General features: G+C 41.5%; 2 protein-coding genes across 6 annotated transcripts in view; one reads left to right on the top strand and one right to left on the bottom strand.

The window, feature by feature from the left end:
* The window catches only part of mon2 (MON2 homolog, regulator of endosome-to-Golgi trafficking), a 34,606-nt gene extending 17,254 nt beyond the window's left edge, over window positions 1-17,352 (top strand). For 3 of the 4 annotated variants that reach the window (XM_082539253.1, XM_082539256.1, XM_082539255.1), the window contains 22 exons: window positions 1,643-1,824; window positions 2,454-2,566; window positions 3,535-3,639; window positions 3,924-4,004; window positions 4,117-4,190; window positions 4,420-4,510; window positions 4,659-4,760; window positions 6,230-6,340; window positions 8,016-8,191; window positions 8,466-8,628; window positions 9,215-9,508; window positions 9,610-9,808; window positions 9,980-10,623; window positions 10,970-11,113; window positions 12,088-12,105; window positions 12,691-12,819; window positions 14,070-14,260; window positions 14,338-14,398; window positions 14,491-14,614; window positions 14,841-15,048; window positions 16,147-16,229; window positions 16,580-17,352. In XM_082539253.1, the coding sequence (XP_082395379.1) occupies window positions 1,643-1,824; window positions 2,454-2,566; window positions 3,535-3,639; window positions 3,924-4,004; window positions 4,117-4,190; window positions 4,420-4,510; window positions 4,659-4,760; window positions 6,230-6,340; window positions 8,016-8,191; window positions 8,466-8,628; window positions 9,215-9,508; window positions 9,610-9,808; window positions 9,980-10,623; window positions 10,970-11,113; window positions 12,088-12,105; window positions 12,691-12,819; window positions 14,070-14,260; window positions 14,338-14,398; window positions 14,491-14,614; window positions 14,841-15,048; window positions 16,147-16,229; window positions 16,580-16,743 (3,457 nt within the window). In that variant the 3' untranslated portion in view covers window positions 16,744-17,352. The remainder of the gene's footprint in view (window positions 1-1,642; window positions 1,825-2,453; window positions 2,567-3,534; window positions 3,640-3,923; window positions 4,005-4,116; window positions 4,191-4,419; window positions 4,511-4,658; window positions 4,761-6,229; window positions 6,341-8,015; window positions 8,192-8,465; window positions 8,629-9,214; window positions 9,509-9,609; window positions 9,809-9,979; window positions 10,624-10,969; window positions 11,114-12,087; window positions 12,106-12,690; window positions 12,820-14,069; window positions 14,261-14,337; window positions 14,399-14,490; window positions 14,615-14,840; window positions 15,049-16,146; window positions 16,230-16,579) is intronic. The other variant, XM_082539254.1, reaches the window with a different exon arrangement.
* Window positions 17,353-25,058: 7,706 nt separating this feature from the next.
* Window positions 25,059-63,706, bottom strand: ppm1h (protein phosphatase, Mg2+/Mn2+ dependent, 1H). 2 transcript variants are annotated; one of them, XM_082539251.1, is made up of 11 exons: window positions 63,544-63,706; window positions 62,989-63,396; window positions 52,934-53,099; window positions 50,792-51,148; window positions 42,310-42,422; window positions 41,222-41,306; window positions 40,879-40,997; window positions 34,988-35,051; window positions 33,063-33,170; window positions 27,473-27,624; window positions 25,059-27,132 (listed from the first exon to the last, which is right to left on the bottom strand). In XM_082539251.1, exons 1-11 carry the CDS (start codon window positions 63,654-63,656, stop codon window positions 26,985-26,987), a joined length of 1,833 nt encoding a protein of 610 aa, XP_082395377.1. In that variant the 5' UTR covers window positions 63,657-63,706; the 3' UTR covers window positions 25,059-26,984. The 2 variants fall into 2 exon arrangements, with proteins under 2 accessions (XP_082395377.1, XP_082395378.1); XM_082539252.1 differs by having other exon boundaries at window positions 63,490-63,625.
* Window positions 63,707-72,089: the final 8,383 nt, after the last annotated feature.

Below are 72,089 nucleotides of genomic sequence, written 5' to 3'. Positions count from 1 at the left end.
TTTATCTGTTTTAGATTATGGTGATCTGCTGTACATGAATGCTTCCGCCCAGTGTCTTCATAAGATTGACTCAGTTTATCATGCCTCCTTACGGTTTATTACAAACTGTAGGGCCTTGACCCATTGTTGTGATCTGTACGCTCGAGTGGGATGGCCTTCGTTGTCCTCCAGGAGGTTTGCTCACTGGTGCATCTTTATTTATAAGGCCCTGCTTGGACAAATGCCCACCTACATTTGCGATCTGCTCACACGGAGAAGTACTGTTTCTTACAGCCTGCGTTCAAGCGATCTTTTATTGCTCATTGTTCCATTTGCCAGAACTGAACTGGGAAAGAGGGCTTTTACTTATGCTGCCCCTTTCACATGGAACATGATGCAAAAAGACTGGAAGATAGCAGATCTTATTTCATTAAATGCTTTTAAGTCCAGATTGAGAGAGCCAGAGAAAAATGTTTTTAAAATGTAATTGTTATTTATAATATGTATGTAACTTTGTAATTTCAACGTGTTGTCGCCTCTTGGCCAGGACTCCCTTGCAAAAGAGGTTTTTAATCTCAATGGGACTTTTCCTGGTTAAATAAAGGTTAATAATAATAAAAAAATGTGGGTTTGCATCTTTTAACACAACAGCCCGCTACACAGCCGTGCATTAAACCATTAGTCCCCCTGATGCCAACATCATTTTTTGCTGGTCCCCACAACATAATATTCCTAGCAATGTGTTTCACTGTGGGGATGGAGTTCTTGTGGTTGTAGGTTTCTCCCTTCTTTCTCCAAACATAAGCAGCGTCTCTGTGGCCAAAGAGCTCAAGTTTTATCTCACCTGATCAAAGGACGCACTTCCAGTCCAGGTTGTCCTCAGCATACTTCAGTGTCTGTTCTTCCTGTGTTTTTCTTGGTCTGCAACCTCTCAGCCCATTCCTGTGCAGTATTCTAGTGATTCACTAAGTCCCTAGCAGTTGTGACTTTAGACACATTTGTCACTAGTTTTCTTTCCAGCCTTTGAAATATTTAGCTTCCTGCCTCTGTCAGGCTCTGTGGCTCTCTTTGAATTTCTTAATGATACTTCTCACTACAGTTCTTGACACTTGGAGATGCTGTGATAGCTTTCTATATCCACCTCCTGCTTTGTGAGCATTAGCAATTCTTTTTGTGGAGTCAAAAGAGATTTCTTGTTTTTGACATGATGCTTTCTCATGTGACAGCTCAAACAGTGAGTCAGTTGGAAGAAAACCCTCAGTTTTAACTTGCGTTTACAAGTTTTGAGCATTACAAAGTTAAAACACATCATTGCAAAGGTCAGCTTTTCAGCTGCTAATAACACAAACTCTGCTCATTTTTATTATTGTGTGCAAACAGAAATAATTGATGGTTTCTAAAGAAGACTCATTTGTTTAGATGTGCTATGTTGAAAATTCTTCACTTGGTCATAAAAGTACTTCAAAAGAAATTCAAATTTCATTGCTGGGTTTATCTATACATATCCTATCATGTTCTAATAATGAATAAAGGTCTAATATAGCCTTGGCAGCATTTCTTAGGATATAAATATTAAATTAGACAATAAGGAATACAGTCTGCAGTGTGTTATGTTTCACTTTTCTGTCCTCTTTCTTCCTTTTCTCACGTCTTGCGTGTTCAGCACTGATGAGACAGCGACTGAGAACATCTTGAAAGCAGAGCTGACCATGGCCTCGCTGTGTGGCCGTCTCGGCCTGGTGACACCTCGTGATGCCTTTATAACGGCCATCTGCAAGGCCTCTCTGCCCCCACACTACGCCCTAACTGTCCTCAGCAGCAACGCGGCCACCCTCTCCAGCAAAGGTGGGTGACTGAGAATGCATCTAAAGATAAATACAAAACACATTTTCAAGGGGACTCAAGTTTCATATAACCTCTATTTTTGTTGTACAAGTATGTCAGGCATGTAGTTATTCACTTGTACACACCAAGAATTGCAAGAGCAAATACATGTTTTATACTGCAAACCATTAAAAGTCCCCATGTAAAGCCCTGAGGGATGGCCTCTGGTCACATGTGTTTAATGAGCAGGTCTAATCTCCCACATGGGTAAGATGTGCCCAACATGTAAACTGTTGGCACTCTGCCTGTCCCTGTTCTCCTGCTCTTGTTGCATTAATCCATAAGTTTTCACTGTGGCTTCTAATTAGACACACCAAGGAGAATGTGCCTGGGGAACGTAGGCGTCCACACACAGCTGCTCTCAAGCCGGCCGCTCAGACTCTCACTATTTGCATATCAGCTTGTAGAGATAAAGCCGGCAAATTGGGTCTTGACTCACCGATGGGATGTTTGTCTTGGAGTTAATTAAGAGAGCTTTTCTTGCATGTTGTAAGCTTGCTACAAAATCCCCTCAAAAACCTTGACTCCTCTACGTGTGCGCGTGTGTAACAATATGTTTGCGTGGGTGCGTGTGTGTGTTTTCTCCACAGCTTATTCAATCCAGGGCCAGAACGTGCAGATTATCAGCCCCTCCAGTGAATCTCATCAGCAGGTGGTGGCTGTGGGGCAGCCACTAACTGCCCAGCCCCAGGGCACTGTTGTGGTAAGGACGCACACATTTGGAAGACTTGGTGGTTACATACTCGATAAGTGTAACAGATTTTCACATTTTAATTTGTGTAGCAGTTTTCCCAAAACAAAGCTCACAAGTGTTTTTTATCAAAACAAGTTAGATTAACAATAATCTTCCATAATGGAGACAATGTCAGCGGAGCTCTTGCTGTTGGGCAGGTTAAATCCAGATAAAGCAGGAAAACCACTTTTCCACAATAAATAAACAAATAGCAGCAGTTTGGTGAGTCCAAACGGCTCCAAACAATCAAGTTTAAAAAAATAAAGTTTCGTGCACTTTATGTTCAATATATGTATTTTATTGTGCCTGAAATGAATGAATAAATGAAATAAAATGAAATGAATACATCCAACACTGAACTATGAGTTAAGTAAAAGTAAATGGTTTTAATTTGTTGGTACTTGAAGGTTTCGGTAAATAAATATGTTCAGAATCTCTGTAAACAAAACAAAACAAAAAACCCCAGCTTCAAAACAGGTAATACTGCTTAACCATATTAAGCAGTATCGCCAGTATCAATGTGCATAGTAGAGTATATTCCGACAATATTGACTATGTGAAATAAGATGCTTTTCTTTGTCAGGGCCTCGTTCAGGTCGATAGTTCTTAATAGATGCTGGACATGGATGCTTGTGCGCTGAAATGTTTCTTGAGGGCAAAAAGATTTAAAAGTACCTGCACAGTGACCTCGATCCTGACCTGGAATAATCATGCAGAGTTTAAAGTTTTCCCTATAGTAATGTTAGCATATTGTTTTCATTTCCTTTGCTTTTACACTACGTTTCCACCACCTTCTTTTTGTTAACACACTTTTCATTGCCTGTGGTGAGACGGAATACTGTCATAAGTCATAATAACTTGTTCTATAGATGCAACTCACTTGGTAATATACAGTGTGCCTTAGAATTGACTGTAACGTTACTCTCTCCCTCTTTTAGCTGACTGCCAAAAACATCCAGTGTATGCGAACCCTGCTCAACCTGGCTCACTGCCACGGAGCCGTGCTGGGCACCTCCTGGCAGCTGGTACTGGCTACCCTCCAGGTACTACAACCACCTACAGCCACACGCTTACTTACTTGCAACCACGCACATATGTACACACTCTCATGTAATTAGACGTCACATACAAATCCATTCCATGTATAAATGCACAAAACTGTTCTTGCACTGTCTGCATTGTGCTTTATGCACCTCTCAGAGAGAAAGTGGAATCATTCTTAGCACATTTACATAAAAATACATGTCTTTCAGCATGTTGGTGTACTTTTTCAAGACCTGATATGAACTTTTCTTCAACTCTCCTTCACCTTCTGTTTTTCTCCCAGCACTTAGTGTGGATCCTCGGGCTTAAGCCAGGCGTGGGTGGTGCCTTGAAGCCTGGTCGAGCAGTGGAGGGCCCCAGTACGGTCAGTGTTTTTTATAACCTTTGTATTGAACTTGTATTGCACATTATGTTTCCCAGCTCATTGTTGAAGGTGATGGGCTTACATGCTAATCGTGTGTCTCCAACCTAAACAGGTGCTGACCACAGCAGTGATGACAGACCTGCCTGTTATCTCCAACATCCTGTCCAGACTGTTCGAGAGCTCTCAGTAAGGATCAGTGTGCCTGAGCATATGTAGATACTTTACTTACTTACCTGATGATCTTAAAATGGATATGTACAATAACCATTTGTTAATAAATATGACTGGGAAGGAGCACAGTATTTTCTTAGAGAGATAGGCTAGTGTTGCCTGTTGTAAAATCAGAATTTTAAGTTATTAATGCTAAGCAGAATAGGCACATGTTATCTGAAATAAGTATTTTTCTGTCATCTAGGTACCTGGATGATGTGTCCCTGCATCACCTGATCAATGCTCTCTGTTCCCTCTCCCTGGAAGCGATGGAAATGGCTTATGGAAACAACAAGGTAAACGGTTTCTCTAGTTGACTGATGTTTAGGAAGAGATTTGAGTTTGATTCAAATCTTATAAGGAACTTGTGCTTCTGTGAAACATATCCAGTGTTTTATTTTGGGTTTTCTACACCTTCTGTTTTGTGTTATGTTTTTTTTTCAGGAGCCGTCTCTGTTTGCAGTCGCCAAGCTGCTTGAAACCGGTTTGGTCAACATGGATCGCATAGAGATCCTGTGGAGACCACTGACAGGCCACTTATTGGAGGTAATGACTACTTAGAACAGAAGCCTACACGTACATTTCATGTTAAATGAGGTACAGTCTATTTTTCCTGTACCTCTTTGATCAAATATCGCATCATTTTAGCTTAATAAATAAATGTACCTGTTAAATTGGTACTCAAGGTAAAGTCTTTGTCTTTGGAAATGTAGATTAATTATGTAGACATGAGTTCATGTAGTAGCTAAGACCAAAAAATGTCTTCATTTTTTTTTTTGTTAAATAAACTATACAGAATTTAATCGCAGTGATTGGTGGTATTAGGTTTGTTTTTCCAGTACATATTTGTCTTAATACCACCAAATTTCCACTATACTGCTTACTGTTCTTTAGTGTTATATACCCAGAGTAAAACCTGTATGTTGTGGTAAATAATGCAGAACATAGGTCATATCAACCAGCAAGCTGACCTATCATTTCACAAGCAGTAATACAATATATGGACTGATATGAGCGATAAACTGGGTTTTTTTTTTTTTTTTTTTGTCATTTCTTCAGCTGTCATCAGAAAATCCCTGCTATGTATCTGTAAACATCTGTGTTTTGAGGTTTTCGTCACATTTTCTCTATCTCCTTTTTCTTTTGCACACCCGTTTGTTTTGCAGAAGGTAAGCTCAGATCCTCTCCTCAGTAAACACTGACTTTCCCATCTCTCCTTCCCTCTCTGCCTCTTGGTTCCAATCTGGTTGGTTTTTTTTTTTTGGTTTTTTTTGGTTGTTGCTTTTTTTTGCTCCCTCTCGATCAGACATAAACATGCTGGAGCTGAGAGGTCGCTATGCCACAGTGTGTCCACAATGTGTTTGTGCTGTTATCAGTGTTTGATCCTACATTATTTTGCAAAGCTTTTTCAGTGTGAATTCCTGATTTGTCTCAAAGTAGAATCCAAAGCTGCAAACTGGCAAAAACGTGCTTAGATAAAATGCTGAATATCTTTCTTTGCGACTTTGTCTACTATTCATACAGATAACGATAATAATGAAAAATGTGCGGCGTTAAGTAGATACTTAAAGCCACACAGTATACAAAAGGGTGCACATGGATCATCTGGGTTTTGAAGCAGTAAATCTCGAGAATCGAGAAGTCTGATGCCATAAAAGTAGAAGATTTGTTTGACAAAGATAAACAAGGATGACTGATTTGGAACACAGAAAACACGGAAATGTTTTCTCTCAGATTCTTCAGGTTTTGTACCACATAGTGTACTTTTCTTTGCTCAGCCTGGTCTCTCCATGTGTATCTATGCTTTCATGATTACACTGTCTAGCACAGCATAATCTGTTGCCACAGGGGGATCCCAGTCTCTATCACACAGTCTGTGGTTTATTTCACCGACTTGTTTCACACCCACCCACTGTGAAAACTGCTGGGAAACGCTGTTCTGAACCGCCTGTGCATCAGATCTGTCATTGCGCCTGTTTGTGTCTGCATTTGTCCGTAAATGCTGTGTCCTGCAGGTCTGCCAGCATCCAAACTCCAGAATGAGAGAATGGGGAGCCGAGGCACTGACAGCACTTATTAAAGCTGGACTTGCCTACAAACACGATCCTCCACTGGCCCAAAATCAGGTAGGCAACGACACGATGGGTTATTTAGAAGAAGAAAAAACAAAGACGAAAGCAAACATGCACTTATCAGACATAAGATTACAACCATTGATAGGAAGTGAATAATGCTGATTATCTTTTCAGCGTGGCACCTGTTAGTGGGTGGGATGTATCAAGGAGCAAATGAACATTTTGTCCTGAAAGTTGACGCATTAGAAGAAGGAAAAATGGGCAAGCGTGAGAATGTGAGTGAGTTTCAAAAGGGTCAACCTCTGGTGGCTAGATGACTGGGTCAGACCATCTGCAAAAATGGAGCTCCTGTGGGCTGTTCCTAGTCTGTTGTGGTCAGTATCTATCAAAAGTCCAGCACCAGGGTCTCAGGCGGCCAAGACTCACTGAGTGAAGGCTGGCCCGTTAGGTCAGAGTTAATGCTGGTTCTGGTAGAAAGGTGCCAGAATACACAGAGCATCACAGTTTGTTGTTTCTGGGGTTGCATAGCTGCAGACCAGTCTGGGTGCCCATGCTGACCCCATCCACCACTGAAAGCACCAACAATGGACACATGAGCATCGGCACTGGCCCATGGAGCAGTGGAAGAAGGTGGCCCGGTCTGATGAATCCTGTTTTCTTTTACACCACGTGGATGGCTGGGCGTGTGAGCGTCGCCTACCTGGGGAACTCCTGGCACCATGGAAGAAGGCAAGCCTGCGGAGGCAGTGCGATGCTTTGGGCAATGTTCTGTTGAGAAACCTTTGGTCCTGCCATCCATGTGGATGTTACTTTGACACCTACCAAAGAATCTTGCAGACCACACACATCCTTTCATAGGAAACAGTATTCCCTGATAGCTGTAGCCTCTTTCAGGAGGATAATGTGCCCTGCCACAAAGTAAAAAAGGTTCAGGAATGGTTTGAAAAGAACATGTTTCAGGTGTTTACTTGACCTCCAAATTCTGTCGATCTCAGTCAAATCGAGCATTTGTTGGATGTCCTAGACAAACAAGTCCAATCAGGACTTAAAGGATATGTTGCTGACATCTTGGTGCCAGATACCAAAGCACACCTTTGAGACCAACACAATATTTGGGCAGATGGTCATAATGTTATGGCTGATCGGCATACTGCACAATGTGTATGAATAACACAATACTTGCTTGTATATGATGCTGATGTTCATCCTGTAAGCCACGACAGAAAGATAGAAAAGTCACTTTATCTTGTCATTAATAAACACAAACTGTGACCTTAACCTTGGTGAGACTGATAACAAGCCTTATCTAAAACAGGGTGTGTGGAGGTTATATGAATAATAAAAATGACAGCCAATGAAACAATATTTTTAAAGCATTTCCTTGCATGTGGACAAGCTTTTACTACTTCATGTTGTCATTGCCAAACAAATTACTAAGCATAGTGACTCATCATCAAACCACTGCGTTTGAAAATTCAGTAAGCCTTAATCCTTTCATTTTCAAACATGCAGAGTTAAAAAGTTTAATGCCAATTAGGAAAAAATGTCCAAACACATTTTTCTTTAAACAGTTTGTACTTCACCTGTTTACCCTTCCAATATGAATGTTATACGTAGCTTTAATAAAGGTGCCACATTCTACTCTTTTAAAATTTAAAATACAAATTTATGAATAGAAAACTTGACAGGTAAGTTGATCACCGTCTCCCTTTTCTTGATCCCTAAGCGGCTGCAGCTTCTATTGCTGAACCCCCTGAAGGAGTTGTCCAACGTGCTGCACGCAGACATCCGGCAGAAACAGCTCGAGTGTGTCCTGCAGATCCTGCAGAGTCAGGGCGACAGCCTGGGGCCTGGTTGGCCCCTCGTTTTGGGTGTTATAGGAGCCATTCGCAATGATCAAGGGTAAGAGTGTAATAGAGGGGGCGATTTTTGTCTCCACCAAAGAGGTGGGTGGGTGTCTGTCTGTATGTATATTTAAAAAAAAATCTATGCAAAGAAATAATACTATTACTATTATGCAATGCTATTCCCGGAAAAGTAAATGATGCCCAGAGAGTGAGCTGCCTGTGTGAAAAGAAATCATTAAAAAAGAATTTTAAAGTGATTTTATGTCCACAGTTACACTGCACATAGTTAATGAAACTAATGCATGCCGCATGTCTTGTTCCTTCATCAGTGAGTCATTGATCCGAACCGCCTTCCAGTGCCTGCAGTTGGTGGTGACAGACTTCCTTCCCACCATGCCTTGCACGTGCCTCCAGATTGTAGTGGATGTAGCTGGCAGCTTTGGCCTTCAGAACCAGGAGCTCAACATCAGCCTCACGTCCATCGGCTTACTGGTACGATGACAGATGTGTACAGCTGTGGTAGTTATTATAAAGGATTATCAGTCAGACTTTTTTTTCCATGCTTTGCTGTCAGATGGTACCTGTAATTAAACAATCAAGTAAGTTTTTTGAGAGTCAACTAGCAGAGTAATGTGATGTAACTGGTGAATTAGCAAGTGCGATTGTAACTGTGAAGGAGAAGCAGGACGACTCTTGCTTGCGAAGGAGTGACAGGTGGCCCACGGCTTTACTTTTCAAACACTAGTTTTCAAATAGAAACCCGGTGTTTTTAATATATGATCAAACAATTGCAGTTCCCCACCTTTTTATTTATTTATTTTTTTGTCGTATTATTTTCTTCTAACTCAACAGTCTTCTAATAACATTAGATAGACACTTTATGCAGGATTCAGGACATACAAAACCTGTTATTGATCTGTGGTTTGCCAGATTATTTCTCTTGGAGTGTGCCAGTTCCTGTGAGGTTACTTTATGGTAATATGGATAGCAAAACTATCAGAAGCATCTTACTGCTTTCTCTCCCTAATTTATACCCCCACTTCGTTTTTGGTTTTTTTCTTCTTCTTCTTACCCACAGTGGAACATTTCAGACTACTTCTTCCAAAGGGGAGAAGCCATCACGCAGGAGCTAGAGAGGGAGGAGGAAGCGCTGCAGAAACAGGCCCAGGAGAAAGGAGAGACCCTCAACAGGCCGTTCCACCCCGCCCCTCCCTTTGACTGCCTGTGGCTGTGTCTGTATGCCAAGCTTGGGGAGCTGTGCGTGGACCCGCGGCCTGCTGTGCGTAAGAGCGCCGGCCAGACGTTGTTCTCCACTATTGCTGCCCACGGAACCCTGCTCCAGCAGCCAACGTGGCACATTGTGGTGTGGAAGGTACAATCCCTGAAACGTCTTCATATAAGATGGAAAAAGAAAAACACGAAAAAATGTAAAATTTGACAGTACGTGATTGTTTTGTCACTCGTCGCCTCCAGGTCCTGTTCCAGCTGCTCGACTGTGTAAGAACGTCCTCCACCACAGCAGACAAGGAGAAGATCGAGTCAGGCGGTGGGAACATCCTTATCCATCACTCGCGCGACACAGCCGAGAAACAGTGGGCGGAGACGTGGGTGCTGACGCTAGCGGGCGTGGCGCGCATTTTCAACACAAGGCGGTATCTCCTTCAGCAGCTAGGTGAGCCCGCACGTGATGCTCTGTGACATTCAGCAGATTGCAGTTGGTGCATTTCTGCTTCAACACCTGTCAATATGTTCTGAGCCATTAATGCAGGACATCTTTGAAAATGGTGTCAAATATCAGAGCGCTAATGTTTCCACGCCGCCATCTTCTGCTGTGTATCTGCAGGTGATTTTTTTGAGGCCTGGGAGGTGCTGTTGAACCATATTCAGTCAGCTGCCCTCAGCAAAAACAATGAGGTCTCCCTGGCTGCCCTGAAGAGCTTTCAGGAAATCCTTCAGATCGTTACACCTGTTAAAGACTCGGACAAAGCAGGCGACGCACTTGCTGCAATGGGCGTCCCTCCAGTGCTCATTGACCCGCTGTCAGCATCCGGTCCTGGAAGACCCCTGGTGCGTTCAGATTCACTACTGGAACGGTTGACACGGTACAACGGAGCTGAGCTGCAGGCGCCCCCGCCAGGGGAGGAGTCAGCCTTGGAGGACTCGGCACTGTGGTGGTCTGCATGGAACACGTGGTATCGAATGGGAACGGACAGCACGAGACCACCTACTGGCCCAACAGAGAAGCTCTCTTTTATCCCTAGTCAGCCCTTCCTCACAGCATTAATCCAGATTTTTCCAGCACTCTACCAGCACATCAAAGCCAACTTCAGTATGGAGGATCTAAAAAAGCTAGGGGTCATCCTTCATGGGGCTGTTTCCGTGCCTATCAGCAGCGATGCCTCACCCTTCATCCTCCCCTCATACACTGAGGCAGTGCTCACCAACCTGCAGGAAGCCGTGCTCACCGCTCTGGATGTTTTGCAGAAGGTGGGAGAAGGATTATTGCCACCGGTGAAGCTTTTAGCAGTTTGATGTGAGGTGGTTTGTGCTACAGTGTAGCATCAAGATAAGAGCGGGGTCATGTGTGTAATCATCATCTGTTCAAATCCAGCAGGAGGTCCCATGTTGCATCTCGTTCTTTCCTTATTAATTACTCTAGCTTTTTCAGCATGCTTACCAAACATAGGCCCTTTCAGTTTAACGTTAATTCCTCCCAGTTCGTTTCTATTCAGCCCAGGAAAGAAAAGAAAGTGTCAGTCTGCTAAATTGTGCAATATGCAGTCCTGTGGTGGAAGTCAGCAGTGTTTGTTCCTCCCTTCCCTCCCTGCTGCAGGCCATCTGTGTGGGCACGGAGAACCTGCAGGTCATGTACCCGGCCATCTTCGAGCAGCTGCTCCTTTTTGTGGAGTTCTCCTGCAAGCCGCCTCAGTACGGCAGGATGGAAACCAAACACGTGGCCAATGCCAAATACAACCAGGTAGGAAATGAAAAACGGACACCTAAATATTTGGTTTTCATTGCAGTTTATTTGCTTTTACAGTTTGTTTCATTAAGACTGTTGGATGACGCACATTGTTATTCACCCACCTCTCTTCAGCCATTCTCAATAAGATCATATCTGTTCTTTGATGCTCGTGAAGTCCCCCTTCCACTCCCTCTGCCGTCTTGTCCTTATGAAGCTTCTGTCACGGCTCTTCGTGAGATTGACAGATTGTTCTCGACCCCCATTAGAAGCCCCAAACCATTCCTTCCTCAAATTCCTTCCCTCATGATTCATCTTGCTGGGCGGTTGCCAGAGAAATGCTTCAGTCCAGCACAGTTCATAGTCATTTAAAAAAGGAAAAAACTAAGTGTTTCCAAGGCACCCGGTAATTTTGAGCAAGACTATTGAAGTCACAAAAACGGAGTATTTTTAAACGAGTCTGACGTCAGAGTCGTCTTAATCCTTGCTGTTCTGGAAACCTGGAAGTTCTGGAAACACGTAGCTCAAGCAGATGTTATTCCTGCACAGAAATCCTGAAAGGTGTCTCGATCAAATACTGAACGACTGATGGAGTGGGTCTAAATCCTGACCCTGCCTGTTTTAAATCTTGGCCGTGTGTCCGTCCTGCATTGGAGGTACAGTAAACTGGACATTTGTGTTGATCTGAGTCTGTTTAAATTGTTTAAGTTAGATGGTCAAACAAAATTCTCACCCAGCCAAACACCATTATGGGTGGTCTTTTTATTGCCTTCTTGGCTTTTATTCAGTCCTGATGTCAGATTGCGTCAAATGTCCTCAGTGCTGCTGGGAGGTTGTTTTGTTTTCCCCTCTTTTCCCTCGGCCCAGATTTTGGGATCTCGTTTAGCTGAGAGACGCACTTTAGATTTGATACAACTATAAAACATCGGTTTAATTTCAATCTTGTCTCATTCTGTTTCTTCGAACTACTCACTGGATAACCATTTTAGATCCAGCTGTTTGCGCCGGTGAGTGTCATCATCTCCCTCACCCCCACTCCCCCTCTCTGTAATTGTACTAAGCTGTGCTGAATGGTGATGATCTACCCTCTGCGGTAGATGAGATATCACTCCGCATGGTAGGCTCTCGCGTCTCATCTGCGTCTCTCACTCACTCCATGCTCCCCTCTTTCTCTGCCTGTCACTAACTGGTGGTTTTGCCTCTGTGTGCACAGCCCCACCTCCCTCTGTGGAGTTCATTTTCAGTTGATTTTGTGACTTTTGATGGTTTTATTTTGTTTTTGTTTTTTTTGTTCATATGCATACTTGTGGCTCTGTTTTCTATTTCCTAAAGACACACTTTGTAGAATAAAATCTTTAGTTTGGCTGTAACGTTTCAGTTGTGGTACTGTAAACCTAACAAAGCTTGAAGCCGACTAATAGCGACTGCAGTTTAAAAATAAAATGGCGTGTTACTTGCGTACTTATGCAAAGTGTGTCTTTTTTTTTTTTTTTTTTTTTAAACAAATGCTTTCACTGTCGCCAAAAGGTGAGCATAATGCCCATTCCTGTTTTGTTTGGTTTTCTTTTGTTAAATCTTCTTTACCCCTACAGGCAGAATGGGTTGCCTTAAACTATGTGCCCTTTGCTGAGCGCTCCTTGGAGGTGGTGGTGGACCTGTACCATAAAACAGCCTGCCACAAAGCTGTCATCAATGAAAAAGTTCTGCAGAATATCATTAAGGTATTTATCCCTGGGTGGTGTACTCGCTGTTGGTGATGGTGAGAAAGAGAAAATGTTTGATGTGTTTTATCACTGTTCCTGTTTAGTGCAGCGAAATTTACTGTTGAGCTGCTTTCTGCTGACCACCCAGTTATGTTTGAACCCTGCATATTCATCCAGTGTGGAAGATCACGAGAATGCTTCTTTCATTTTAACCTCCTAAGACCCGAACTCTTTCATGGCATGCATTTTAAATTTCTCTTTGCTATTTGGGCTGATTGGGACCCGATGAATGTAAAAACAAAGAACTACCAGATTTTTATTTTTTTAAAAAATTTTTTTTTAACCTGATTTTTGTTTCTGAGAAGAATTAGATCCACACATGAGGACATTCACTTTAAATTTCAATAGAACAGTTGCAGTATAATGATTTGTTTAGCTACGTAAAGCACTGCTGTGTGAATATTCCTTAAGGCTGCTGCAATTGTTGCTTTTAAAAGAATAATGAATAAACTGGCTGTTTGCGTCTGAAACAACTTTCTTTATTAGACCTACAGACCTGCTCAACCTTTTTAGGATTTTAAACTGGCAAACATTTAAAAAAAAGTTTGGTGTGAAAATTCAGTTTACAAAAATGGGTGGAGGAACATAACTTTAGTAGTATGCGATACGCCGCTTCAGTTTTGAAATCGTTTAATTCTGAGAGACCTCCAGCCTCTGGGCAGATTTTACTTGATTGCCCTTTGACCTCACTGTATTGATCGTAATATTGGGTTCATACTGTACATCAGCGGGCAGATGCAAAGTGTTCCCAGTATTTTCAAAACTTTTTTCCAAATTCAGTCCATCAAACACTAAAGGATACTGTCAGTGTAAGCGATCCAAAATCTGCCACTCTTCCTTTTCCCCCTACTTCTGACACCTGTGTTTAACTGCTCTTTTCTTCTCAGTGAATTTTTAGAAACCCAAAACTGAAATGAGTCAGTTTATCAGAGAGATGCTCAAGAAGCAAGGCACTGGTATTTGTGAAATGTCATTGTAGGGAGCGCCAAGCTGCTCTTGGAAATAAGATGACTTTGTTAAAATGTCGGTGGCTGACTTTCTCACGAGGTTGATGAGGCGTCTTTACATTCTCCACTTATATTAACTCTGTCTTTTGTCTAAAAGGAAGAGGGGTGAAAGTTTTTCGTGCACCGCTGTCGAGATTAATTTTAAGTGTTCCTTTGTGTTTCAATCTCATGAGCTTTTTTGTTTTGTTTTTTGCCTTCAAGACTTTAAGAATGCCCTTGAGTCTGAAGTACGCCTGTCCGTCAGAGAGCACCTGGAAGCTCGCTGTGTCGTCTCTGCTCAAGGTGCTGTCCATTGGACTACCAGTGGCACGGCAGCATGCCTCATCCGGGAAGTTTGACACTATGTGGCCAGAGTTGGCCAATGCCTTTGAAGACTTTCTTTTCACCAAAAGGTAGAGATTCCCCCCACCCCCATGCTTATTGTGCAGCTTTCAGAGGTTCTAAGCAGAAAACTGTTGTTCTGTTACAGTACTCCTCCAGATAACCTGTCTATCCAGGAATTTCAGAAGAATGAAGCCATCGATGTAGAGGTACGTGCTTGTTTCTAGACTCTGATAATATATCCCCAAATAGTTTGCAAGTTTTTCCCAAGTTTGCATCATCGTTTCCCTCTTCATTTTAGGTGGTCCAGCTGATCAGCACAGAAATCTTACCATTTGCCAATTTCATCCCCAAAGACTTTGTTGGCCAGATTATGGCCATGCTGAATAAAGGATCCATTCACTCACAGTCTCCCTCATTCACAGGTAATATGGGACTCTGGCAGCTAAGTTGCTTTGGCTTTAGCAGTTGTGTATTCCTGAAACTAGCGCAACAGCATGCTGGCCAAGTGTTGGAATCTTAATTTAGGTGCTTGGTTTGTTGCCGGAGTCTTTCTTGCGGCTTATCAGTAACAACTGTGCATGTGTTGAGCCGTACAGCCAAACCCTGTCAGTCCCTCTCACTGTCAATCGAAAATAATTCTTCCAACAGAGGCAGAGATAGATGTGCGGATGAGAGAGGAGTTTTCCAAAGTGTGTTTTGAGACACTGCTGCAGTTTTCCTTCAGCAACAAGGTTTCCACCCCGCAGGAGGGTTACATCTCTCGTATGGCGCTCTCCGTGCTCCTCAAGAGGTCCCAGGATGTTCTCCGACGATACGTAGAGGACGAGAGGTTGAGTGGACGCTGCCCATTACCAAGGTACCCAGCCACCATGGGTATCTATTTGTGTGTGCTTTTTTTTTTTAGCGCGTGTTGTTTTACACATTTTCCAAGAGGCCATTAATTCTGATGACTGTAATGCTACACTTTAACCACTGGGAGATTTAGCAAATGCAAAATCAAGACCAGCTCTGGCTTCATTTATCTCTTATTTCTCTTTTTAAACAATGTAAAACCGCCATACTTCTACCACATTTCTCCAAGACTCAGTGGAAGTTAAAGATGCCCATGGATAAACTGCACCACAAGCAGAGAAAATAAAGGGAGAGGGGGGAGAAGTAAAATATATTCTTATGTCTTCTGTATAAATACAAAGTTGGTTAAATAAAAGGGCCTGAAATAAAACAGTACATGCAGAGCTTAACAAATCTATTAGAGCATCTATCAAAACAGCAAAACAAATATCTCAGAAATCTGTCCTGAATTCATTTTTTTCAATTTTGAGCCGGCACACTGGACAACTTTGAAAAGTCAGAAATTAATCAAGCGTAACATTCAGCCACTAAGTAAATAACTGTAATATGACATCTTAATCAAAAATAATGATGTACTTTACCATTTTTTTCTGCTTTTGCTGTAAAACTGAAGTTTGAAGATTCATGGAGAACAACAATAATTATATTTTAACATTAAAAATATTTTTGTTTTAAGAGTTCCTGGTTCTTTCTTACCAGGTTTAAGCAGTGTAGCCATTCTCCTCTCACCCTTTGCATTTTCACCCAGAGAACTGTCGCTCATTGGATGTTTTCTCTTTTCAGACTGTTCTCTGTAAACTCTACAAGTGGTTTCATGAGAAAGTCCCAGCAGATCAGCACCTTCTGTAATACTCAGACCAGCCCGTTTAGCACCAACAATCACAGTTCTGCAGCTCTATATACGTGTGAACAGTATTAACAGAGAAAAAATATATAAAATGTACAAATATACAAACCAGTGTAAAAAGTAGATATGTAATAAATAGTGTTATGTATATACATGATTGTTATTGGCTCTCCCCCTCGCTGTTTGCCTCTTCCACTTTTCTCCTACTGCCGTGCCTTTGTAGCTAAGCAAGGCCTTTGTTGTTTTTCATTTTAGGCAACAAGTGACAGAGATTATCTTTGTCTTGAAAGCTATCAGCACTTTGATGGACTCCCTGAAAAAAACACAGCCAGAGAATGGTGAGTATCAAACTATAAAAATGGATAAATAAGTCTTGGAAAGATAATAAAGGAGACATTTTCTGCCCATTCTTTGTATCATTGCTTGTGTTTCTGGCAAGGTCAGTTAGAAAAAAAACTAAACAATTTCCTATAACTGCAGAAGATTGAAGGTAAGACATGGTGAAATAGTGTTTTTGAAGTGCCCTTCCGCATATTTGCATTGCATCGCCCTTTGCTCGATAAAATTCCTACAGGCACAGGGAAACAGTTTTGTTCTGAATAAATTGCTTTGATTGTTTTCTATTCACAACTCATATTCCCTTCCTTCTTCCCTCCTTTTCTGATATTCTCTCATTTACTTCCTGCAGTGGATGGCAACACGTGGGCTCAGGTGATCGCCCTGTACCCCACACTGGTCGAGTGCATTACGTGCTCATCGTCTGAGGTGAGCTCAGCCCTGAAGGAGGCCCTGGGGCCCTTTAAAGACTTTATGCAGCCACCCGTCTCCAAAGTCCAGAACGGAGAGTCCTGACCAGGCTCGCTCGCAACCCGGCATTTTTTTTAGTTTTTTTTGGTCTTCTTTCTAAATGAAGAAATCCCGAAGGTGTCTTCTCGACTTGACTCATGCACTTCACAAGTGCACGGATGTGAACTCTGCGGTGACATGAAGCAACCCACGGTGAATAGCGATATCGAGGCTGCCTCAGACTATACCATTGACCCCGACCTTCATGCACATTTTCATATGCTTTTCGTGTGAGCTGATAACGGGCCAACCCCCCCGCTTTCACACTCATATAGACTGGCTGCACTTGCCTGTTAACTACAGAGAATTAAAAAAACAACGGCAGTGTTGCCTCTGGGTTTAGTTTTTGTTCTCCTGAAGAGACTGCATCAGTGTACAGTGTGTGGTGAAAGTGTTGATGATGTTATAAAGAGAAAAATGCAAAAAAACAACAAAAAACTGGGGCTTTACTGATCTTAAAAAGAAATGAACATTTAATCTTTTGCAACATTTTCAACAGTGAGGATTTTATGCAAGAAAACAAATCTTACTGTAACATTCCATGTCATCTTTAACCAGCCATCGGAGAAGGGATGTATGTGTCTGTGTAAAATAAATGGGACAATTCTACAAACAGCTCTTGAGTGTGCTCAATTAAAGTGCATGTAATGAAAATGCAGCTTCCTAGAAGCCCAGATATACCACTTTGTACACAATTATATTTCTGAGTCATCCTGGTTTGAGACCTTTGGCCTGTAGGTGGATGGTGTTGATGTCTAAAGGCCTTCTGTGTTGTCTTGTAGCCTTCTATCAAAGACTGTATATAAAACAAGACAGCCACTGTAATTTGGAAAGTCAGATTTGGAACTTTTTTGAAATGAGACACCGCAGGTGAGACGTGGATCTGACTGAAACCAGTGATGCTGCGCGCTTATGAGGTGGTGACCTGCCAGTTACATCGACACCTCTTTGACCTGCATCGGTACTCTGTCTCACAGTGTTTTAAATTGGAACATAATTTGCATAAATTGTGTGAAGCTAGCAATGAATATCATAGAATAACAAGATAATTTTTTACTCATAACTCATAAATCAAGTTGAGAAAATATAAGAGAAGCATTTGGGTTTCTTTTAAATGTAGAGTTTCCTCCTGCTGGCTATTAGAATCCATAAGCCACAGTTTTCAGACCTGTGACTATATCGATCTTTTATATACAGTCTGTGGCGACCTTATACGTATATAGAACTCATCTGATAATAGCCAAATAACAGCCTGGCATGTAGGGAACAAGCTTGTTTAACTAAGTAAATTACTGGTTTCAGGAGAAAAGCTCACATTTGAAAATGAGACCCTGCGGTATTTTTCTCTATCGCCTGACATATTAGAGACAGAATTAGGAGAAAAATAATGAGCAGTTTGACTTTCACATTGCAGTATGGTCAAAACATTATTTGATTTTTGTATACATAGGTATACAAAATACGTAGGTGTCTAAGTATCTATTATTAACCTTTTTTTTTAACACTGATAATTCTTTACACCATCCCATTATAGCATCTTTTACAGCAGGGGTGGCCAACCCGCGGCTCGCGATCCGCATGCGGCTCTTTGCCTGGTTTCATGCGGCTCTCACGTTCATATCAAAGTTTGTGTTTTGGGGTTTTTTTGTGTTGTTTTAAAATGTGCGCGTTCGCTTCGTTTGAGTTCAATACATTATTTTCATCAAATGCGCATGTGTGTGAGATGAAAATACCGCAAAGTTTCCCAGTAGGAGCAAGTTCGCCCTTAAAATGGCAGGAAAAAATGCACAGCAAAAAGAAAATATGAAGATGAACACGGGACGTTTTTAACAGAGTGGGAGAGTTTATATTTTTTTGTTGAACGCAATGGCAAGCCATTCTGCCTTATATGTCAGACGTCATTAGCGCATTTCAATGCTTCAAATCTTCAGCACCACTTCAGCTCACTCCATGCTAACATCGACCAGGAATTTCCAAAAGGGACTGAACTTCGCAAGCACGAGCTGGCCACTTTGAAAAGTCAGGCAGAAAAGCAGACACAGTTTTTCCAAAAATTTACGAAGCGGTCAGAGACGCTCGCATCCTATCAGCTGGCTTGGAACACTGCACGGGCTAAAAAGCCACACAATGCCTCAGTGATGTTGTTGAAATCTTGTCTCCTGAAAACGACAAATGAAAACGCATGGTATCAGACGTCCAACTGTCCCGCCACACTATTGAACACAGAATATCGGACATTAACAGGGCTATTGAATCACAGTTGCACTCTGACCTTCAAGCATGTGAGTATTTTAGTGTCGCATTGGATGAGAGTTGTGATATACAAGACAAGCCTCAGTTGGCAATATTTGCACGGTCTGTGTCAAACGATTGTGTGATCAAAGAAGAACTCCTGGATATTGTACCATTAAAAGACGGAACCCGTGGCATAGATGTGAAAGAAACCATGATGGCTGCATTAGAAAAAGCAAATCTGCCCATAACGAAATTAACTGCAATAGCCACGGATGGAGCACCAGCCATGATGGGATCTGTGAACGGGCTTGTGGGGCTGTGCAAAGCTGACCAAACTATTCCTGACTTTTGGATCATCCACATGGAGCAACTGGTGTCTAAATCATTGAATTTAGATAACGTCATGAAGCCTGTGATGGAAATCGTCAACTATATCCGCACACATGCGCTTAACCACAGGCAATTCAAGAATCTCATCGCTGAGCTGGACCAAGGGCTTCCAGGTGACCTGCCGCTGCACTGCACTGTGAGGTGGCTGTCAAAAGGCCAGGTACTCTCTCGCTTCTTTGAGCTTTTGGATGCCGTGAAACTGTTTACGGAAGAGAAGGACAAGGACTATCCCGAGCTCTCGGACCTCAAGTGGATTATGGATCTGGCCTTTTTGGTCGACATGCTGTGTCACTTGGACAGACTGAACCTGACCCTGCAGGGTAAGGTAAAAATGCTGCCTGACCTGGTGCAAAGTGTGTTTGCGTTTGTCAACAAACTGAAGCTGTTCAAGACACATATTCAAAAGGGAGATATAACGCATTTTCCCACTGCTAAAAGCCAGCGGGCAAGTCTCCAGCGCTGCCCTGAGTAAGCAAAGAGCCAGATATGCAATGCTGATTGAAAACTTGCACGAAAGCTTTGTGACCCGGTTCCGTGATCTACAACTGAAAAGGCCACAGATTACGTTCCTCATCGACCCATTTAATGCAGAGACCGGCTGTTTGAAAGTCCCGCTAGTCACAGATGAAGCTGCGGCTGAGTTGGAGATGATCGATCTTTGAGAGGAGGACCAATTGAAACCTGCTTTAAGGGAAGGGACCATTGAGTTCTGGAAAAGTGCGCCAATGGAAAAATACCCCAATGTCAAACGGGCTGCGCTTAAGATACTGTCAATGTTTGGGTCAACATATGTCTGCGAGTCTGTGTTCTCATGTGAAATCAAAGCATCGATCTGTTGTGACTGACACTCGTGAAAGAATTGCTCCGAGTGGCAACAACGGAATACAAGCCAGATTTGAAGAGGATTGTTCAAGGCAAGGGATGCCAGAAGTCCCACTAAACAACATGCATTGTAAAAGTAAATGCTATTGTAGATTATTATATTTTTGTTTCTGGACTTGGTTGAACTGAGAGTTTGTGTGTGTGAGACAGTGCACACAATGTTCATTGTTGAAAATGACTGGCCTGTGGTTTTAGTACTGTAGGAGTCCATTTCTGTCATTATCATGTTGGTGTGTGACATTTACAATAAATCTGGCTGAGCAGAGATGTGTGTGTGTGTGTGTGTGTGTGTGTGTGTGTGTGTGTGTGTGTGTGTGAGTGAGTGATAGAGAGGGAGGAAAGGATGGGTGATGTTCATGTGTGCCCATGCGTATGATGTGGCTCTTTGCGGTAACACAGTAAAAACAAAAGTGGCTCTTGGTCTCTGACTGGTTGGCCACCCCTGTTTTACTTATTTAACATATCAATACAAATGCTTTAAATATATTTTTTTCTTTTCTTTTTGAGCATTGAGAGTCGTGATGTGTGTATTCTGTACAGCAGGTGGGGTTATAGTTTCTTGCAGAGGCATCTTAGACACAAAAATACTAAAACTGTTTCAGTCACCCACGAATTTACAAACCAAACCACCATTACATTAAAGGTGGACTCCACTGCTGTCTCTCAACGTGCTCCTGGGGGACCTCGAGCCCTAGCTTGGGATTATGCAGTGGGTCATATGAGGGGAAAGGACCTTTTTGTGGTTTGCACTGAACACGCGGAGGAAAAAGGAGGAGGAGAGAAAGGGGGAGTAAGTCTGCTTGGGCGGGGTTTCCCTCAAGTCTGCACAGAAGAAGAGCGAAGCGGGAGAGAGGACGGAGTGTCTTCGGCTGCGTGGGGAATGTTGCTTTCGTCGGCGAAGCGGGGCATTTCTGTCCCTTTACGGCATTTTTGTACTGTTTCTTTCTTCGTTTTCGTCTTATTACCACGTACTGGCTGAGGTAGTAGTTTGTGCTGTTGGTTGGGTTGAGACACTGCCCGCTATGGAGATGACTGCGCAAGCTACTGCCTTGCTAGTGCTGGTGCCTCCACTCCAGCCGAAGGAGAGAGGGAGAGGAAAAAAGCCCAGCTCCCAGCGCTGTTAGACGGTTTTTCCAGGTAATGCACACCTAGCTATGTAGGCTAGCCTCTCGTGGTGTATTTGAAGCTGTAATTTAAACAAGGACATCTGCTTACTGTTGATTTCTAAGCTGAAGCAGTTTAATTGCTGTATCATGTTTTTTCTTCTTCTTCTAATAAAATAGTCAATGACTGTGGGGAGGGGGGGCACTTTTGTCAATGTATTTTTAATTTTTATTGTGTGAGATTTGAATTATTTTTGGAGAATGGGTGAGAAAGCTGGCATGTGTAGTAATATAATTAGCGAGTTTAAAAAAGAAAAAAACAATTTTTTTCCTTTCTTTTTTAAAGATGCACGAGGAAGTGTGTATGCTATAGATTTGCAGTTTTCCGCCACCTCGGGCGGAGAGGGCTATGTAGGAAGCAGTGACGTGGCTGCTGCTGCCCACAGAGGTGTCCTACAGTACATCTGCTCTGATGCACACAAGCTGGCTGTATGGCTCTCCCCGGACTTCTTTGTTAATAAGAATGCATACCATCATGCTGTGTGTGCTTCTCCTGCACATGAACATCTCTCATATATAAAAGCAGGGCATAAACGTGCACTGTGTTCTCCCTGTATTCTGCCTATCATGCTAACTCTGAATGGTGAACCTCTGTGGTGTCCACATACAGTCACACCACATGATCCGGACCCCCCCCCACACACACACACACAGTCTGTTGAGCAGCGGTGTCCTCGCGGGTGTCGGTCATGCCTTGCGAGTTAACCTTTGAAATCCTCCCTCAGCTGCCCAGCAGCATCTGGCTCTGCTCTGTAACACATCACCATGAGCCGTCAGGGGTCTCGTGATTGGGGTGTGACCCAGAATGGGTAATGAGCTTTGATTGGCTTGCAGCCTGGGTCGATTAACCCCCACCCCACCCCACCACCCTCTCCACACATCCTGAGATGAGAGCGAGCCACTCATTCAGTCGGCTGTCTGACTTGAAGATTGAATTCTGCTTTGACCTTCCAAGAAGACTCCCCATGAAATATTTATGAGTTCACGCTGGATCGTGTGCTATGATAGAGTTATGTTCTTCCTGGGCCACAGTTCTGCCCACTAGCATCTGTGCTGACATTACACAATAAATTCTACGCCGGCTACTTGCTGTAGACACATGTAGGTAGGTTGTAAAGTAGGAGCGCCTTGTGTTTGCAAAAGCCTCTGACTGGTAAATGTAGCACAGTGGAGAGGTGTAGTTATCAGGCCCATGGAGCGGAGGTCCTACAGGCGTTGCATATATTCAAATAACTCCCCCATGTAAGAAATGCAAGTAATCCAGCCTGGAGGGCAAAACCAAACATCATTTATCATATCCTGACTGTAAAGGGAGCCAGTCTATGGATCACTGAGCAACACAGAGGCGGCCTATAGTGTGTCCTTCTCATCCATCTTATGCTGAAGCTCTCATTTGCTGCAGATAAATCATACTTCAGGCAGCCGAAACCCTAAAGCAGTAAATTACAGTCCCCTTTGTGGAAAGTCTGCCAGCTCAGATGGGTATCACAGCTGCACAGATGAAGCGGTGCACCGACAGGACGGTCAACCCTCGCGTGTCCTTTGTGTTATCAGATCCCTCTGCATGATTGTAAAAGAGAGGGGGGCAAGACTGAGAAAACCAGCAGTTTGGCACATTTAAGAAGGTGACGGAAGTGTTTGGCACCTTTGTAGATGTGTTCAAAAATAACTGAAATCAACACTTTCTGAAAGCTTATCTGTGTTGGTGTGTAGAGGGCTCGCATGATTATTAGATGGATTGTGAACAATGTTTTAAAAAATTTTTTTAACTAATAAATATATAGTTTAATGTATAATGTTGAAGTAATAAACACGGATATTTAGCAAAAACTATCTCTCCTTTTGCCTTTCATTGACACAAACTGGTTACATTCAGGCCTCTTTGGAAGGCAGCACTTTTATTTGTTTTCCTAAGGGCTGGGTTAATAAATAAAACTGTTATTTACTACCTTTATCCTCCTCCAAAAGGAGTGTTTCAAGGCCGTGCCCTCGACTGTCCCATGCGGCACTGCAGCGAGGTAACGCATCACCTTCTATTACAGCAAATGAGTATCGCACTCCGAGCCCACTCAGCATCTCCCTCAGATCTGTCCATGGGTGGGGTGGGAGTGCTGTGACCTTGGAAAAAACAAGCCACCCACAGGAATGACTGTGTCATCATTGTCGTCATCCAATCTGGACCACACACGCACACACGTGTGGAGAGTAGGAGTGGAGTGCCAGATCCGAGCTGGCCTGACTGGAGGAGGATGCGGTGCTGGCCTGTGGGGACCAGATGGCCCTCCAGCTCCTGCAGAGGACCCAAGAGTGTGAGATTCCCACGACAGCGCTTAAAAAAATCTTCTGAGCGCGTTCCACATGCTTTCATAAAGGTGATCAAGTATGCAATATCTTAATATTGACATGTTGGAAGGATAACATTGGTTATAACAGCAATTACAGCTCCATAAACATAATCCTAGGTATTTATTTACTGTCGAATTACCGAGAAACTATAAAGTACAAATTTTACCAATAAAAATTGAACATGGAAAAAGAACAAGTTTAAATAACAGCAAAGACCTGGCTGCAGGACCTTGCTCAACATTCCACACCCGTGTTAAACAGCATTATGCAGCAGTGCCTGTGAAAGGATGTCAGGAACAAATGGTCTTACTGATCACCGTCAGTGATGCAACTGATGTCTGAGAACTAAACGAAATCCAATCTCTCCAACTTCCTGTGCACAAGAACACAGTTATTACTAATGCTTCATTTGACACGATCCTCCTTTCATATTCCTGAATGTATATTTAAAGGCAGTTGTTTTCTTTTGTTTGTTCAGAGGTTATTTTAGCTACACATTGGGGACTTTTGAGTGTCACAGCTGGGGAGTGGGGGAAGAGTGGGGTGGGGGCACTATTAACCAATCCAAAAACTAACACTTTCACTTTAAACATTTAATTAGTTTAGCCAGGTTTACTTTCCCTCCTGACTCATATTGGATGTTTTATTCTCCTGACATGTTAATTTAATTTACATCCATGGTCTCTCAGGTATTTCAAGTATTCAGTATGACATCACCGGAGAAGGACTCAGCAAAAATGTTGCAGATATTCCTTTTAGCTCCACAGATGTTTGACTTGCATTGACAGAATTTTTGGGTGAAAGAAAATGGCCCACATTCGTACCTTTTTTTGGTCAAGCAATCAAGTACGTGTACGTACGTGTTTTTCAAAAAGTCAAGATTACTTTCCTTGCAGCAGCCTCCACCAGGAAATCTTCATTGAGTTTGGCTATCGTGTGAACTAATACCCTTCATCCACGTTTTTGCTTCTGGACTGTCTTGACACAGTTTGTCAGAGCGGTGATGGTCTTATGTGGTGCAGATGCTGTCTCCATTAAAGTCTAAGTTCCAAGAAAATTTCTTGTTTGATGCAGAATCAGTTATATCCAGTATTCGATCGTATTTGATGAGTCATTTACATCAGCGCTATATCAGTTCACGTTTTTAAAAAAATCTTTTCTTTCATAAAGTTCATTTGATACAGTTACCAAAGAGGCCAGACCGCTACTTTTCCCAATACTCTGAGCTGTCTGCCAAGTGCATTCCAGAGCCAGGATCAATCAACACCATTTATTTATTTTTTAAATCACTGAGGCAGCAGAGAATTGTCACAATTGTTGATCAACTACTTTAATAGAGCAGAAAAATGAACTTCTTCACATTTATTTTTTTTATTGTTCCTATGGGATTCTAAAACAGTACAAATCATGTGTGTTTTGGTTTCGGTAAGATATGCGTGACTTACAGTAAAAGGAAGGGAGAGTTTGTCTGCTGGAAAAGGTTATTTACATTTTTACATTTAAATAAATTTACTCAGTTTCACCATTTTCACCTTCAAAATAAAAAAAAGAAAGTACAATTTGAAATAAAATATGGAAACCCACTCCGTAACGTAAGAACTGTGTTGACTGCTCAGACACAAGTTTAGCAATGACGGGCCAGATTTATGCTCTGAGGGACATCTGTAACATCAGCGTCGTTACAGGTACCTGTTATTTATACATTTTGATGTATTTTTTTTTTAAATGAGAACAATAAATCTGAGAAAAGGTTCTATGAGGTAAAGCAGGGATGTCAAACTCCTTTTACATCATGGGCCACATGCGGCCCACTTTGATGTTAAGTTGGTCCGAACCAGCGATACTCCACTCCTTCTGTCAGTGTAAAGACATTTGACTACACATTTAATCCCAATTACTATAAGAAAAAGAAGTGCAATTTTAAATTTTTCTACGTGATAAAGAACTGTAGCTGTTGGAAATGAGAGAAATCGGTCAGTGCAAATAAATAAATGTGTAAAAATTACAGAAAAAGCTTCTGGTGGCTCATTTACCCCCCGCGCCCTTGTAATTACAAAACTGAAGGTTTTTGTTAATTCATAGAAAATGCCTTGTTTTATTTTTATTTTTACTCATTTAAAAAAAAAAGTTGAGTGAGAAAACAGGAACCTTTTTGTTTTGATCTTTGTTTATCTGTTACATTATTACCAGTGTCTTATAATTGGCAATAAGGGAGATCTTCATAAGGGGAAATGCTATGTCCTCTTTCACATATCCCAAAGCCATCCAGTGGGCCAGATTGAGTCTTTGCTAGGCCAATTCTGGCCCCAGAGCCTTATATTTGATGCCCCTGCTGTAAAGGATGACTACGTAGCTTAATGATGGCACATGCAGCAGGTGAACGACAGCTTAAGGAGGAACATGTCTGAAACATGTTTGTTTTTCTTTGTAGATCTCAACTGATGTTCAAATAAATACAATAGTAAAGAAATAAGGAGTGTGAAATGTATTGGGCCAAAATCTTTTAAGTGTCACTCCACCTGGTAGTGTAGTCTTCATTTAAAAAAAATCTCTCCTTAATAGCAAACGCAGTATCGCAATGGTACAAATGAGCAAAAAAATGGCAACTGCAGTATTAGAAGTAACAGCCGAAAGTCAGCAGAAGGAAACCCATTTTTCCCACCCATTTCACTGGGAGGTGTGGAAAAGTGAATGGCTGAGTCTGGCTAAGTTAAAAGCGTGCGTGGAACAGAGCTGGAATGATTCATATTTACAGCAGCCTTTAGGTTTGGGGGGGGGGGGGGGGGGGGGGGGTAAACACTGTACAGGTGTTCAGCCAAACACACTTAACCAATGTCTTGTGTTTCAGATTATTTACATTTTCACATTATTAAATATTGTGCATTAGTTAGTAACAGCAGTCCTGAGATGTCGTCATCTCATTCGAGAGTCCAGGTTTACAGGGTTTGCCCCCCGAAACACAGCTAAGAATTAAAAAAACAATAATAACAGTAATCATTAACAGCTACTCTTATGATTGTTTCCTTTTCAATATTTAAAAAAAGGGAGAGAGAGAGATCACCCTGATTGAGGATAATCAGGGTGAAACTGAGACAGATCAGGTTTTGATCTGAGCAGAAACAAAAGCACTTTTAAAAGGAGAACAAGGAATGAGGTAAAACTGCACATGTGAAGTTTTAAAAGGTCAAGGCAGGGTTGTGTTTCAGCGATGGCTGCGGTTTCGTAGCTTGGCTAGTTCTGCTTGTTTCCATACATGAGGGGAATGATGTAGACAGAGATGTCATCTCCGGAGCCTAATCTGTCGTTGGCTATCCTCCAGCCTCGATCCTTCAGCACCCCCCTCGCTCTCATTATGAGGTCTTGAGCTGCCATCGTGTACCTGAGGGAACGAAAGTGAGAAGTAGTTACGGTGTCAGCATCACACGGCGATATTCAATTAGATAATGATCAGAACAGGGAATAATGGCAACGTGCAGCCATTGAATAAATGCCTCTGCCCACAGTCAGAAGAAAACAAACAAAAATTAAAAAAGTAAAACCATTGAGGAAATAATCAGGGAATCCTGTTAATGAGCTGCTCTTTGACATCATTATCTGAATGTTTGGAAATTTGCGTAATCGTGAGAAGATAACCACGTTCACCCTCTCCAAACAAGACAGAGGTGAGAGGAAGTTCAGGCCTGTCTGCGACTGCAGCTGTGTGGGATGGGTGAACATGCCTGTGCTGATCGTCAGGGTCGCAGTTTGCCAGGAAACAGCCGACCGATTCAGCCACTTCCTGGTTGGAGAGGACGTCCCACAGTCCGTCAGTTCCCAGCACCAGAACGTCATCGGCTCCATGCTCACACTGTGCTAAAGGATAAACTCTGACCTGAAGTTAGAAAAAAAAAAAGAGAAGCAAGAATTGTAAAACTTTGCTGTTTGTACAAACCTTGTACACCCGTTACATATTTATAGACAGAAAATATTGTATAGATGGATTGTGCATTTTAGCCGTGTTTAACCTGAAAAAGCTGCTGCAACGCACTTTATAATGTGCTGCACATTCATCTGTTCAACATGCTCACTCTGTAATTAATGGACAGCAGTCTTAAGCCTTAGCCATGGCCTCCTAGTGGTTATCTTTAATCTTGAAAGGGTAAACTGATCCAGATTATATTCTAATACCAGGGTGGTGAATCTGAATTACAGCAATAAGAGCATTTAATAATTTCAAGACGGGATGCAACTTTAATACTTCAAAACTAACAGAGCAGAGGATTTGCTCTGTACACAAGGCTCAGAGTGAATCCTGGAAGTTCATCTCTGTAACTGATGGCTCAGCTGATACTCTATCACACAACATACTGCCTGTCAGAGGTGGGAAGCAATGAAGCACAGACACTTTATTACTGTACTCGAGCAAAATTGTCAGGTAACTGTATTTCAGTGTTTATTTTTCTGACAACTTTTTACTTTTACTCCCCACATTTTAACACAATTACCTCTGTTTTTTACTCCTTGCATATTCATGTACAGGCATGTTATTTTTTGGTTCATGCATTTTCGGGGAGTCATTGTTTTGTATTTGTCATTGGTGCTTATTGCATAGGATTCACTGCAAATCTTACTGTGCACATGATTCATTACATTATACTCAGGGGTTAATATGTTATAATATGTTAATAAGTTGTGATTGCAGAATACAGCACCTAAGTATGTATACTCCTGCTTAACTGACAAATGTATGTACTTCTGCCACCCGTCTTGGCTGTTTCATACAGGACATGTAGCTTCGGCACCTCTGCAGGCTGCTCTGCAACCCGCCTCAATCCCAGCTGTTTTTCTTTCTTCCTGTATCTGATTTAATCTGGGTTGTATCTGTTGTCACTGACGCCTCTCCTTTTCTGTGCTGCTACTCTCCCAGCTCCTGGCTTTCAGTGTTACAATGCTTTCCCACAATGCAATACAGAAGGCAAGCAGAGGAGAAGCTGGAAATGGCGTAATAATGAAACATCCGATTAAAGTACACCATCTTAGTGGTAAATGGACTGGTTTATCTATAGCACTTTTCTACTTTACTTGAGCACTCAAAGTGCTTCTTGCTTCAAGCCTCATCCACCCGCATTCATACAAGCAATTTTTCTACGCCTAAGTGCTTTCTATGTCTAACATTAACACTCAGAGGGTAACTCAGGATTTACTACCTTGCCCAAGGGTACTTTTTCCATGCAGAGTGGAGGAGTCAGGGATCAAACCACTAACCTTCTGATTAGAAGATGACCTGCTCCATCTCCTGAGTATACTATAATGTTTGCTAATGGGTCACTAACCAGTGACTTAAGAAAAAATGGATTACTGAACTGCTCCCGAGTGGAGCCACGCTGGCCATCTTTTACACAGTCACTGGTACTGTTCAAAGATTTGACAGCTTAGAAACCAAAATTTTCATCTATCATTAGCGCTACATGCCAAGTCAAGGGATTTCCAATTTCATTGTTGTGCTTCAAGCAATTCTGGACCAGAGTGCTGGACCACCCAACATTTTTATTGACATAAGCTACTGAGATTATAAGAAGAAGAAAAAAAAAAAATCAATGGCAGCCACAGAACACAATGTAAACTGTTTTGTGGATTACCTGTACTGTAACAAGTCTCTTAGTGTGGATATCTCTACATGAATCTCTCAAAATATCAGAAGAAAAATTACTAGGATGATCTTTCCATTTAATCTCTACTTTCTTAACACATCCGCCTCCATATACTTGTCTAAACAATGTTGATGGTCTCAATCCTTCAAAGATATTCTGAAGCAGGGAAACTCGTGTTACTGTGGCAACTCTGGTGAGGCACAGTCTTTTAAATTACTATGGGCGAACAGAAGCATACTCTGAAACAGCAGGCAAAAATAATACCCAGTGGCCTTGGATGGTTTTTGTTTGGTTGCTTCAAGTAATTCTTTTGCTACTGTGGAGGCGTTGCCTATTCACAGCAGGCACACCAACTTAGGCTACTTTAAAAACAGAACACCACACGCAAGCAGGGAGAGTCACTGTAAGATTATCAAAATGAGTTGTGTGTGGATCACAAGGCTCCATGTTGTGGGGAACCTTGAGATGAACAGTAAGTCAGGCTTTGAAAGAGAGAAACACAGCGAGACTATCAATCTATGAGGCAGCATTCCTATAGTATGTCAAGAAAAGGGAAGGACCTGATCCTCTGATTTTTACTCAAATACCCAAATTCTATGTCAAAATGACTCAAACTGCCAAGGTCAGCCTGTTTTATTTATTTTTTATTCACAACCTGAGAGAAGTCTGTAATTCTAACTTGACAGTGTGCAGGGAAAACATGTCCCCGCAGGACGTTTTCACATTCCCTGCAGGGCACTCTCCCACACATTTCTTTGAACATATAAACTAGTGGATGTCAAAATAAGTCAATATCAGGAAAAAATTCTTCTTTTTGAATGCTTGTATATCTCCTGTGAGAGGCCAGTGGTCTATCCAAGGTGTACCCTGCCTCTCACCCTATGACTGGGATAGGCTACCCTGAATTAGCTGAAAAACCTGAAGACGGCGAATGGGTTTATTAAAGCCTAAGTTACTTTGACAGTGACCTTCAGTTTGTGTGTATTTTGGGGTTCATCTTCCTATAATACACCACAGATTCTCTATGGGGTTGGGGGTCAGGTGATTTGGTTGGCCAGTCAAATGCAGTAATAATTAGTAGTAGTCCTGGCACTTTGGCAGAAACTTCACACTGGAGTTTAAAGACCTTTTTTCTCCTCAAGACTGTAGGACCTTGATTTTCCCATAAAATGCTAATTTTACTTTCATCTGAAGAGACTTTGGACCTCTGAGCTACTGAAACGCTTCTTGCTTTCCTCAGCTCATGTCAGATGCTTCTCCGGTTCAGGCATGGCTTTTTATTAGCGTTTCAGTAGCCTCTTTCCTGAAGACCATCTGTATGTGGTGGCTCTTGATCCACTGACACCATTCACTCCTTGTGAAACTCTCCCAGTTTGTTGAATTTACTTTTCTTAACAATTCTCTGAAGGCTGCAGTCATCACTGTTCTTTGTGCACAGCACTCTGACAACAGTCATGCCTTTCATAGTGACCCTCTGTGACTTCACCCTTAAGCCGATGTTTAATTGTATTGTTATTATTTTTCTTCAAAAGAGGCTATTATGGCCCCTTAATGCTCAGGAATACCACGTCTTTCATATAGAAATCATGTTTTTATGCTCTATCTGGAAAAACCTTGACTTCACTCATCTTATAGGAACATCAAAAAAAGGAGGCTGAACTATGACTGAACTTTGAGTGCAATGAATTAAAGATCAAGAGAATGTGCAGGTTTTCATGACTACTGCAATCATTTGCAGTGGATTCCTTCTTGCAATCCACTGCACTGCAGGGACCATCAACGCACACGTTGACCACACAGTTCACAGTCCCTCCTGTTACTGGCTATCAGCGGTTACCTCTGCGCTCTCGTTATATCAGGCGGCTGACACAACGAGGGTAATATAAAACTAAAGAGCCCCTCTAAAACACTAATGTTAACATACTGCCACTCTTGTTCTGACTTTTCCTTTTATTCCGTTTTCTCTCCTCCCCTCCTGACACATGCTCAAATGCAAAGGATTTTAAACCCTAACCCAGACTTTGGCTCCCTTCCCCAGAATAACTTAACATATCTCTCAGATTTTAGTCATTCAGCAGCTACGCAGCAACAAGGCCAAAAAGGAGTAGGCACAGATTTCCTCACTAACAGTCCAAGCGATGTATGTGCCACAAGAGTGCTCTGCTTTCATCATTCTGTATTTGTGTACCCACACACCCACTGTTTTATAGCAACAACTTTATGTAACCTGACGGAGGATAGATGCTGTGAAGTGACCGATGAAGGTGACTCTTTGAGAAGAGTGAGAAGGTAAAAAACAATTACATTACAACTGCTAACATCCAGGTTTTTCTTCTTCTGCTTTGTGACAGACGATGTAATCATTGCATTTGATGCAGTCATGTGAAAAAGTGTAACCCACAGAAATTGTTCCTATTAAGGCAGGTTATAAACTCAAGTGAATAGCACACAAAATTCATATTTTGTAGACGATTTAGATTTTTTAAGTGGCTTTAAAAATAAGTAGGTACATTTTCAGATTTGTTGCCATAGATTCAAACATCCTAAAGTGTGGTAGATGAATCCAAGATACTGTCTGGCCACAGTAACATTAGACCTGATTGGTGAGACATGGGCAGCTCTGTGGGAGAAAAACCTCATACAAGCTATAAAGGACACTGACAGAAATGTTGTATTTTGGAAGTTGCTTCGCTGCCTCAGATACTGGGCACATTGCAGTCATTGATTCAAATATGTATTCCGCACCATATCTAAGAGTGTTAGGAGATAACACAAGGCCATCTGAAGAGCAAGGTTTGCAATTTCATTAAAAGAGCACCTCTCTAACTGTTGAGCACAAGGAGTGAGGATCGATAAAGCCTTCAACTTGTGCTGAGGCCAGTGGCCGGGGGAAGCGTTTTAGTTTAGGGAAGAATAGATTCAACTGAATAGCAGCTGTTTCAAAAAGAAAACCACCTGTGAAAAAAAGAGAGAAACTGAAGATGAAAGAGGATATGATGATGCAAAACAAACCTCAAATGCCACAAAAGCTTAAGGCATTCAAGTTTGAAGGTTTCACTGTGGCCCCATAGTCCTCCAAAACGCACATTATCGGAAACCTTTATATATGTCGTACATACAAAACGGCCCAAGAGTTTCAGAGAATTAGTATCCTATAGATAAGAACTGCAGGAGAAAATCCACAGAAAGAACTGAAAGACTGCTGTTTACAAAATGCTTTTGTAATCTGTAATAGTTTGCCAAAGGAGGCCGTGCAGTGTGTGGCCAGTCTTTGCTCTTACTTTCTTATTTTGAAACTAAAAACGATGGAAACAAAAGTAGTGCGCTCACCGTCTCGGCTATTTTTGCATATTTGCTGTGGTTGTGTTTGTTAATATCATCGTTATCTATAGTCAGTATTTCAACGATTGTCAAATGTCTGGTTGCTCAGACAAGCCATAAAAGCCAACAACCTCCCATGGGATGTACTTATTTTTTCACATGACTGCATATCCTTGAGAGCCTAGAGGGTGGTAGAGCCTGTTCTTGTCAATACTTGGCGAGAGGCCCAAACCCACTGGACAGGTCGAACAGAAAAGACTCTGAATCCTTTTTCCTTCTTTGCTGTAAGGCAAAAATTCTAACAACATGACCAAGGCAGACATAGAGAAGGACACAAAAATGTAAAACTGGAGCGTACCTCTGGGCAGCAGGACAGGAAGGGCTTAATGTAAATGTTGGAGTCGTGCACTTTGAGACTGTGGTCTCCGAGGCCTCTCGTCACCCCGATGGTCGCCAGCACGCGAGCCTGGAAAAGATCAGAGGCATTTAAAGCACAGCCTCCGTATGAGTCAAACAAAGCAGCAACAAACTCTACGAAAGGCATTTTCATTTCTGCCCATGACTGATCGTCTTATAATGAGTGAGAGCTTATGTAGATGTTATCTAGAAGGCCACCGTGGAAGCCTTTTTAAACTCGGGTCTCCATTTTGAAGCTTGGTCATCATTTCTGCTCTTCGTCACAGACTGCAGAGATCGGAGAACCTGACGACACCATGACTGGTGAACAGTTTAGAAACGAGCCAGAGGTTTTGATTATTTGAATCGCTTTGCTTTTAGGAAAATCTTACATCTAAAATCTTGCATAAACCACCATGTGTAGAGCAGGTCGCACATAAACCAGGAAGATAGATGTCAACAACATCAGCCTGTGGTAATAATTCTACCATTCATTATAATTTTTCCAAGTATTTGGAACATGTGGTTAACATTTGGGTTTGTTTAATTATGTCTGTGGGTTTTAGACTTCAGGCACTGACTGCAAAGTATTAAAAACAGCCCTTAGATTTTAAATTATGTTAGTTTGCTAAATTACTTTTGAGCCTCTGAAAATGTGGGATTCTGTATAAAAAGAGTAAATGTAGCACTTTGGATCAATCCACTGAGAGACAGACAGCCATTAGGCATCTAGAGCCAATTCAGAAAAACTAGTTAAACTAACTACATGTCAGAGAGAACATGCCTCACAGCAACAGATGGTGGGTTCAAACCCAGGACCTTGTTGCTGTGAGGTATCAGTGCTAACCACTGTACCACCGTGCTACGCTTTTTCCCCCCCTCTTTAAATCCTGCAATTAAAGCTGAAAGTCTGCACTTCAATCACATACTGATTGTTTGATCCTCCCTGAAGCTGATTCATATTGTCTGGAAATCTCTACTGTACAGAGAAAGAACTTTTAGGCACGAGCACAAGAGGAGCCGAGTAGGACTGAGCTTGGATCAGTATGCAGAACGACGCAGGGAGAGTGTTTTAAAGTGGTGGAAAGGTTCCTCCAGCAGAGAAAGGGGTAAAACATCCTGGGATTAATTGTAGAGTGCCGGTGCCCAGAGGGCGGCGCACCAGGGGCTTTGAAGTGTTCTGGCGTTCCTCTCTCTCACTCTATCTAGCCATCCATCTCCGCTCCTCACTTCAAAGGGAGAGGACACGACGTGGGCACCGGCAGCTGCGCCGGGGTGAGTCTGAATGCGGTTGTGGGCACATAGAATACTGTAGGGGTGACATCTTTCCCCTGCTGTCAGTCAAACTCAAATCTATTTTCTGTACGTATGGAAGTGAAAACTGGGGAAGAGCACGGCGAGAGCATATTCGGGTCTATCACACTGCTCCTTTGACCTTTTCAAGTCAAAAAAAGAGAGAAAGGCTCCTACACACCACTGCATGTACAGTGTAACTGAACGAGGGGGAAACTCTTGACCTTTTGTTTTGTGTCATTTCCCTTTTTTCAGCGTTGACAAGATTTTGTTAGTACAAGTCAGTGTTTCAGTATTGATATATTCAGTTAGCATATGTTACCTTTCATCAGATCCATCTAACACACGACTCAGATAGGACCATCACATTAGACCTCTGCCTATTTTTTTTTTGTTTTTGTTTTTTAAATTGGCTGAAAAACATAATAATAAGTCCTTGGAGAGCTCGTTTGTGCTACAGGTTGTGCAGGATTCAAAAAGGCCAGGAATGTCTCTACACAGCGATTTGGGTGATGTGAGGTCGGGTGTACCAATGATGCCCCGGTGAGCTTTGATTACATGCATGGCACATGAGGCTGTGGAAGCACTTCTTACCTTCTTCCCTTCACCGTAGATCAGGGGAAACTTTAGGTCATCTTCCTCTATGGTTTTATATGCCCTGTGCAAAGAATACAGAACACGTTAATGTTTTTTTTTCTTCCTGTTTATAGCAGGCTGCACACACACATGCCCTAGAGATACTTCACTTCCATACCCCCACCCCCTCTCCTTCCCACAGGCCCTGCTGCTGACATGACTGGCACAGAGAGAGAAAAGGCAGAGTTAAAAATTCACACAAACACACAGAGATCCTTAGCTTAATTCTCTCACTTTCTTTTCCCCCCCGTTTCTAACTGATCCTGTGAAGGTATCCCTAGCGACAAAGAAGACGCCTGCACGAGACAGTCTAGGTGCACTGTTGGTTTTCTGCAACTGTCTGTGGCGCCTGCGCATGTACGCCTCTGAAGGTCTGAAAGTAAAGCAGCTAAAATGATGCAAGAGAATCCACACTTTCCATTCTCCTGTTCTCAGAGCACTCTTTAAACTCCCCACGCGAACTAATGAATAATTTACCATCTTCACACTGGGACTAGACAGAGCTGCGCTGTGAGGAGGAAGACTGTACAATGCTCGCTGTATTCATCTCAGATCTAAGCGATACACTTTTCACCTTTACAATTCGGAAAGTCGAAGTGAAGAAACCCAGCACTCTTGCTCCTGGTGCGTGTGCTCCTATTCATCTGCGAGCAGCTGTACTTCACAGGAGCAGCTGTGTAACTTTACTGTACCAGATACATAACAAAACCCAGCCAATTTCCACGAGAGCTGCCAGGTCAGAGTTTTCCATTCAGAACTCGCACCAGGTGCTGTGAATAAAATTCTGGCTCTTGAGCGAGCGCTGACTTGGTTGAAAATACAATTAGAAACACAGGTTTCTCTTTATTTTAGCTGTCAGATCACAGGGAGCGAGGAAAAGAATATTCAGAATGGTCATAAAAGTGGCCTAACGTGGATCGGGGGATGCTTTTCATGTAGGGAAATTTCCTGAAAATAAATGTTTAGTTTGAAAAGCTGCTAAAAAGACAAATGTTTCATTTGTGAATGTGACCCAAGTCTGCCCAGCACACCACAGTCCATGTACTTCAGATTAGCGGGGACCAGGATGGTTTCTACATTACTGCTGGTTTCACTCAGAGAGACCATATGTTTCCACCTTAGGCGAGCGCTACACTGCTGCACTCAGCACTTTTTTTTTTTTTTTTTTTAACTGTGAAAGCAAGAACTATCACAGAGAACACAGCCCACAAACACAGGAATACAGTCTAGAGCCTCATCTAAGCGAGGAGAGCTGTATTACCAAATAAGAGCCTTCAGAAGGATTTCCTCATCAGTTTCTTAGATCTAAAATAGCACGACCGATGATACGAAACTTAAAACCATCTACCAAGACAGGGTTCACTGTTTTTGTTAGGAAAAAAAAAGAAAGAAAGAAGAAGAGGTGCTACTTCTGCTGTGTCACTCAAAACTTCTTTTGTTTTACCCTTTCACCTTCAAGATTTGTTAAATCTCCTGAAAAAAACAACAAAACTACGACACGGAGACACGCATTCCTGTCATTATTTCAAAGATGTCTTGGATAAAATCCCCAGAGCCTGCTGTCAGGGACGGCCTCCCCCTCGAGACGAGTGTTTACAGCGAATCCAGCCTGTCTGACTCGAGATAACAAGAGTGTGACAGGATGAGAAAGATACACATTAATCCTGTTATGATACCTGCTCCTTGCTCTGGGACACTGAGTTCTAAAAACAGCAAAGAAAGTTGCTCAAGGGCCGCGCTGGTCACATCCCTGTGGTCACATCCTCACATCCCCTGAGCTTCCCAGCTCAGGGGATGTTAGAGGTGGGCGAATGGAACCAGATATCGACATTATCAATACTACCGCTGGAATTGGTATCAGATCAATTGGGCACGTCTATTTTATTTATAACCTACAGTAAAGTGCTGTAGAGGCAGGTGCATTTACACTCCAGATCTTCAAAACCCCAAATCAAAATACATGAAACGTAAAGTAAAAATAAAAACAGGGATTTATTGGTGAAAATGGGTTCAGAATTGGCAAATTAATGATGATTCATCTCATAAATCTCCCCTAAATGACCTGCCTTTTATTGACCCTGTATTTACTTGGCATTGGTTCAGTATGAAACTTTGCAGTATTGTAAAGCACCGCAGGATGTTTGGTTGCTTGATACATTGCGGCATGTGACTAAAAGGGGGGCGGGTACACCAGGGAAAGAGGGCAGAAGGGGTTGTATCATGTTTTCCCTGCAGGTGACTAAAAGGTGGACAGGAGGGAAGAAGGTGGTGTCACCTCCGCCCGCTGCAAAGAGGGGGTGACAGAAAAACATTGGCAGTGCATGCACCGCGTCATAACTCGCTTGCACACTGCTATATATACACACCTGTCAACAGATACTGAGGTGACATTGTAACGGGCTGTGTCAGCACTGGATGAGTCACACAAATTAGTGCAATTGACAGTTGGTTTTTAAAAAAAAACAATTTTTTTGGTCAACCTTGATAGATTGAGTGGTGCTTTCAAGAGCAAAGCAAGGCCAGAGAAAATGGCAGTGACCCAGCGACTCCTCTAATGCAAGCTGTAGGCATCAGTCATACCAATACAAAGCCATAATGGAAAAAGAAAGAAGGAGCAGATGGAGGGCTGGAAGACAGAGAGATTCCAGGCGGGCGAAATTAATACAGCACTTTGTGAAGTTTTCAGCACTATGGCTGTTTAGACGCATCGCACGCTATAATCAGGGAGATATCTAATCAGCCCCCAAATTCATTCATTCTGCAGCTTGACAACAACCCAAAACATGCATCCACAGTCATGAAGAACCATCTCTAGCAACAAGGAGGCCTGCAACAGATGGTCTGGCCCCCACAGAGCCCCGATCTCAGCGTCTTGGAGTCAGTGTGGGATTACATGAAGAGAGAGAAGCAGATGAGACGAGGCGCGTTTTCCCGAGATGCCTGGAAAAATCTATTTGCCAAGTACCTTGAAAAAAGTGTTTGCCCACAAGAACCTGGTATTGTTTTCAAGGCTGACCATGGTATTTTCTTTTTCTTCTTACATACAACACTCTGTAAGAAGAAAAGTATACCTTAAAGACTTTTGAGTGAATGCCACTGATACGACTGTTTGTGCTTCACAACCATTCACTGTCATCCATCCCTTCCCTCCTTTGTGACCAACACAACATACCAATCATCCTTCCTTCATCTGTTTATCAATTTTTACATCTTACCTCAATCCACTTACTTCTTTTTCCTTACTCCAGTCACCCACCCCTCTTCCCCAACCTCCTTCCCTCCCTCCACCTGCCCGCCTGCGTTACCGCAGCTTCTACATTACGGCGAACACGGCCGACTGCTCAACATCCATCATTCTGGGCAAATAACACAGCCTTCCATGCCGGCCAATGACCACTATTACAGCCGACAATGCCAACGCCAGAACCTCAATCTGGTCCAACTGGCCGAGGGAGGGGAGGTAAAGAAAGCAAGGGAGGGAGACAGAGAGGTGGGCTGCAGGCCTGTATGCCTTCATTAGACTGCAGCCTTGATCACGGATGCCTTTGAGGGAATTGGACGCCAGCGTACGCCTACGCGCTCACAGCATGTGGGCACACAGGCTGCACATACACATATACATGCACAGACAGAAAGCTGAAGAAAGATTAAAAAAAAAAAAAAAGATCCTCTCTCCCTATACAGCATATAATCTGCACCTATAGACGATGACACAGTTAAGTCAGAGCCATGCACTTCAGATCAATTAGCTACAGCAGCTGACAGGGTACTAATTTAAGACCCAGACTTAGTCCGGGTGAAATTGAGCCATAACTGGGTTATGGGTAGAACCTGATTAAAAATACATCACAGGCTGTCTCTGCTGCTCAGACAGTAAGCAGGCAGACTGAGTGAGAGTTTTGGGCCCAATAAGAAGTGCAGCCACTGACTGACCTACATCTGCTTGAACTGAGCAGAGCCATAAAACACAACTGCATGCAGGTGGAGTCAAAAAAATATATCCTGCTCAACTCTCGTCAGTCACCCACTTCATCCTCAGTTCACGCTTTCACATTAAAAAGCAGGCTTTCTAAACTGAAATGCCTTTTCCACTAGTTTGGGGATTTTTAATAAGGGATCATTCTACATATCAACTTAAATAATCTGTAATTATTAATAATGGATAAAAAACTGTTTTTAAAACTATATTTAACTATATTACACGCTCTCAGTGTCAGCACAGGTTACCAGTTCAATTTCCTAAAACAGTGAGTCTTTTCTAAGAATTAGTCACACCTCAAGTAGAGCACCAATACTGACTGTGGTCCACCACCACGAACCAGATACGTGAATAATAATAATAATAATGATAATAATAATACACCTGCACCTTCACTTCGAAACAAGCATCTGGTTTTGAGCGTTATATTTTTCTCATCCCCTCCCTCTTTACGTGTGTCTGTGTGTGCTTGCATGCATGAGTCATTAGTTAATAAGAATACAATCATATCCACAAACTTCATAAAAGGCTCTCTGAAGGTCTTTCAAAGATTTCCTTTGGATATTGGCTGCTTTGTCACTCGTTTTCAACCCCATCCTTGTACCTGAGCATTTTTGGAAGAATGTTTTTTTCCCCTTGTTAAACTGACTTATGAATTATTCAACCTTTAAAAGCGGTCAAATCGTTATCAGGATGTAAGGAGGAAGTCAGCTGAGAGGTACAACAGTGAGTGTCTGTAGCCAACTGTAAAACATGGCAGAGGCTCGGTCATGGTTTTTGACTTGTCTAGATTTTGATTCGCAATGCAACACCATTCGGAAAGCATCTGATTGGCTGAATTTATCAGCGTGGCAATGAACCCAAACACACCGTCAATGCTGTAAAATCATACATGAATAGCAAATCTCATAGGCTAGCCTAAGCAGAATGGAGAGCTCAATATTATTAATATAAGGAGTGTTGTGATTGCACGTATTTTTAATAAATCTGTAACCCAATTTCCTTTTTTTTCCATTTATAGAGCTTTGCACTGTTCTATATGTTTAGTTTTGTAATCCATATTGTGTTAAGTTACCTGGGTAAATATGCTAAATTAGCTGTTTAATCGTAAAGGTAGCGATGAAGACCTTACTTTATTTCTGAGTGTTTTTGAATTGCGGTAATGCTAGTTTAATAGATTGCCATGGCTGGAAAAAGTAAAAACAAAAGGTGAAGATTCAGCAACGATAACTAAAAGCTTTAGTGGTCCTACAAAATTAAATGATCTATCCTTGAACCCATTTCTACATAAAGAAAATGTAAACACAATGTTTATATAATATAACCTTCCCTGCCTCCGTTTCTGTTAGTCACTTCTTAGTTTTTATACATTTTTTTCTATTTCCCTCCTTTTCTCTCCATCTGTACACTTTTTATTTTTCTCTTTACTTTAGGATACAGGGCAAGGTCTTTGCTTTGCCCACTAACACACAAAAGAAGAAATACGAAGGACAGTTCCTGACCTCTTTATGACAACTGATGACTTGAATGACTTTTTAAAAGTAAAGTTTCTTCTCCCCATTGTGGCCATTGTGTTAATAGTTAAGTACTGACTTTACAATCTAAAGTCCCCAAGATGATTGTGGAGTGCTAATGAACTGAATTACTCGGTGAATGGGACACAGATGAATTTCTTTATAGGGTACATAAATGCATTCAACGAGATATGTGGCTAAATAACATCGACAGCATTTCTAACAAATGTGAAGGACTTGAGTGCAGAAACCAAAATGTTATCCTCCCAGGTGGATACTGGACACTGACATACATTCAATCAGCAGTAATTTAGTCAAGAAAAAAAAAAGAAAAAAAAAAGTATTAGTTAACCCACCATCCTGACATGGTGAAGTCACGATACAGCATCCTCTTCCCCACCTCCTTCCTCTGGACTCTCCTTGGGAATTCCAGATGTGTAAACTCATTCCCTAATAAGTGGGGCTGCATGTAGGCCTGTGATATGAAAAGAGAAAAAAAAAAACAGAAAGAGAAGAAGATTGACGCGCCCTAGGGATAGGAAAAACAATTCCATAGTCTATTAAGCTGGCACAGAGAGCAGGCCGTGTAAGAGAGACAGAGCTAAGCATAGCTGGTGTCTCAACAGGAGGGGAGGCCAGCTCTGCTAATATCTGACAGCTGTGCTTGCTAGAAAGGAGCTGAGAAAGTTTCTTTCTTACCAAGAACTGCAGTCGCTGCCTCTCTGACTCTGGTGTGAACTCTGCTGACATGGGAATGACTTCCCCAGACCGGATAATGATAGCTCTGAGGGAGAGGAGCAGACAAAGCAAAACTCTATTCATCCAGGAAGGGACACAGTTGTTCCTGTAGGCTAAAGGGCACGAGAAGGTGAGCGAGAAACACAGAGACGAAAACAAAGAAGATTCTACAGTCTGCTACAGCAGGGGAAATCACTATTTTTGAACCTCTTTCGAATTTGTTAGTTTTCTCACATACAAATAAACAACATTTTAATGAAGAGGGACGGAATATTAACCAAAAATCCAGAACAAATAAACACTTCACATAAAAGTTCTAAATTAATTTAAAATGTTATTAAGGGAAGTAAGTGTTTGATCCACTACGATCTGCTGCTACAGATTGGTTGTGCGCTTGTGTGCCACACAGATTACAATCAACCAAGCAATTAGAGATACTCCTGATTATAGCTCATTATGTCCACAGACACCTGTCCACAGAATCAGTTTAATTCATTAAAACCTCCCCTCCACTGTGGACAAGACCAATGAGCTGTTAGACCATTAACAAGAAGCTTCACGTGAAGCTGACCACTGTTGGTGTGATTATTCAGAAAAAACTCTCTCTCTCGGTCTGGAGCTCTTATGTAAGATATCACCTCATTGGGTGAAGATGATCATGAGAAAAGTGGTGGAACAGCCCAAAACTACACGGCAGGAGCTTGTAAATGAGCTGAAGGGAGTTGGACCGCAGTCACCAAAGATGACCCAAAGATTACCATCCCCATAGTCAAGCATAGAGGCGGAAGCGTTATGCTTTGTTCGTGTTTTGCTAGGGGATACTTATTTTAGTCAGTGACATACAAATCAATACGTATTTTTATGCAATGTGTTTTTTTCTGGATTTTTGGTTGATATTCTGTCTCTCCATTAAAATAAAACCAGCATAAACACCAGAGACTGTTCCTCACATCCAAGCGAGCAACCTCACAAACTCAGCAGGGGATCAAATAATCATCCCCCCCCCCCCACTGTATCTTACATATACACTCATTGCATGTGTATCACACCTGCTGTCCCCGGCATTCCCCACATAGAGGTTGCCGAGTAAATAGACGACCACCAGCGCTGTGCAGCCACCTGAGATGTTGTAGACCGCCTTCTCCTTTTCTATCTGTAAATCCTAAAAAAAGACAAAACACACAGAGACACAGACAGATTATGATGACGAGGACACATAATCCACAACCGATCCTCTGCACACCGTCATGTTTCTAATCACCACAGCTTTGAAGAACTGTTTTTCCCCATACAGCTTAAAACTGATACTGAGAAAATATTGCCTTGATACTCAAATCCTGTCATGATGCCGTTATTAATTATAGCACCATAATGAATTCATTTATCAAGAGTGCCACAAGTCAAGGAGCAATAAAAAAATAATGGAAACCAAAAAGGACAGATGAGAAAGTTTGGAGGGGCCCACTGATTATTACACCAGCTAATTAGCCCAGATTAATTTGGTGCTAATTAAACCAAAAATGATTTGAAGAAAACCATGCCGTCAGTTCATTCATTAGATGAATAATTAACCTGTCACTGAATTAATCAAAGCACTAACGTAAATTTGAACCAAGCCGCTCAGACTGCATTTAACCCTTTTTTGTGCTCTCAGTCTGCTGGTAACGGCTCCTCTGTTTTTTTTTTTCCTTTCTTTTAAATCGCACTACAGAAGCGGAAAGATATTTCAGGGAAACGAGTGACCCCATCAGGCACCTCATTCCCATCCCGGCGTCACTATCAACAGACTGAGTGGGGCCGATAATGTTGGCAAACACATTTGCAGCAAGTCCACCCTAGCACGTTTTTCCAATGAGGGATGTCACCCCTTACTAAAGCGTATCGCCCTCTGCTCTGCCGCCGACGCCCTCCATCTGAATACAACTCTGTAAGCGTGCGAGCATTGCAGTGCGAGCAGTGTGGTTCTCTGACAGGAGACAGGAGTGGAATGCAGCGTGTGCGCACTCTGTGTGCATAACTATGTGTTCGTGTCCAGATGTAAGATGCATTAAGTGTGAATCTGAGTGCGCGTGTGTGTGGGTTGCACTCCAGCAGACACTCCTGGGGGTAGGGGGCTGAAGGAAGGGGTTGGAGGATAGGAGGGGTGAACAAATGTGTCCTTCACCCTGGATGAATTATGAATCCATAGCAAGCTATGCATATTTATCCTTGCTGTATCCAATACCTCTTGCTGCAGGCAAGTCTTCAATAATGAAAATGTCTGCATAAACATCTACACCTTTCTCCTGTGCGCCTGAGCCAGGAAGAAACAACTGAGCTTTAAACCAGAAGGCAGACCAAAAAAAGAAAGACGTAGAGCAGTTCAACGCTCATACATGCTCATCTCTTTATACCATACTACTATAAATGCTGAAGCGCTTTTTGCACAGCCCTGCATCTTTATTGTTTCCTGGAAGGAAGAAAAATACCATCAAGGAATACTGGTAGGTCTGACATCCCTGAGTGTCACATCAGTCGTGCAACATATCAACAAACTAGCCAACATACCAACAACTAAAGGGACATTAAGTGAATTAAAACAAATTTAATCGGACATTCTAACAAGGAGAGTCCAACCAGAATTAAGCAATTGTTTCCCACTTCAAAGTACAGCAAGTATACACAAAAGGTATCGTACGATTCACGCCTATATCGCATCAGACAGCTGAATCTCAACTCAGTGAAACACAACTGGGAAAACATTTCATAAAAAAAATCTTTTAGCTGTACCAACCCATCAACCAATCAGCCCATCAACCATGTTCGTTGCGGAAGATGACTAACTGGTTCTGCAGGATATCTTCCTATCCTAAGTTTTTCCTTCCCAGTGTCACCAATTGGCTGCACAGGAGGTCCTCTGACTGTTGGGGTTTTATCTGTATTATTGTCGGGTCTTTATATAAAGCAGGTTGAGGTCACTGTTGTTGTGATTTGGTGCTATATAAATAAAACTTAATTGAATTTGATATTTATGTATAGTGCGCCCATAAATAATTTGGATGTTGCTGTTTTAAAAAAAATCTTTAAGTTGCTCTAAAAGTCAAAAATAGACACGAGGTAGACTCACATTTTGTGTGACTGCATTTTCGAAGACCAAAAGTTTTTTGTGTGTTGTTCTTCCAGTCAGGAAGGCCACAGTACTGCTCAGACCAGCCTTATCATTTAGTGAGTTTACTGAATCAGTGAGAGAGCCCAAAGATATTAGGTCCAAAAGCAGGAAATGAAAAGAAATAACTCAGGACAGTCACAACAGGAAAAGAGGATTAATTTCAGCCAAGAGAGCTCTCATGATCGACAGTGTGGCAGGTAATTAACGGAATTAATCATTTTGAACTAATTAGCGACAGCAGTAACTATCAGTTGATTTTGAATGCAGAAAAAGACCTTTGGGTGAAATCTTTTTGCAAATTAGAAAAACAATCCTAGCATCAAACACACACTCACACAGCCACAAGCCTATCTGACAGGACAGGTACTATTCACTACTGCTATACTATGGCCATATGAAAAACAATGTTTTCAAATGACTGTATGCAGGCCTGGTGGTGGGACTCAAGTGAATGATATGAGGATATGAGGGATGAGTCAAAACATTTGCACAGTCGACTACTGTGCAAATAAATACTAGTTTTGTGTCTGCATGATAAATATACTGCTACAGTAAGCAGCTTGTTAGCTCAGTACAGGCTATAACTTTAAATCAAAATGTTACACTGTCACATGAGAGGTTATGTGCAAAACTATTTTAAAGCTCGGGCCACAACACTTTCAAATAACCTGTGATTATAACTCGTACGCATATTTCTCTCGTTCTGGCTCTTACGTATTTTTAACTGATGAGCTGGTATTTCAGCCAATTAAGCTAATTAAGCTAACCTTGGTTTGAGTCTCTCTCCTAAAGCTGCAAAGCTAATAGGCTAATTTAAAAAGTCAATAAGCATGTTGTAGCTTTTGAAAATGTAGTTCTAATGTAAGCTTACAAATCAGAGACCAAGCCCCACAGTTCAAAAATAGTGGTAAAATGTACAAAGACAATTATTATGGCTAAACTCGATTATACGATGTATACATAGTAAGAAGTGTATATATGATATGATCTAGTGAGTACTGACATATTTCCTGCCCTGGCTTTAGATACAGCTCAGGTGATACACCTCCGTCTATCAGCTAACACTGGTTTTGATATTTACACAGGGTTTATCAGGCCTCAACAGCCCCTCTATTTCCAATGGGGATGTGTGCCAGAACTGAAGGTGGAGCCTGCTGATAAGATACAGAGATTGAGTGAGATCTTTTTTGTGAGACCAAACCTTTCCAAGACTCCCTGACACTTTCCATTTTCTTTCTTTCTTGCTTGCTTTCTTTATGGGGGGGTAAAAACGAGCTTCCTTGAAGAAAAACAGGTCTACAGTGGGGCAAAAAAGTATTTAGTCAGCCACCGATTGTGCAAGTTCCCCCACCTAAAATGATGACAGAGGTCAGTAATTTGCACCAGAGGTACACTTCAACTGTGAGAGACAGAATGTGAAAAAAAAAAATCCATGAATCCACATGGTAGGATTTGTAAAGAATTTATTCGTAAACCAGGGTGGAAAATAAGTATTTGGTCAATAACAAAAATACAACTCAATACTTTGTAACATAACCTTTGTTGGCAATAACAGAGGTCAAACGTTTACTATAGGTCTTTACCAGGTTTGCACACACAGTAGCTGGTATTTTGGCCCATTCCTCCATGCAGATCTTCTCGAGAGCAGTGATGTTTTGGGGCTGTCGCCGAGCAACACGGACTTTCAACTCCCGCCACAGATTTTCTATGGGGTTGAGGTCTGGAGACTGGCTAGGCCACTCCAGGACTTTCAAATGCTTCTTACGGAGCCACTCCTTTGTTGCCCGGGCGGTGTGTTTTGGATCATTGTCATGTTGGAAGACCCAGCCTCGTTTCATCTTCAAAGTTCTCACTGATGGAAGGAGGTTTTGGCTCAAAATCTCACGATACATGGCCCCATTCATTCTGTCCTTAACACGGATCACTTGTCCTGTCCCCTTGGCAGAAAAACAGCCCCATAGCATGATGTTTCCACCCCCATGCTTCACAGTAGGTATGGTGTTCTTGGGATGCAACTCAGTATTCTTCTTCCTCCAAACACGACGAGTTGAGTTTATACCAAAAAGTTCTACTTTGGTTTCATCTGACCACATGACATTCTCCCAATCCTCTGCTGTATCATCCATGTGCTCTCTGGCAAACTTCAGACGGGCCTGGACATGCACTGGCTTCAGCAGCGGAACACGTCTGGCACTGCGGGATTTGATTCCCTGCCGTTGTAGTGTGTTACTGATGGTGACCTTTGTTACTTTGGTCCCAGCTCTCTGCAGGTCATTCACCAGGTCCCCCCGTGTGGTTCTGGGATCTTTGCTCACCGTTCTCATGATCATTTTGACCCCACGGGATGAGATCTTGCGTGGAGCCCCAGATCGAGGGAGATTATCAGTGGTCTTGTATGTCTTCCATTTTCTGATGATTGCTCCCACAGTTGATTTTTTCACACCAAGCTGCTTGCCTATTGTAGATTCACTCTTCCCAGTCTGGTGCAGGTCTACAATACTTTTCCTGGTGTCCTTCGAAAGCTCTTTGGTCTTGGCCATGGCGGAGTTTGGAGTCTGACTGTTTGAGGCTGTGGACAGGTGTCTTTTATACAGATGATGAGTTCAAACAGGTGCCATTCATACAGGTAACGAGTGGGGGACAGAAAAGCTTCTTACAGAGGACGTTACAGGTCTGTGAGAGCCAGAGATTTTCCTTGTTTGAGGTGACCAAATACTTATTTTCCACCCTGATTTACGAATAAATTCTTTACAAATCCTACCATGTGAATTCATGGATTTTTTTTTCACATTCTGTCTCTCACAGTTGAAGTGTACCTCTGGTGCAAATTACTGACCTCTGTCATCATTTTAAGTGGGGGAACTTGCACAATCGGTGGCTGACTAAATACTTTTTTGCCCCACTGTAGATCCTTTGAGGGGTGAGACTCTGCCAAAATCAGCTTTTGGGTAGTTTCTCAGCAGGAGCAGAGCTGACAGTGTTTTGTTCCAAGAGGAAATGTGTGCCATTTGAACCAAACTGCATCTAATTTTACGGAAAAATGATTACTGAAATTAAAATAAGTGACAGCTCGGGAGGAGAGTAAGTACTGTAATTAGAACCCATTGTGTTGTAAGAAAAAACACACTGTGACCACCTGAAGAAACAAATTAGTGTAGCACTGAACAATGAACCTAAAATACACTGTATGTGCTTTAAAATATATGATTTAAAAATAGCTCTTTCAGGGGCAAGTTCGGGAGGAAAAGAAGCCAATGTTGGTTGCAAGTAGAAAAATAAAAGAGTAAGGAGGACTCCACCACAGAGAATGTGCTGCCTTTTTGGTGAAACACTGAATTGAACCCGAAACCTGATTTCTACTAATTAATGCCACAATGTTCAACAAATGTTAGCCTGACATTGTTTCAGTAATCACCCTGACTGTTTCTAAAAACATCCCTCACAACTTCGAATCAGCAGTTCAATAATCAACAATTCACAGTTGAACTTTTAGTTAACTAATCCTGCAAAAAGCATTGCTGTACCTACAAAGACAGACGAGCACCAGTCCACAATTTCTCTTTGGTTGGCAGTGCGGCTTCTTAAACATTACTAACCACACACTACCACCTAGTGGTCAACAAATGGAAGCACTAGACGGCATTAAGCACTGATTTCTCCGAGGAGACTGGTCCACACTGCCATTCACCAATATCTGACCCGTGTTACATTTTACAGTTAGAATTTATGATTTTGCAATCAAAAGGATAATTCAGTGTCAGGCCTAGCCTATTACAGGAGGGGGTTTACCTCCACCACACAGATATTAGTCTAAACATGGGGATGTGTGGTGTACACAAGTGTAGTGACACAAATTGTGTTGTGTTATAAAGAACATATCACCTAAAAATCTTCCAAATCAAACATGTGGCGATCCCTTGTGTATAACACAGCAGACGGAAGCAACGTTCCCAGGAAATGCACATTATGGGCTAAGGGACAAAAAGATTCCGGCTTTAATCATTAGTAAATTCCATGTTTGAGGTACAGGTGCATCAGCAGTTAGTTCTCACCTGTTTTACTGGAATTCTGAACATACCTAAAAACCTTTGCTTATGTAAACTGGCTGACAGGCATTATACTGTTTACATGGGAAACTGTGAATGACTGCAAATGAAACCCTCTTTGACTTAAGAATTTAATCTCCCTATACAGGCGTGCATAGGATAATTACAAACATAATCAAGAACAGAGAGCCTGAAGGTGAAACTGAAAAAGTGAACTTTGACCCCTCAATCACACAGGCTAGCACTGTTTTGATTAGCTCTGCTCTTGATCCCATGGCCTCTCCACGGGTTAAATCTCAAGCATCCACTTAGAGCGCAGCCAGATGCCGAGTGCTTGTGACCTGCAGCAGCTTATGGCGAAAGTACATTACTTCTCCTGGCTGTGCTACTTGCCGTCTGACTCAGGCTATCAGGCCTCTGGTAAAATTTACAGCGTGTGATCACGCCATAAGTACCTTATCACCTTTAACCAGCTGTCAGAGACACATAATCTCCTCTCTAAAGTGCTGGAGGATGATGCTCAAGACAAGCCCATTAAAACCTGCAGTACTGTTAATACAGAAAAAGTCAATTTAAAAGGTACAATGTGGAAAATCTCACCACTGGATGGCAGCAGTTGGCTCTTTTTGCACCGATTACCTGCTGTTAGCCAGTGTTAGTGAAACTTCCTTTGAAAATGCAGTTTATGAAAATGCATCGATTTGTGGGAAGACATAGTTGGGCACTAATCAATGTATATTTATGAGTACAATATTCTTGTTTTCTTCTGTTTGTTGTCTTAAGGCCAAGAAAGATGCCAAGCGGATTTATTTTAACAAGTGGATCATCATGGCCTTGCCATATTGGTCCATTTGATTGACCTTTATTATGATTATGAATTTATTTTATTTTCAGTTGCTACAAACGGGACAGACATGACTGGGGGACAGGACAGGGAGAAAGAATGAAAGAAAGAGAGGGAGAGAAAGAAAACCAAAGGGGAGAAGAGACGGTGAGAAGGGGGGAAGAAAGAAAAAAAAAACAAACAAACAAAAAAACAAAACACCTGGGTCACCTGTATGGAGAAAAAAAACAGAAGAGAAAGCAAACAACAAAGAGCAACATAATAAAAAAAAAACAGCACCATCACAATAAACTAGCTAGCAGTAAATATCAGTAGATACAAAATAAGAAACGATATTGTGCAGCACGCAAGATAGACAGCGCACAATGTGCTTTGAGGCAGCAGCCAAGAAAGCTGTAGTCCGCGTCTGTGAATACCCGTGTGTACACCTGTGTGCATACCTGTGTGGATCAGCATGCTTGTATTCCAAAGGTTTCTCCATGTAATGATCTGCTAGGGAGTGTGGGGAGCCACAGCCCCGTCCTCCAGGGTATGAAGCAGGTATGGAGGAGATCAAAACTCCAGACATCCAGAGGCCCCCAGAACACAAGAGACCAAGGAAGACCAACAGAGGGGCAGCCTGTTTTCTATTGTTTAATTTCAAACAGTGACTTACTGTACCTTTAAGTTTTGAAATACTAATGTAGGCTCTAATGGATAAAGTCATTTAATAGTGTAGCACATAATTATTTTACAGCTGTATAACTGAACATACTGAGCAAATTAGCAGCAGAAAGGGTAGCTCAGGTCATTTCTACACCGTAAACAACAGATTATATTGTGTGCTGTATGTGTGTACGCGCTCACCTTTACACACCAGCAGGAAGTTAGGAGGCTTATGTGTAATTGGCTTGACTGTCTAATCATGACAAATCAGCATTTACTGATAGCAACTAGAGGCTAACAGATGTGAAGATTATTAATTTTATAGTATGTGCGCAGGCAGTGATGAAGTGGAGCGTGGGATGCAAAAGAACAGTAGTTTGGAAATTCCCTGTATGTGTATGACAGCTAAAGGTGTGTGCAGTGATCAAAAAGTATTATATGGTTATGGGTTTGTAACTTAGCTTAACAGAATACAGTTAATCTTTTCATTTCCAGCAACGCCCTGCTTCCAGGCAAAACAGCTGGAAAAGCGTCATTTTATGAAGAGCAGGAGAAGCTTTTCTTTGTATTCTTTTCATTGTTACAGCATTTTTTTTAACTAGCGGATAAAAACAGGTGTGGGTGTGGGCAGTAAAGTGCTCTGCTTAGAGATACACCACCTGACTTTAATGAAAGGCCCAAAAGTGCCATAGAATCAAAATGCTCCTCTCGAGCCTTGAAGATGGTATCCTGCAAATCAATCTATGACGCCACTGTGGCTAAATCCATCTTTTATATACAATCTATGCATTTGACATGGAACGTTTACAGGTCAAAAGACAACTACAGATCACGCACGTGCCTCTTACCATGTCTTTGAAGGCGTTCTCGATGGCTCCAATCACCAGGCTCTCCTGCGACACCTTCTTCTCTGTGAAGAAGCGTGTCGGTGGGGTACTGGGGGAACCCGGAGCCCCTGCGGCACCCCGGAGCGATGCAGCCCTTGTAAGGACACGCTGAGATGAAGGGGTGAGGTGGTGATTGATAGGTTCCTCACCCAGGCACGTGGGCGGCACAAGGTTAGGAGTACAGAGGATCTCCATCACTTCCTGTAGGTGCAGGGCAATGTGGTGGTGGAGAAGACGAGAGGCCATTACAGCTGCCCCGGAGCCAGCGTGGCCATCGAACAGTGCCCAGTAGTGTAAAGTTAGGTCGTCAGAGTTGTCCTGGAAACAGATAAGAATCAAAGTAAATAAAAATGTGTCAACATTAAGTATGCAAAATGCGAGAGGAGGAACTTCATCTGACTTTGCATTCATACTGATCTATGAACTGCACGCCAAAAATCCACTGAATATCAAAGGTGGAAGTATGTGAAGTACAGCCTGATGGGCAAAGAGTCGTGACATTTAGGAACCGCTGATGTACAATCATGGTAATGGTGCACAGAGCGAAAAGAGAGACCTTTTTAATACCAAATCAGAACCAGTTGAACTCAAGGTACAGCTCTCAAACACAAACAGGAAGCTGTACTATGTAAATTGCGCTGCTCACAGTTGGTGGATGAGAGCGCCTTTCTACACAGCATTCAAATTCATCCCATCGGTCTTCAGTGTGAAGACTTCGTAATCTGATCTGAGCTCAAACCTCCCCACAGATATGCACGATGCCCATAAGTGAATGAACCTGATGTTAATGTTTGCTTTCGCTTAAATCTGGAGGTATTAGTAGGTGCGGCATGATGCAGTTTGTGCTCTGAAACCGCACACCGCGTCCTCTGTGTTGATCTACAAAGTCTCATCTCCCACATAAGATTCAAAATGTCTTGTGATCTGGCTGATTCATTGCTCACCTTTGAGTTTTTGGTCTTCACAAAAAAAAAACCCAAAAAAAACAATGGCCTGATTTCTGTTTAAAGTCTGTTACATATCAGCACAGCTCCCCTATCAGTAATGAAGTCACATAGCCACAGAGTTGCTGTTGCATGCATCACATTTTGCTGCGCAAAGTAAGCCTCTGATTGTCTATATATGGCACAGGCAAATTCTACAGCGTGAGTCTACGAGGCAGGCAAAGAGCACTAAAAAGGCTACATCACTGCGAAAGTGAGTCATGAGATACTTGCATGAGTTTGCTGTAGGCTCCGGCTGGGCCTGAGTAAAGTACTGGTGAGCTGAGAGGAGATTTTATGAGCAGTATTAGTATACTGTAATCACAAAGGACTTTAAAAGAGCTGGTAAACATTTTGCGCTTTTCATCTTTTCTCTGCCTTGTAGGGAATGGGATAAATTGCAAGTGATTGAATTAAGTGTGTCAATATGTCGTGACAGTAGAGCAGTGACACTGCATTTTGGTATAATGATACACAGTTTTCTTTAGTACTCCATGACACAATGTTCTTGTGAAAGCAAACAAGGGTGACTTTAAGAGTCATTGAAGGCTACCGTGGAGTGTGAAGGACGCTAAGCTGTCCGCTCCAATAAACTGCTGGGTCTCACCAACAGGCCCCAGGGGAATTCACTGATGAACTCATTCTACCTGCATTACCTTCATCAGTAAAGCTAAAATGTAAAGGCTTCAGTCTGCCATGGCATTTTTCTAGAAAGAAAGGAGGCATTATGACCCTTAAGTCATGCATGATAATCTGCTAAATTCTGTAAAATGTTTGGTCTGCAAATATAAGACTGTCTCGTAGAACACCGTTTCACTTGCTCAGTGATCCTTTAACTTTCCACCCGATTTCACCAAAAGACTTTTCCTTTTTTCCCCCCATTCTTTTTACTTCAGTGCAAATAATTATTTTGGCTGCGCACATGTTTATCCATCCAGACAGCGTGCTATTTCTAAAGATAACAAATGGAGAAGAAATGCAATAGATCACAGCACAGTTTGTACTCTATCCTTCTCTGTTGTCCTTTCCTGTCGTGAAAATGCATCTGCAGAATGTCCGTGAAGGTGGATGTGATGGGGGGATGGGGGGGTTGGGGCATGAACCCTCCATTTTGACTTACCGGGTTCTCCCGGAGGCCCAGACTCTCACCATTAGGCAGGGACGACCTCCTGCGGGTTGTGGGGGTTCGGTTAGGCGCGAGGCTTCCTGCAGGTCTCCCTTTAACAACCAGGACCTCACAGCAAGCCTGATCTTCATTTAATGTGCTTTTCCCTGCATTGATGACCCTGGACAGAGAGATATTTAAGAAATTCCATATATGAAACTATCATTTACACACTATACACATTGCAATGGCATAAGAATCTTTAAATTAATGTAAAAAATTAAATGTCTGTGTAAAAGAAATACAGAAATATAGTCTGGTACAGAACAAAAATGTTTAACAGACACGATATACTGTAGTTACAGTATGGTTATGTGGTATAGTATCATGTAGAATAGGTACTTTATTAAATTCAAATATCCAGCAGCTCCAAAACAAACATCCTTCCAAGAAATAAATACACTAATTGCATAATATTAAAAATAGGATTAGTAAACACATTTTTGAGGGAACTATATATAAGACATCAGTTGTCATCTTTGCTCAAATCACTTCAAGTACGTCCTTCTACCAGGACAAAAACAAATTTCAATAACAGCTGTGGTCTGTGACTGTGCCTTTAGCGCAGTCACATAGACATGAATGTTCTACATGTTTAATAGTCTTAAAGTTTCTTGCTCAGCACATGGCTGCAGATGTATGAGATGGAAGCTGTGTAGTCTGTCAACCCAGTGATGGTTTTTGGACTGTAAAACCATCCAAAAACACGATTTCTGTGAAACAGTTTACGTGACACCCATTTTGACAGCGAAACATTAAGAAATGACATCAACGAGTTCACTTTAAATACATATTTCAATTTAAGCCTTACACAAGCAGGCCAAAGGACAGCAAGACACATAAATACTGCATTATACAACACCTGGCAGATGGTGCGCTGCTGCTGCGAGCTGCTGTGTAGACATTGACAAGCACACGCTGCTTAACACCACTCCAGGCATTCTCATTTTAGCCACAGTGAAGTCTAGTCAAGTGAAGTGAAGTTGTCTACAGGGGGCTTTTCAAACTACGTGTATCATTTTTAAGATCAGACCACAAGAGAAAAAGAGCCAACATATGAAACTGGAATGTAAATTTATAAAAATTATGCCACTTTTTTTCCCTTTAGCCCGAACCATAACAAAGACCCTTTAATATTTCCTACTATCCTTAAAAGCATTAAGCTATTTTGGATCTTATGTGTCCAAAGGGAAATTAGACCAAATAAATGACAAGCGATATGGCTACATGTTGATATGAGAGGCAGTCACGATTATTTCCCAAAGGAGAATCCTTTGTAAACAAACCATGAGAATGAAAGCAGTGATCCTCTGTCTCCAGCTAAGAAAACACTGAGCCATAAAACTGACAGGATATTTATAGGATATTATTATTGCTGACCTACACAGTGAGCTATTCACTGCTTCCCCACCCCCAAAAACACAATAAGAGCAATGTGTGTCAAGGATACCAACAACCATTAGATGACATAGTCATGGGCCAGAACTCTTAATCTCTGAATTCAAGTTTTTTAAGCCTATTGCCACAGGTCTGTAAAATCAAGAACCTAGCCATGCAGGTCGTAAAGAGTTCCTACTATAATAGGATGCCACCACGGCAAAAATACAATACAATACAATACTACTTTATTTGTATAGCACATTTAAAAACCAGCGGTACACCAAAGTGCTTCACAGTAATACAATAAATTAGAGATAGGAACAATAACAATAAATACACCAGCAGGTGGAGAGCACTAATTAGCTGCAGTACAGTGTAAATAAGTAAAAGAAAATACAAAAAAACTCGACTAAGAGGTTATTCAGCAATAAAGTAAAATGATTAAAAGTACATAAGGGAACATTTGCAGGAAACAGGCACTAAAAGACTGAATCGATTCAGATGGACGAATAGCAGTAGGAAGATTATTCCAGAGGTTGGGTGCAGCTATAGCAAAAGCACGATCACCTCTGGTCTTCAGCCGTGACCTAGGTTGCACTAAGAGCAGTTGGCCCGTTGACCTCAGTGCTCTCCTAGGAGTGTACAAGCTGAGAAGTTCAGTAAGATAGCTAGGAGCCATGTTATTTATAATTTTAAAGGTAAGCAACAGAATTTTAAAATCAATGCGGTATTTGATGGGAAGCCAATGCAAGTCAGCGAGGATGGGGGTGATAGGATCAAACCTGCCAGTTCCCGTTAAGAGGCGTGCTGCCGCATTTTGAACGAGCTGCAGTCTGCAGAGAAGGGTAGATTGGAGGCCAATATAGAGAGTTACAGTAGTCTAATCTGGAGACGATAAAGGCATAGATACGTTTCTCAAGATCCTTACAGGGTATGTAAGGCTTGGTCTTGGCAATTTGGTGTAGTTGGTAAAAGCTCGATTTAACTACAGTGGTACTTGTTTGTCAAGTTGAAAAGAACTGTCCAAGAGAATGCCCAGGTAGCTTACAGTAAGAAAGTCAGAAAGAAAGGTAGCAAACAGCCCAAGTGAACCTGTTAGGTTCTAGGAATATGGCTAGTGAAAACTACAATTTCCGTTTTGTCGTTTACAATTTCCAATTCATCCTGTTAAATTTCTTCCCTCCAAGATATTCTACAATGAGCTGTAAGTGTTATTAATACAAAGTGAAAGCACAGCAATCAGCCACGAAGTTACAGAGGACACGACACATGGTGTGTAAAAGTCACCAATGCTCTGAAGACTCCATGATTGGACTGTTCCAAACTTCCTCTGGCATTAACATCAGCACACAAACGGTGCGCCAGGAGTTTCATGGCATGGATTTCCAAGGAGTTTGTATAGAAAGTGTATTGTATATTGTAGGTGTATTGCGTAGGGGGTTCAGAACTATTTTCCACAAAGTGTAGATAGAGAGAGAGACAGAATTATTATTTTTTTATTAATGTAGGTGACTCAAAAAGTTTCACCATTAGTTTTTTACATTTTCCAGCTACTACACACCATTTTTCTCTGCACTTTGAATTTAAAAGGCATATAACAAAAGGTTGGTAAATTAAGTTGTAGTTAAAAAAGAAATAGCTGAAGCAGCATTTGATCAGTTTTTAATGGCAACAGGTGAGTAACATGGCTGTGTATAAGAAGAGCATCTTAGAGAGGCAGTTACTCAGAAATGAAGATGAGCAGAAGTTACCCAAAAAGGTTCACCAGTCAAATTGTGGAATAGTTCCAGAACAATGTTCCTAAACAGAAAATTAAGACTACAGTACAATCTACAGTACATAATCACATCTCAGATTTAGAGAAATCTCTGTGCACAAGGGACAAGGGCAAAAAGTGGCACTCCATTAAAACGGGATCGATTCTATCATGAAAATCACTGCATGGGCCGAGCAACACTTTAAGAAGTCACTGTCTGTAAAAATAGTTCCCAGTGACATTCACAAATGCTGGCTGAAGCTATCACACGAAGAAAAAGGAGGGGATGCTAAACAGTGGTAAAAATGGCCCCGCCCCAACTTTTGAAATGCGCTGTTGCCATCAAATTTTTCCTTACAATCAAAATCACATTCACTCAGCGTTCACTCGCTTATCTTGGTTATCTCCAGCAGCTCTATTCCCCTTCAGTCCGGCTTGCCCTACAATTTCAGAAGCACACCACTCGAAGGCCGCTAACTCCAACTCTTCATACACCATCATGCATGACTGAGGCCAAAGCACTGCGACGCCCGACGGTCAATTGACCGTGTAAAATACACATAATCACAAGATTAACAACAGTTGAGGTTCCAATCCTTTCATCTCTTATATGACAGGAAAAACCATCCACACCCGGAGGCATGAACTGTGTCCGAGAAGAGGGCTGTCATATTCACTTACTTCATTTCAGCTCTTCATATTAGAGACAGTGTCATGGCCTTAATTATCCTGTCAGATGTGTGATCTACATAACTATATTCCTTCTTTGGTTTGAGGAACTTTTTTTTTTTGGTCATTTTTTTTTCTTGTTAACATAAATTTATTGTAGTTTTGTATCTATATAATTGGATACTGTAAAATTTTACATGTGGATTGTGGATGTAAAAGCCAAACTAGGGACAATGACTGGAAATTAGCAATAGCTATGAGCAGTAAGTCAGTTTCTTGTTTCTTGTTTTCTCCTACACTACAATGACCTGGATGACTAAGAACTTTCACAGATGAAAACAGATGATACTAATCTAGAAAAATTAGACAAGGGAAGCAAAACTGAATATGTCACACAAAAGGCAGGAGACTATCAAAGTAACACCGGAAGTAAGATAAGCACAAAAACAAAGACTAAGACACACAGGCTTGACACTGGGACCGGGGAGGCAAAGAAACGAAACAGAGAGAACACTCAGAAACTAGGGTTAAATAATGGTATTAAGAACATAAACGGTCTGAGGCTCAATTGTAACACTCATGATAACCTAAAAAATAACATTCAGGAACCAGACATTATCAGTCTCTCTCCTCCTTTCAAAAAATACAAGTCCAGACAAAAACTCACAGAAGTGATGCCAAGTTATAGAAAAAAACAAAAAACAAAACTAACCTTGAGGCAATGAACACATAATTATAGCTTTTCATGTTAGCTAATAGATGCTGAACATCAACCCACCTATTTCAATTCTTTGTGTTTTTCAAAGTTTTATAATGTTACTATAATGATTGTAGGGTATCCATGTCTGCTCCCTAATTTCTCCTAGACACTTTAATAAGTCTGTTACTTGTACATGTATGTTTTTATCTGTATGCAAGTTTAGCATTTTTAGTGCAATGGCACATGTCTGTATATTTGCTACAGTGGGGGTGGGCAGTGAATTCTCCCAAGAGACAACATAAGAAACTGGCACTGTTTGATGAAGAAGAAGAAGAACCAGAAGAAGAACAAGAAGAAGAACAAGAACACCTCAGTTTGGCTCGATGTTGATCCTGAGGAAAATGAATTGCACATTCCTGTGCTTTACTGAAACTCCCACATTATTTCTGCTGATTGTTATAAATATTCACACTTAGATTCAAACTAACTTAAAGGACAAATATTCCTATGTTATGCATGTTTGGGTAATTTTTTCTACTTTTGTGGTTATATGCTGTTACAGCTTCATGTCACTTCTTCTGCAGAATAATATTATCATGATATCAGTCATGATAACTTGATTAAGGAAGTGCAACACGTGTTTTGTTCAACAGTTACTCATACTTAAGATACAGATTCATCAGGATTATGTCATTCCCACCTCTGAGCGATGTGTATAAGCAACATAAGCAAAAAACCATGTGCTGCACCATGTGACAGAGCAAGCACTGGGAAATGTATGAAGTGTGTATGTATGAAGTGCTGCTCATGCGCCTCCTCTCCACAGTTGGGACTGACATTTACTTTATGCATCTTCTTTCCCATGGGAATGATAAATTATGTAGGCTACCGGAAAGACAGTGCACTGATAATGCTTATCCACATTTACTATGCCACATGTTTGTGCTGCTTGAAAAAATGTTATCTTTTGTTACCTTGAAAATGTTAGCTGAACACACCCTAGCTGTCAAACACCTCGGAGCGCCCACTCTCTCACCTGTTAAAACAGATTTGATCATCTCACCGGCATGCCCTCACATATGAATGCCAGCAGACCTGCAGATAAAACATGCAGTGTGCAGTGGTGGGACTAGTTTTTACCTTACAGACACGCATATTGATTGAGAATTGATTGTACTGCTGAGGCTGCAGTGTCCACTGGGTCAGTGAGTGATTGAATGAGTGGGTGGAGGTCAACACAAGCATTTGGCCTCCCCAAAAAACAAATTTCAGTCATACTTTAGCAAATATTAGTAGGTAAGATTAACTGCCTTTACAAAAACCAAAAGCCAAAGTCTAAGAAATCTGTTTAATAAAGGTTAGAATCACCAGATTCCCCATAATACGATATTATCGTAATATTTCACTTACCATACAAAACTATTGCGATTTTTAACATTATGTGATATGCTGAGGATTGCAATGACATATCTTGTGATTTATCACTTTTTTCCAGCTGCAAATTAAATCTCGAAGTTACAATTTTTCATTGACTCTTTTATCCAATAAGATAACCTTATCTTACTTTATTTATTTATGCTGCTCAATTTTGATGATAAATCATCAAAAAAGCATTACTTATATGCCTCTGTCTACATAGGAATTCACATTTGAAGGAAATTTACATTTAATCATTACATCATTTTTCAAGAACCTTCCTGTTTCGTACGAGTACAACCAGCTGGCAGCCAACTGAGTTGAGTTATGCTCACTTGCTCTGGATTTATAAATGAAACAGTAGTTATTTACAAACCTTTGACAATTTCTCTGAGAGTTATTGCAGACAGTTCAAGTCAGACTGCAACTGTTTGCAGAAAGGTTGCCTCCTATCTGGCGAACCGCGCAATCACCTTGCAATCAAAAGTGGTGATGAGTGTACAGTACCAATGGTTCAGGGCAAACAATATACACCTACAAAGATGTTGCTGTCCTAGTTTTACTTGTGTGACTAATTCAGAGCATTAGCTTGCTTTGAATTAGGAGGTCGTGTGTCCAGTGTTGGATGGTTTTTCACTTGATTTGATTTAATGTAAGTGCTTGGCTAACATTATCTCAGGATAGTGGCACATGAGATGTGCCCATAGTTTTCCTAGATTATTTTAACTTATTTAATAAAATATGGATATTTGGTGTCCCTGGATCAATACATATGCCATGCAATATATCATGATACTATATACTGATTTTTTCCCCCACCCCTACAATTTAACACGATTGACCACTCTCTATCACACATAGAAACCTGGTATGGCTTGCTAACTTGCATACTAGCTGCAAAAGTAAACTCCCCTGTTGTTCTGCGAGTACATTTCTGTTAAATAAGCCATGGACTCATTCCTTTCTTCCATACTGTTCTTTATATTTTGACCACATAAAAGACTAACTGAGTCTTTTAAGAGCTAGATAAGCTTGATTAAGGTGAGCGCAAGAGAAACTCCCCTCAGCTTCTCAAGTCTGGGAAAGTCAAGCAACACATAGCATGACAGTGCTACACCCAAACAATAGAATGAACAAGCGAAACGTTAGTGGTCTTTGTGTTTAGGGGAAGAAAAAATAAAACACTGGGGAAGAGCTGCTGTAAGTGTTACCTTTCTGCAAAAGTGAGGCATGCGAGTGTGCTGCAAAGAGACAGTGACACAATTGGAGTGAGCAATACTCAGTGATCCATTCAAATGTTCGCGTTCACTGGAGCAGACAGTGCACCCACTCAGAGACAGTGCATCAGAATCCTCCTTGTGAAGGCGAACTGCTCATTCTTTCTCTGCTGGAAGCCACGAAATAACCCAGGATAACCTCGGAAAGCTCAGCAAGGACTACTCAGAAGAGCAGGAGCAAGAAGGAGAAAAATGAGGCTGAGCCAGCCTAAGCCCAATCAGACTTTTACTTTCCATCGCCAGTGGTCAAATGTTTCAATCAAACCTACAAGAGGGATTAAATATTCATAATATTGAAAAAGCAAAAAGTGCAACAAACATGAGCCATTTGAGTAGAAAGAAAAAAACAAAAAAAGCAATAAATGTGGTCAGTACTATATGCTGGTATAGTACCTTCAAAGTCTTCATGTTTTTTGGTTTATCAAAGTGATCCATTGACTCCACTAATCCTTCTGAGTAGACCTGCAACGGATCACCACTTCTCAGATGGGCTCAGGTTTTCTCAGCTGGCAGTGATATTTCATGACAACAAAGCCTGCTGGTCAGCCAGCTGTTGACAAATCCCTGGTATGACGTATGTCTCGGTTTTGGTTGATTCTATGCCAAGCTAACACTAACACACACACACACACACACACACACACACACACACACACACACACACACACACACACACACACACACACACACACACACACACACACACACACACACACACACACACAGCTGGCGGGAGTATCCGCTGGATGTGTTAAGCAGAACTGTTGAACTGATCCTGCAGAATTATGCATCTCATTTGAATATGTTGATTTTTATAGCCACAGAAACCTTGTGACACAATGATGATGAATAACAATGATCACAGTATCTACACAAAAATCTGAATTTTCATTTTAATGGAAACTTTGATCATAAAAATAGTCGATGGCTTCTAAAAACAAGCCAGTCCTAATCTGCTCTTTTATGTCTTGAGATTAAAAATTCACTATGGTAGATTAGTAAAAATAAATAAATAAATAAATAAATAAATAAATAAATAAATAAATAAATAAATAAGGGCGACTCCCACAATTTCTCTGTACTTCTTAAATCTACATGAAGAGACAGCAGATAGCTCTCCTAGTATTGAAACAGTCAATTTATCAACTAGCTGATCAGCAAAAAGTAATAATAATAATAATCTGCTGTATTTAAGCAAGACAGCAAGAAATGTTTTTTTTTTAATTCTCTTCTTCCAACTTCTAAAAATTCAGGATTTAGGAAGTAATGTTTTTACAAATAACCAGTATTAACAGATCACACTGAGCTCTTGGAAATGATTTGGATCATTTCCTGCTATAGTTTAATGTTTTTACTGCATAAAGCAAGAGGAAACATTAACAAAAGATCAGGTCAACTGATAAGCCAAAGTGCTCTTTCAGGTCCTTGTCTCTATGCTGCTCAAGCAGCTGTGTCTTAAGAAAAGAGTGCTACAGCAAGAAAGCCTCGACTTGAGATGACATTCGCTTGCACTACTAAACTGGCTTCCTAGCAGGACTGCTAAACTGAAAATATTAGATTTCCATCCTGGTGCTCTTACTAAATGTAATCGATCAATAAGGAAAGAGAAACTTCTTTATAGAGAAACGGCATGAAGATAAGACTGAACTGGGGCGTGGGGCAGTCACGCACTGTAGGTGTAGGTTTAGGATTTTTAGGACAGGACACAACCTCACTGACTTTTTGTGGGACTGCATGAGTAGGAGGGACTGTGACTCTGCACTCTCAGGAAGCAGATAATAATGAGACATCCCCAGATTACTTGAGCTGTGTACATCAAATGTAAATGGAACATAGTGATGAAGTAATTATTTTTAAGCATGTAAATCTCAATGACTCATTTGTTTCCTCTCCAGTGTGTAGGCTTTAGAAACAGGTTGAATAATTCACCCTGTATTTTATCATGTTCCGCCATTTTAATTCAGCTGTGTTCCTTGCTGACCAAACGCCAAGCCAGAAATTGGCTTTTTATGACTCCAGCAGCTGCACTAAGCGCTGTTTATAACACAGTACGTCCATTAAGAATACATTGCAGTTTGTATTGCACTTTACTGCAGCCTTGGAAGGAAGATTCGTGAGAGCCAAATGTATGCCTAAACAGAAGATGTGATATCAATAATACAGCAGATGATCTCAGGTCCAGTTGCAATTTTGGTCTCAAGTTATCATGTAAGAGGATCACGGGAGTGTAACATAAGCTACATTCGAGGTAATTCCCCAGCTTTAAACAGATTAACTGAGAAAAACTATTGAAATGAGATTTTTCACACAGGGAACGAGTGAACGGAGTACAGAGATGAACCTGGAGACAGTTATTCAGATCCTATCTGTGAGTGCACTGCTTATCTCATACAATATCAAAGGCCTGTGACCTTGTGTTATCCAGCTTAACTGGCCTCGTTATAACCTGCTTTATGGTATCTTTCCCTTTTCTACACCATTTGAAAAATAAAGCATTCTTATCTGGTTACAGGGGAGAGATCACAACGACCTTCAGCTTGGTGGAGGTATTTTTATGTCTTGGAAATACAGGAAACCTTGATGTTTATAATAATATTTGGCATGGTGCATTATAGAGCCATCAGCTGTACTTGAACCTGTTTATCATCTGAAACATATGTGAAGCAGATCATAATAAGTAGAAGAATAAAGAGAGGGGCTTGTGTTTTCTGTTTACGCCTGTGTGAGTGCTCTCAGTGGTCCAGGAAGACCGCGCTCACTTCCAAAGGATGCTGCGTGGAAGAAAAGATGGACGCATACAGGTTATACTCACTCTGCGTAGCCGGTGGACCACGGCAGCCGCTTGGTCTCCTTCAGGATGAGGATCGGTCTTGCGATGTGATCCGCCGAACACTCGATCTCGTCTGGCGACAGTCCCAGGAAGTCCGGTCGGGTGTACGGGAATTTCAGCGGCAGATCCGAGCCGCTGGGATGGTCTCCGTTGGAGCCACCGGCCATCATACCTCCCATGAAATTGGCTACCGCCGACTTCACCCGCGTGAGCATGGTCCTGCTGCGGCGTGGGTCCAGGCAATGCGATTGCGTGAATGCCACCCCACCCCACACGCACCCCCCTCTTCCAGTCTCCCTGGCAGATCCCCGCACGGCGACGCAGATTCGCGGCGTGGAAGAAAGCAAAACACTCAGGATCCGCGGAAAGTCATTCGGCACAGCGATCCCTCTGCGAACACGGAAATAAAAGCTGAACAGGCTCTCTCTCTCACACACACACACACAGAGCCAGACTGAGCTGCACAGCAGTCATGTGACAAACCGGTTGCTGCTGGTGGATTTGGTCGCTGGTAGCCTATCTCAGTGAGCCGCTTACTGTTGACAGTGCTGGAGGTCAAAGGTGCGTAATCCCGATGTGACGATTACCTCCCGAACAAGGTGCAACACAAGGCTTTGTAGCCTGAGAAAAAGGCGGTGACCCAAATACATACGTATACATATAAATGGAGCCACACTGACTGAACAACACACAGTACAATAAACCAGCCGTGAGGGTTTCAGTGACTCTTTTATGGACATCTGCAGTCGTCTAGTCTTTGTTTTTTCTTGACAGGGTGTGGTGCCACAGCTGTGTTGAAAAAATTAAAACCAGCTGTTTTGTTTCCATCTTTCTACAATTTTCTTTATCAAAAGATTGGAAATACAGTCATTGGGGAAAGTGTGGTTATCAAAGGTCAAAGCTTACAACAGATCAAAGTTGTAGGCTATAACACAAATCAAGGCTACATGTGTAATATTCTTTTATCAAAAAGGCAGTTTTGTACTTTGAAGCTAATGTCCACAAGAAAGGGGTCCAGTCAACACAAATATGCAGTAAAAACCAGAACTGTTGTTTTAAATATGGCACTTACTGGGAGCCTTTCAGTGTCTAGTGGCATATTGCGTTACCACCTTCTGCTTACATTTTTTCTTTCTCTTCCAAGAGTCAGTGCAAATCTTACTGACTGGGCATTAAGCCAACCCAGCAGGATGTCTGTCTAGAATTTATGGACTTACTCTGTCAACAAAGCTCCATTTTGGAGAAGTGAACCCTACTAAATTATATGTCATAAGTGAACCGCAGTCTGCAGAGCGACCAAACCACAGAATCGTACTCAGCTGTTTCTTCAGTGCTGAAAGGTGAGGGCGTTGCAACAAAATGACTTCAAATGATCTGCTCATGATCCATATTCAATCCCAAAAGTTCACTGAGGAAACAAAAAGCCGTGTGGACGCAGTCAGTTCTTTCAGCTTCGGTTTACTGAGCACAGACATGCCTTCAAATAGAAGTGTGAGCATTTCACGTCGGAGTCCCAAAATCCCCAGCCAAACTGACATATGGCATTATTTCTAGCCTTTACCTTCACTTTAAATGCAAATGGCAAAATCTGCTCTTAATCACTTCATCACCTATTATCTAAGTCATGCTCTTTATAATAAAATTCCACTTATTTGACAAACACTAATGTGGTTTGGGTTTCTTGTCAAGACACCAGAGGAACTTATTTTGTTACATAAGTGCAAAAGTTTGCTTCAACCTACCAGCATCCAAACTCAAACACGCGTGTCATCCAGTGCTGTAGGAAAGAAATTTGATTAAACTTACAGTTAACCTGCATATTTTTTTTCTTTTTTAAACAGAATGGTCCTCTTTCAGCACAAAACTAAAACTAGGTGTGGACGCAGGGCCGCTTTCTAAAACAGGTTCCAGTTCCCCAATCTCTTCACTGGTTTCACTGTGGCAACTGTATAGTTGCTTTCTGTTTTATTTTGAAAACCACTATGAAAGATATTTTTTGAACACTGTGCTTGTGATGTACAGTTTCTGTGTGGAGTTTGCATGTTCTTCTGGTCGGCGTGACTTTCTCTCATAGTATAAAGACATGTGATTTAGTAAGGGTTGGGTTAACTGGTAGTTCTGCAAATACAGCAGGATCGGTATTGCCGAAACCAACACAGATATTTTTAACCCATGAGGGCAGCTCATATAGGACAGAGCAATGTGTCATGATTTATGCAATTTATGAGCTTTATGAGATAAATCATCAGTTTGCCAATTTTCAATTCAGATTGTTGTGATTTTTACTTTCCACAATAATTGGTTACCTACCTTTCAGCTTTATTTTGAAACTGCTTCTTTTTTGTTGTTGTTTGGAGACCTGGAATGCAAATGTGCCTGTCTCTGCTGCACTTTGGGTCAAAAATGTGCTACAGACTAGAAATAAAATAGACACAAAAAGCTTTCGGACATTTTTTATAGTGCATGTTAAAAATGGAGTGCATGATTTTATTTTTTTTATTTTTTTGATGGGAGTGATTTTTTTTCTTGAGAATCCTGTAAAATACAGCATGAACTCTTGGGGTTTATATTGAGGAACACTCAGACACATTATCTCTTAAATCTTGCGGGCCAATTAAAATCGTGAGCACGCTTATTATACAGAATGTCTCCAGTGAAAATGAGTAAAGCCTGATGAAAGTGAAGTTGGGAATTTGGCAGACTATAGTAAATCAATAATTCATGAGCTTGCCAGCAAAGAGTTCTACTGACCTAATTACACAGGAAAAGCAACAGCCTGTGAGCAGGATGCAGAAGATGATATACTCTACCTGCGACTGGATTTTCAATCAGGGATAGCTGGTAAAAAATTAACCAGAACAATGAGTGTGGCTCTTGTCTTTTCTGTGCTAATTATACCCCATAAACTGACAACATGCACAAAGATAAGCTCATTTCCCAGGAGACCTCACATACATTCTTTTGAAGTGATAAACTATTCAAAGCTTCCAAATGACAACAATTATTTAATGGAAACCATGTGTTCAGCATGCGCACTTTTTAGCAACAGCTGAGGCAGACATTCGTTCATTTGATCTGTTGTTGCACAAGATGAAAAGTGAAGCATCACCAAAGTCATTAAGACTTCATCTGTGAAACATCTATGCAGTCTTAAGGCAGTTTATCTCATTGTTATTTTAACTTGATGCACTGTAGTATCAAAACAGGGCCCCACCTTGCTTGCCTTTCGTGAAATAAACTAATTATGTGTTTCACTAACGCATTTATAGTCAAATTCTGAAGTCTTGTTACTGTTTCATCTTCACAGAATGTACCATTGTGGTTCATGGAGGAGTGTACAGCCTTTATCATTTTCTAGGAAGATGGGAAATAGTTGCAGTGATTTATTACAATATGTAAGGAAAAACAGTTTGTACACTTCTAAGAAGCTTGAAAGTCAATATTTGGTATGATTGTCCTTTATATTTCAACATGTTTTGGCTCTCTTTTGCTTCTGTTCTCTATCAAGATTAACCCACACTGCTTCAGTTATGTTGACATCTGAGCTCTGGGGAGGCCAATCCATGACCGATAATTTTCCTTGTGTGCTTTTCTATTTATATTTCTATATCAGCAGTGTGTTTGAAATTGTTGTTGTGCTAAAAAAATAAAGCTGTGGCCAATCAGGTGTTTTCCAGACGGTACTGGTCAAATAAAATCTGATGGTTTTTTCTGCATTCACAAATCTATCAATGTCATTTTCTTTTCTTTTTTTAACTGAATGTGTGGAGTAATTTAAAATAAAAATAAATAAATTAAATCTCATCTGGACTCCAATGTAAGTCTTAACTTTATGTTGTGGTTTTTGAACCATGTTGAATGTTGTTATCTGGCAGATTAAGACCTCCACAGGTTGAGATGCAGCATCAAATCATGACAGAGCCTCCACCGTGTTTTACACATGGCTGTAGTTGTGTTTGAATGATATGTTAAATATGTATGATGTGCAAACTGATATGTTTAGATCCACCACTCCATGAAATCCGTTTCCACTGATTTTCAGTCACATTAATGTGTAATCGGTCATACCTTGCCCCCCCCCCCTTCCTTCCTTAAGGAACTGCCTCTTGACAGTGAGCTTTCCACTGCGCCCATTTCTTATCAGGCTTCAGTGAACAATAGATGAATCAACTAAAGGATCAGATGAATCTCGCAGGTTTTTTTTGCTGGAATTTATCTGTCTTAAGTACGATTTTTCAGATGTTTGCCTGCAACAGAGATTTTACGCCTGTCATGATTTCTTTTGTCCTCCACTTGTCCAGTTTCTTCAAAATTTTAACCACACACTGCACATCATGTCAAGACATGCTGAGTTTACAGTAAATTGCTCTTTGGGAATCACCTTGTTGACTATTTTATGCCTGTCAAACTGTTATCTTTGGCGTTTTCTTATATTCAACAAAAGAAATCGGAACAAACTCAGTTTTGTGACGGGCTGCTACAAAGTGCCTAAAGATACAAATTGAAAATTGGTTCTTTGCCAAGTTGTGTGTAGACATGTAGCTTGTTTATGCATGTCTTGAACTATTGCTCAAGATCTCCTTAAACAAAAGAAAAGTCTGGCTTGGAAGAAAAATATGACGAAAGGAAGGCTGGTTCAAGACCTTTGCACAGCACTCATTTTCCAGTTAAAGGGGTTGATTTGTCTGCAGAGAGACATCTTTAAGGCCTTATCTTGTAACATCAGTAGCTGACCTTACTAATAATCTTGTGGCCTTATGGGAGCAAAAATTCCTACTGCCAAAAGCAATAATGGAAACCACATCCAGAAGAGGGAAGGCTGCATAGTCCACAGATTTGAGATGAAATGTGTATCATATTGGTGCAAACCTCAGCTGATCCCCCAGAATAAAGCGTCATCAGAAAAAGAAGCCAGAAGAGATGCAAGCAATAAAATCAACCGTATATCTCTCCCCTTGCTACATTGCATAATTTGCAATATTTATCCAGTGACTATTTGAAAACTACAGTTTTCAAATAATCTGTTAAGCGTTTCTCTTTGCTCTGTCTTCAGCTCCTTGTTATTCCTCCCAGGATAATGATGGTGATGGCAGGGTCAGGATAGCTTGAAGAATCTGTTTGCATTTCTGTAATCAGTCTGCTACTTGAACTGATGACTGACTCACAGATGGATAGAGATGGCACACATGCATACTTGCAGCATGGGGTAATGTGGAGACAGGGAACTCACATATAAGCATGGATCACGGCAAAGGCTTTTGTTAATCTGCAAAGTCAGCAATGAGTAAAATCTAATTTTGAAGTCAGGATAAAATAATTATTTTCAGATCCTGACTGCAATATTTGAGATCAGAATCAGTTAGGGCTGGATAAGGTGACCTTGAAGCATCACTTTTTTTATGCTGCATAGGCTGCTGTAGGACTGTCTGTGACGCACTAAGCATTTCTTCGATGCACCTCGTTTCACTCCAGGTGTTTCTGTAACATCGCTGTATGCAATTTTCTTCCTGTGTTTTGTCTCCATCTCCCTCTGCTCTCCTTTTGTTTCCCCTCACCCCCAACTGGTCGCAGCAGATGGCTGCCCCTCCCCGAACCTGTTTTTTCTTGAGGTTTCTTCCTGTTGAAAGGGATTGTTTTTTCCACTACCGATTTTGCAGTTTAGGCTACATCATATTAAGAACATATGCAAACATATCAGTTCCTGTTGAAAGGAAGGCATTTTCCATTGCTTATTGTGATTTTATCACCAATATCATTCGTTCTGTACCTTGCTGCATGGGACAACTGTTGTTGTGATTTGGAGCAATGTAAATAAAACTGAATGGAAAAATGATAAACTACTACTAGTGGTAATTAGTGTTATTGCTCCCAATAGAATGCAAGACCAAGCCAAAAATAAAGATTCTTTCCTCCGTTTCCTTTCCATTTTATTGCAAACATACAAACCCAATTTTAAGAATGCTGAGATGGCAGCAACATATCTCAAAAGCACGGGGATGAGAACAAAAAACAAAAAAACCCCAAAAAAACAACAACCTAGAGACGTGGTACTAACAAGAAACAGCTGGAGGAACACTTTGTAACCAATTAAACTAAGTTAACTGGCAACAGGACCGTAACATGACTGTGTATAAAAAGCATCTCAGAGAGGAAGACTTTCCTCAGAATTCGAGATGGGCAGAGGTTCAGTCTGCAATTTTGCAAACCAATTTCAGAATCATGGTCCTCAATGTGAAATTGCAAAGACTTTGAATATCTGGTCATCAACGTCACACAGCATCAGCGTTCTGAGGTTCTGTTGAAATCTGTGTGCGAGGGAGAAGGCCAAAGTCATTATTGGATCCCTATGAGCTGAGGGCCATCAGAGAACACTGCATTAAAGACAGACGTGATTCTGACATGAAATCATGGCATGGGCTCAGGAGGTTAAAGCTCTGTCATGTAAAGAAGAAGCCAATATGTGAAAGTGACTTGCATCTCTGATGGTACATTAATGAAATTGAATTGGGAGCTTGCACATCTGGAAAGGTAGCATTAATACTTTAGAGGTTTAAGAGCAACATGTAGGCCCATCCATGGAATGTTGTTTTAGGGGATGACTTTCCATATCCAAGCAAGAAACTGTTCAACTCTGTCCATTTCAAAAATGACAAATATGAAAGACCCAGGACCAGCTAGAATCCTAAGACAAAGAGGCACAGGGAACATGGCCCTGTCCCAACTCTGAGAGGTATTACTGCCATCAAATTCTAAACAAGTTAATATTTTTCTTAAGGTAGGTCAATTATCTCAGTTTAATCTGCCAGATAACAACATTAAACATACTTCAACATGGCTCCAAAACCACAACATTAAGTTGAGATTTACACTGGAGTCCACGTAAGGTTTTACGTATTTTTTATTTTAAATTACTCCACACCTTTAGTTTAAAAAAAAAAAAAAGAAAAGAAAAAGAAAGAAAAGACACTTGCCTTCATACAACATGATGGCAAGTGGTGACATCTCCCCTAGCCAGCCTTACTTTATCCACTCTGTAGACAGTTGGCAATTAAATCTTGGCAACACCCAGAGACTCTTTCACGAGTACAAGCTGAAGAGGACTTAAACAGTTCCCGTCAAAAGGGTCACTCCAAGAGCCCCAAATAGAACTTCTGGACTCGCCCAAATTTGAAAACCACTGGGGAAAGCAAGCCATCACATGTGCTTTCCAACAGGGAAAAGGTACTTATTTGTTAAAATTCTAATGAAACAATAAGCAACCCTGCACAGAATACTCAGTTGCTAAAGTGCATCATGCAGAGCAAAAACCCCATTTTAAGTGCACCATGCCAAATATACATGGATACTCCAACATGAGTATGCCACAAGTTGCAATAATGGACAATCGTAACATCATGAGCACAAGAACCACAAACTGAAAGGATTAAACAAACAAAATTACTACCACACAACCAAAAATAACCACTAATCCCAACCAGAAGGGATCTTTTGTCCCCACAAAACAAAGTCACATACAAAATGACCCCATAACACAACAAGTTGCTGTTCACAAATGAGAACTATACCCACATAATTATCACAAGGTCGGCTCAGCACCGCAGTTAATGCCGTCACGTGGCCAGCAACATTCACAAGTCATCCACCACAAGTAGGCCGACATCGCCACAACACTGAAGGTCACTGCACAAAACACTCACCTTCTCATTAGTCATCCATAAACACTGCTGCAGATGTACGCGCACACGCTTACCTGACACAACCAGTGGGCCATAACTAGTAAGGGATCTCAAACGGTTCAATTCAGTGTTACTGGTTTAACACACCAAAACAGCTTCTTCCCCAAACACTGCTGACCTCAGTCCGACAGTAACTATGAAGAAACCACCATGTGCAATATTCTTCTGCCTAATTCCACGTCCTACCCATCAGGACATAGCGCCTAATGTACGTCTTATAATATGTAGATTACACACGTTCAGTTTAAGTGTGCAATATTCTTACATCCCAGTGTTACTAGATGGGTAGGCATGGTATAAATGTTTAAACATTTTAATTCACATCAGGAAATTTTATTTAAATAGTGTATGTCATATTAAGGGCGACCGTGGCTCAGGGGGTTGGGAATCGCATCTGTAACCGGAAGGTCGCTGGTTTGATCCCCGGGCTCTCTGTCCTGGTCGTTGTGTCCTTGGGCAAGACACTTTACCCTACTTGCCTACTGGTGTTGGCCAGAGGGGCCGATGGCGCGATATGGCAGCCTCGCTTCTGTCAGTCTGCCCCAGGGCAGCTGTGGCTACAACTGTAGCTGCCTCCACCAGTGTATGAATGTGAGAGTGAATGAATAGTGGTATTGTAAAGCGCTTTGGGTGCCTTGAAAAGTGCTATATAAATCCTATTATTATTATAATATTTCAGTATGTTTATGTTATTTTAGATTATTGCATCACACAAGGGAGTATTGCTTTAATTTTGCTGTGCTTGCATAATGGCAAAGCATCTTGAATCTTGAACTTTGAGCAACTTTCAGCATAACACAAAGAAAACTGTGCATACCTGGTTTTCAATAGCGTGCCAGCCCTAAGGCACGTTTCAATGCTAAACTCAAACAGACCTATCACAGATGTCATTCACTGCCAAACTCCAAAGTATAACCACCACCTGAGGCAAGCTCCAAACACAAACTAAAACAAAACAAAATAAGAAACAAGTACTTCAGCGGAAGGGCAGCACAGACACCCAGCTGAAACTCTAAAGACAGTCTGCTCAGTCACAGTGAACGCCTTAAGTAAACCATCACTCACCCCACCAAGACAACTGCTGATATTTAATCTCTTCTAAAGACTATTGATTGAGTTATGACCCTGCAGGAAAGCTACAAAATAAAGGAGAGTTTGTTGGAACATAAATGTTATTTTAAATCCTGTAATAACCCCAACTAAAAACAGCCCACACAGCATGAAGCCAAAAAGAAAAACCCTCAAATGTGCCTCAGGCATGCCTTTATCCACACTACGACAGGTGTAGACAATTGACAATTAAGCCATGGCAACCACTAGAGACTCTTGAACTGTCAACAGATAAAC

Source organism: Aulonocara stuartgranti, assembly GCF_965226115.1.
Source record: "Aulonocara stuartgranti genome assembly, chromosome: 7".
Lineage (NCBI taxonomy): Eukaryota > Metazoa > Chordata > Actinopteri > Cichliformes > Cichlidae > Aulonocara > Aulonocara stuartgranti.
Note: the sequence above shows the minus strand (reverse complement) of the source record. Positions and strands in the feature narration are given on the sequence as shown.

Excerpts from the sequence above, each read along its gene's own strand:
- ppm1h (XM_082539251.1), bottom strand. The coding sequence starts at position 63,656 with ATGTATTTGGGTCACCGCCTTTTTCTCAGGCTACAAAGCCTTGTGTTG. Across the intron at positions 63,397-63,543 it reads GACCTCCAGCACTGTCAACA|AGGGATCGCTGTGCCGAATG; the intron begins GTAAGCGGCTCA and ends CCGTGTTCGCAG. Across the intron at positions 27,133-27,472 it reads GACCCTGACGATCAGCACAG|GTACACGATGGCAGCTCAAG; the intron begins GCATGTTCACCC and ends TCGTTCCCTCAG.